General features: G+C 38.6%; 2 protein-coding genes across 4 annotated transcripts; one reads left to right on the plus strand and one right to left on the minus strand.

Moving 5' to 3' along the window:
* Positions 1–11110: 11110 nt before the first annotated feature.
* LOC127653712 (cystathionine gamma-lyase-like) lies at positions 11111–30141 on the minus strand. Its single transcript, XM_052140505.1, is given in 13 exon segments — positions 11111–11784; positions 18569–18707; positions 20282–20301; positions 20303–20335; positions 20426–20547; positions 20807–20959; positions 22026–22103; positions 22189–22246; positions 27482–27616; positions 27841–27950; positions 28037–28132; positions 28227–28308; positions 29809–30141. Coding segments are annotated over 13 exon segments (1215 nt in total). The 5' UTR covers positions 29983–30141; the 3' UTR covers positions 11111–11769.
* Positions 30142–31012: 871 nt separating this feature from the next.
* Positions 31013–41520, plus strand: LOC127653711 (uncharacterized). 3 transcript variants are annotated; one of them, XM_052140502.1, is made up of 5 exons: positions 31013–31313; positions 38750–39727; positions 39818–39976; positions 40232–40436; positions 40536–41520. In XM_052140502.1, the coding sequence occupies exons 1-5, from the start codon at positions 31248–31250 to the stop codon at positions 40541–40543; spliced, it is 1416 nt and encodes a 471-aa protein (XP_051996462.1). In that variant the 5' UTR covers positions 31013–31247; the 3' UTR covers positions 40544–41520. The 3 variants fall into 3 exon arrangements, with proteins under 3 accessions (XP_051996462.1, XP_051996464.1, XP_051996463.1); XM_052140504.1 differs by lacking the exon at positions 31013–31313 and adding an exon at positions 35022–37723; XM_052140503.1 differs by lacking the exon at positions 31013–31313 and adding an exon at positions 35022–37188.
* Positions 41521–72089: the final 30569 nt, after the last annotated feature.

Here is a 72089-nt window from a genome sequence, read left to right on the forward strand (position 1 = left end):
CTGCCCGGTTGACCCCCCCACAGGCCGCCGGACCCGGTCCCCTTCGCACACCCCCATAGACTGCTTGCCTGCCCTCTCTGCCTCCCTGGTCTGCCTGTCTACCCTCTCGACCTCCCTGGTCTGCCTGCCTCCCGTGGACTGCCTAATTGCCCCCTTGGCCTGTCTCAGCACCCCTTGCACCCCCGTGAACTGTCTTTGTGCCCCTTGTTCTCCCCCTGGTCTGTCTGTTTTCCCCCAAGTCTACCCCCTCTTTCCTGGGTTCTTCATTCCTTTTTATTTTTTCTTGTTCATTTTAAGACCGTCTGGAATCCGGTCCTTTTGAGGGGGGATTATGTCACGGTTTCGCGTCACCCGCACCGTGTTTCGCGTCATCTGCACCGTGTTTCATGTCGTCCGCACAACGTTCCATGTCACGTTTCCTTGTGGTCTGCCCCGTGTTTTCTGTTTCACCCTCGCCAGTCACGTTCCATGTCACTCTTCCTTGTTGTCCGTCCCGTGTTTCCTGTTTCACCGAACACACTCCCTGTCATGTCTCCCTTGTTGTCCGCCTGTGTTTCACTGTCTCTGTTAAAACTACACTTCCCTTCTTCCTCACTCCTCATCACCGCTGTCACCGCATTATTATCCGCACCTGTCGCTTATTTTGTCATTACCGTGTCTCTTTATTTAAACCCCGCTGTTTTCCCTTCCCGTTGTCGTGCGTTAACGTTTCATGTCTCGTGGTTACCTTGTGTAATGCTCTGTTCGCTCTTGTCTATGTTCCCTGCAGTCTGCCAGTTCTCCCGCTGATTTCTCTGCTGTTTGTGTTTCCCCATTCGCGGATACCCCTCCCTCCGTGGATCTTCGCTACCTACACCCCTCCTGTGTTCCAGCCTGTATTTTAGTTCCTTTTCCCCTCGTGGCTCTTTTCATTTGCTCCTGTGTTTGTTTATTTTATAATAAAACTGCATTTGGATCTGACCCACCTGTCTGCCTGCCCCTGCTTCCTACACATGCGTTACAACAGTATAAAAATGTTAGTGGATATCAGTGATCAGATGATTTCATTCGACCCCTTTAAAAATGTATAGAGTTGCAAATAAAAAGGTTTGTGTGCCTTTATGTAATATTGGAGTAGTTTTAATGTGCAAAGGAAGTAGCCAACTTTGATCATAACAGACCAGGGCATCGATTGTGATTTATTTTTGAAGCACCTCATGAGTTTACGACAAGTTTGTTTGTGTGTGTGTGTGTGTGTATATATATATATAATTTAAACATCATTAAAACTTAGTGATAAGATAACAGGGAGAACTGGTTTGCAGTAACATCTCAACAGGAAGAGAGGACAACATCCTATTAAGGCTTTCAAAGAGAGACCACTCTCACCAGATAGAAGTCAAAGGTCATTCTAAATTGCGTTATAACTGCTTTCTGCCACTCTGTGTATTTATTATGTTGTTTTCAGGACCTTTTAGCCATTTTGAGGTTTTCTTGCTTATTTCATACTCCTTTTTCCAGATTATTACAAAACTGAAATCTTGAATCAGATTACCTTACTTCAGTGTATAAATACATTTAAAAAAATACTACAAACACAAAGACATTGTTTGTTGCATAAAGCAAGACAAATAGTGTACTGCATGTTTTTATATATGGTAATATAAACCCAATAGTGCTCTCAAAAATAGACGTTCACATCTATGAATCACTGCTTGTTAAAGGGAACTCTATGTTCTAAGAAGTCCCATCTAAAATTTGTTCTGTCCTTTTACTGTTTCATCAATTGATCTTAAAGTCAGTGTCACCTTGTACATGGATGCACAATAGTGCCTGTTTGAGGACCCAGAAGAGAGCTAAAAAAATTAAGACTAAACTGATTTTCAAGGAAATCGGGGAGAGGGGATTAGTATACTGTATAGTTTAATCAAATTACTGAGAAATTTGCAACAAGTCTGGTTAAAGGGATAGTTAACCCAAAAATGAAAATTAGCTCATCATTTACTCACCATCATGCCATCCCAGATGTGTATGACTTTTTATCTTCTGCAGAACACAAACAAAGCTTTTAGAAGTATATCTCAGCTCTGTTTGTCCTCACAACACAAGTGAATGGTGACCAGAACTCAGAAGGTCCAAAAAGGACATAAAGGCAGCATAAAAGTAATCCATTTGACTTCAGTTGTTAAATCATGATTCAGAAGCGATATGAGAGGTGTGGGTGAGAAACAGATCAATATTTAAGTCTTTTTTTAATAATAAATCTCTACCTTTGACCAGCCCCAACCAGTAGGTGGCTGAATGTGAAGGTGAAAGTCACTTCCACACCAGAATGTGAAAGTGAAAGTGTAGACTTACAGTAGAAAAGGACTTTAAATATTGACCTGTTTCTAACCCACACCTGTCATATCGCTTCTGAAGACATTGATATAACCACTGGGGTCTTATTGGTCACTTTTATGCTGCCTTTGGCCTTTTGGATTTCTTAGTTCTGGTCATTCTTCACTTGCATTGTGATGATGAGATATTCTACAAAAATCTTGGTTTGAGGTCTGCAGAGGAAAGAAAGTGATACGCATCTTGCAGCAGGTAAATGAGAGCATTTTACATTTATGCATTTGGCAGACGCTTTTATCCAAAGTTACAGTCCACTTATTACAGGGACAATCCCCCCCGGAGCAACCTGGAGTTAAGTGCCTTTCTCAAGGACACAATGGTGGTAGCTGTGGGGATCGAACCAGCAACCTTCTGATTACCAGTTATGTGCTTTAGCCCACTACACCACCACCACTCCATTTTCATTTTTGGGTGAACCATTCCTTTCTGAACTCTGAAGTTTATAGTTATCATTAAGCATTTATAAGCATTTATATATGTATTACTTAAGCCAGGGTCTTTTAACTTTTTAATGCCAAGGAACCCAAAATATTATGATACAATTATTTTATTAAAAAATAAAGGCAGCTATATATTTGCATGTATTCTGTGTGGGGACAAAATTAAGCATGATAGTATGAAGACAACATGTTGTCAGCAATATATGAAAATTAAATGGATTTTATGGAAAATAAAAATATTATTACCTGGAAAATATAAGTGTTAAGTTGACAGCAGTTTTTCTAGCCACTATCAGAGTAATGTTACAGTAGATGTAGGGCTACTGTATAAATCAGAAAATAAACTTTTCAATTTCAATTGAATCAATTTATTTGCATAGAGCTTTTCACAATATATATATATATATATATATATATATATATATATATATATATAAGAGTAGTGCCTTACACCCGCAGTGAGAATGTTACTGTTATTATAGGCCAGGCTTAAATTGCAACACTCAGTTTTATACAATATGTAAAGGGGGTACCTGCATCACCTCCCAATCACCTAAAAAAGGTTGTAGCTTAAATAAAGCACCTTGTGAACCCTATCTTAAATGGAGAACTGTGTAATATACTGTATGAGTTATTCTCTACAAATTACTGTAATATAAAAGAAAATACTGACTTGGCTGAAGAAAATTATAATGTTTCCATGAAATGTAATGGAAAGGCAGAAAATAAGGAAGAGAATGCATACTTTTCATGTTATAAATGAGCACTAGTGCTATTACACTATGATAAAGTTCAGCTTTTAGTGCACAGGTAAGTGGCCCATCTCAGTGCAGTGATAAATATGATAATACTGACCCTGACACAGGAAAATAAAGTAATTTAGTGCCACTGAATGACAGGTCATCTTTATTCCAGTGTGCATCAGTGAAGGAGTGAATTCTCTTCCTATCAGAACTGGAACTCCTGTGTCATGTGTGACGTGTGAGTGATTTCACTTTCAGTTTCAGAAAATGTTCTTTTCAGGGCAGAGAACAAAGAATTACAAAGCTTAACCTTGAGTGCCTGTAAAACAAATTCCCTTTTATAGAGTTACCTGACATCTCAGATGAATTAAAAGGAAAGGTTAGCTCTTAAGCGCAGCTGAAGGTTACTGTTCATGTATAATAAATTATAAGCAATAAAGAAGGACACCTATTGTTCCTTCGAATGGTTTTATAAGACATCAGTCATGTCAGCCTTAATTCAATTGCAATAATGCACTTTTTGCATCTCTCATTTTCAAAAACACAAGAAAAATGTTCTTCGCAATTCTTTCTGAGGAGTTTTGCATCCAGCAATACAATTAGCTTGAGTATCCTTCCTTTCTGAGAAATGGATACATGAAATGAGTCTAGTATTTAGTATAGTGGCACCATCACAAATTGAAGAAAGATGGTTGAGAAGTTCCACTTGTGTCATATGGCTTTATTAAATGAGAAGCTCTAAGTTGTTTTTCAAACAATATTTTGTTTCTGCTCCTAAAAACCAATGTGATCAAGACACCAAATGACAAAGGTGGAATGAGTTTGAGCACAATGTCCCTGTTTGTGTTACCTGTTCATCTTATATCTTTGTAGATAACATGTTTTCCCTGATCACAATTCCAACCATTTAGATTGATTGATGTCTAATCTTTAAAGGTTTTTTTTTTTTCAATGTTAAAATTCTCCTATTCAGACTTAATGTGCAGAGTCAACTATTGGTATGCCATTTGTAGGTTGATTCCCCTGAAAAGTTTAACACTCTGGCTCTGTGGTGCAAAAACATTGCTCTTTTTGAAAATCCAGACAAGCCCATCAAAGTGACATTGGCTCAACCAGTGGTGTGAGTTTGGGGTGGGACTATCAATTTGTTTGACCAACAGCAGATAGGAGGAGTGTTCGAGGAACATCTACAAATCAGACATTATTTTAGCAATTCCATTTGGAGACGCACAGAAATTACACACTTCCCTTTTAAGCAAATTGCTTTAAGATGGCTCAAAGTGAAATGAACTAATTTTACACTCGATCTATCTGAATGACCCCATAGTGCCAGATATCACAAAGACACTCTGAGGAATTAAATGAGTCATCATCTAATAATAATATCCATAAAATTCCACACCCTATATCAAGCACCATACTTGCCAAAAAGTTGCAAAGTCACTTTTTATTATTTTGCACCTGTGCCTAATATGAATGGGAAGGGGTTTTCATTACTCATTTAAAAGGAAGTGTAAAGTATTAAAAAGAAACTTCAGAAGTCGTTCAAGGTAGCATATGAGAGGGCAATAAATCTCAAAGAAGATGTCTGTCTTGTTCATAGACAGGCATAGATTATAAACTTCATGTTCTGCGCTGTAATGCCATTACTCATATTAGAAACCCGTATAATTTTATGTAATGACAGAAGCTTTTTAAAAGATTCTTTAGCTCTGTGAGAGATTGTTGGATGGGATAAATTGAAACTCCATTCCTCTTTGAATCTTATAGAGTAAATAACTGCATTCAAAGGTATTCCTTGGCTTGTGTTTAGGGTGGGCTTGGCCCCTTATCACTGACCCTCTTTTCTCCATTGCTGATGTAGAGTATTTAAATGTTTGCCAGATTGTGGCATCACACTGCTTACATTACTAGACCATGGTGGCTAATTGTTGCTGATCTGTTTCACTACTGAAATTGTTACATAAAAACTGGACTGTTACATGATTTTGACTCGTTCCAGTCATAAGTCAAGTCCTCTAAAATGACCTGTATTTAATAAGCCATTAACTGGAAATTAAATCTGAGAATTATTCTCAAAATTAGGAGACATAGTAGCAAATCTGTAGTAGCAGTGTAGTAGTTTGCTGTCACCTACCTTACTGCTAAATTGTTGCAGAATCTATAAATGCTTGGCGATGCTACTAACATCTGACCAAATACATTTGGAAATGTTTGTTAGCACCCTTTGAGAATTACATATTATGTTAAAAGAAAACGACACTAAGTTCCAAACATCGTCATTACCCTGCTGTCACTACCCAGCCTTAACTGGTTGGTTGGTCTGAGACCAGCCTGACCAGCTACAAAAAAAAGTGTTAAAAACCCCTCTAAAACCAGCCTGACCAGCTGTAACCAGGCTGGGCGACCAGATAAACCCAGCCAACCAGCTTAGGCTGATTTTAGCTGGTTTTTCCAACAGGATATATACGGACGTCTTTGACCATTGTGGAGCATCTCACAGTTGTTGTTGTTTTGTTTTTTTTCAAGTTTCTCTTGCAGGAGAGCCGCATGTTTGTCAAATTTAACTTGAACGTTTGACTTTCAAAAAACTTTCAACAGACTTTTTAGGTGAGAATCAAACGATTTTTCTCTCCTCTTTCATATAAGAAATGGAAAACAGCATGAAAGGAGCTTGGCAAGACCAAACATGAATTTTAATAAAGAAGAAAGAACATTGGGTCATGCTTGTTCAAGAACTGGACCAGTCACAGCCTATAAAGCTTCAGGAATCGCAGAGCAAGAATGGTTTTACATTAAAATCAGGCTGATTGGTTTTTAGAGAAACACAATTCTAATGGGTAACACTATATAATAACTACATGGTATAAAGTATTTACAAAACATTGGTTTATAATTGATCAATTAATTATAAATCATTGTTCCAAAATTTTTAATATTAATAGAGTACATACAAATAGTATGTTTTATATTTTTATGATTGTTTGGTCAGTTCATATATAAGCTGTTTAAAATATTTTTTCTTCATTAGTAAACAACTTGTTAACCATATCAAAATCATCTATTTCACTCCCATATTCTTGATGCAAACCAGAGGTAAAAAATATTTTTTGAGAACATAAAAATCTGTTATTAAAAAATTAAGTATTTATATAGAGTATGTAATGAATTAGACATGAATGCTAAATTTCCTGGTTCAACACAAGTTAAATTCAATCAACAGCATTTGTGGCATAAAAAAGCAAAAATCTGGGTAGTGAGGCACTTATAATGTAAATGAATAGTTCCACCAATGTGATCAAGACACCAAATGACAAAGGTGGAATGAGTTTGAGCACAATGTCCCTGTTTGTGTTACCTGTTCATCTTATATCTTTGTAGATGTTATGAATACCCTGTCTTGTTTCACTGTTGCCCTTTTGTTTACCATTGTTGTCACTTTTGCATTTCTTAGTTTTCACTTTAGTCCCGTATGTAACTCCATAGTCTCTTTGTTAGCGTTCGTGTTTCCTCTGTTCATTGTTTTCACCTGTCCTCATTAGTTTGCCTTTCACTTCTGTTAATCACCTTGTTATCTTGTTTGAGTTCTGTTTGTTCATTGGTCCCTTTTTCCCTTGTTTATGTATTTATACCCTGTGTCTTTGTTCAGTCTTCGTCTATCGTTGTTTGGTGTTAACCCGGTGTGTGTTTCCTCCTCGAGTCCTCTGTTTTGCTCACGTCGTGTGTAGTTTACTATTTTATGTTTATTTCCCCATCGTGGGTTGTTCCTTTGTGTTTTCCTGTTTTGGTTCGCTCAATAAAGTTCAAGCTGCGTTTGGATCCGCATTTCCTCGTCTGCCTCGTTACTCAAGCATAACAGTAGATAACATGTTTTCCCTGATCACAATTCCAACCATTTAGATTGATTGATGTCTAATCTTTAAAGGTTTTTTTTTTTCAATGTTAAAATTCTCCTATTCAGGCTTAATGTGCAGAGTCAACTATTGGTAAGCCATTTGTAGGTTGATTCCCCTGAAAAGTAAATGAATAGTTCCAATCTATAAACATTAAAATACTCACTGTTTTAAAAATATGTGTTAACAGAATTTGCGTGTGATAAAATCGCTTACTAAGCTTTTCTGTTTAAAGAAAGATCCAATTTTACAACTTTGTTGCCATGACAATGTAAACCTGTAAGCCCAAAAAGTCTAAAATTACTGTTAAAACACCTATTTAAACAACTTTACAGCTCAAATATTACACAACTTTTATGGAAGAATTAATATAAGTGCTTTTACTAAATTATGAGCTTAAAATTTCTACTTTAAACCATCCAAAGTTTGACTCTATTCACTTCATATACATGTATACTGTATATACGGAAGCCCTGAACCGCAAGGTGGAAAAAAAGTCTCAGTTCCTTCCTGACCCTGTCTTAAAAAAATTCTCTCTTCCAAAAAGTTGTTCTCACTTCAAAATATATATTTTTTTCTCTCTTCAAAAACTTTTTGTTCTCTCTCTTCAAAAAAATGCATGCAATACCAACCTTGCCCACCAGGTGCCACTATCAGTAAACATGTAATCCTATGCTTTTAATTCTTTCTCTGTTGCTATATAGTTGAATCATACATTTATTACTTATTTAAGGGTTTTCAAACCTTAATCAAGACAAAATCAGATTACATATGTTTGATATGGAGTTATTTTTTGGTTTGAAATTGTTTGGGATGAGCATTTTACATCGGCGTAACTGTCATGTTTAGACAGACCAACAATTTCATATGTCAACAATGCATATAGGCTACGATGTAATTATAAATGATGTGTTTTGTGCTTATAATTGTGAAAGGAATTGTTATTTTAATATTTGGATATTCATTTGACATTTTTCATCTGGAACTCTTCACTTCTGTAGTAGACAGTGTGTTTCAAAAGCATAGACAACTTGTTATATTAAAATATATTATTATAATTAAATTCCAACATGAAATCTGCACATGACATCCCCGTTCAGTTGCGAGGATTTAATTTATAAATTATCTTTTCGTTTAGAAATGAGATTACTTACAACAATATTAACATTACCAGGTGTACCCCTAACACTTCAAAAAGAGACATAATAATAATTTCCCATGTTTCCCATTTTCCTCAATACATTCCTTCGCTTCCACCATGTAACACTGTTAAACGGCATACGAGTGTTTAGAAAGACCAACAATTTCAAACAAAAAATAACTCCAGTTGTTACATGACAACAAATGCCACATCAAACATATGTAACCTGATTTTGTCTTGATTAAGGTTTGCAAACCCTTAAATAAGTAATAAATGCATAATTAAAAAATATAGCAACAGAGAAAGCATTAAAAGCATATGATTACATGTTTACTGATAGTGGCACCTGGTGGCCAAGGTTGGTACTATATGCATTTTTTGGAAGAGAGAAAAAATAATTTGAGGAGAGAAAAACAATATTTAGGAAGAGAGAAAAAAATTAAGACTTGGGCTCAGGAAGGAACTTATTTATTTTTAATTTTTTCCACCGTTATTTTTTTACACCTTGCGGTTCATGGGTTCCGTAGTATATCCAATGCAGTACATAAATAAAGGCATATACCGCTGGTTTGCTTCAACTAAAATACATAGTTAGGTATGATATACAAGTTGTTTACTAAGGATTTATAAATGATCAATTCACTATAAACTAATGCTTTACAAATATTTTATCCCATGAAGTTATTATAAAGTGTTACCCATAAGGTACATAAATATTATGGAATGAACATTACATCACTGACATAAGGCATGAGGGCTGACAGAGACATTTTGCATGTTGTGTCTGGCTTAAATTAAATTTCAGTTGCTCCCATACTTAAGATATATGGACGGTAACATGCTGAAGTAATGGCTCTGGGCACAACCTTTGTCACAGAATACCTGGGTTAATGATGTTGCGTTTCCTGTGTACACATCCTTCCATTATCAATTTATGATGTTATCAAACAGAAGAATAAGCAGTCTCACTAACAACAAATGTTAAGTTTTTAAGCTGAAAGAATTGTGAAAAATTAGCTGGCAGACACAAACGACATCCGTTTTAATAAATGGTGACCTACTTAGTCATTAAATAATGTAAAATAAGGTAGACATGTAATAGTGCTATAGGCCTGGTGGAAGGATGGTGGAAAACAAGAATTAAAATTTAGTGACAAACAAAAAGATATATTTAAGACGTGCTATTTCAGCAGTTATTATAGCTTGAGTCTGGTATACTGTGGCATCAGTGTCAATGTTAACACCATGTGGACTGCCTATTTAAGTGTTCCTTTTTTTGTATTTTATGCACATTAGTTGAAAATGACATGCTCTTTTTTTTTTAAACAGCCAGGAATGTTATTTGCAGTAATATAATGGTGCTGTATGGTTTATGTATTTAATGTGCCTTCCAGTGGACTAAGGAAACAATGTCAGTTTACGAATCAGCTGATTTTAAATTAGAATATTTTTCAAATTTTGAAAATATTTTATGTAAAATTGTAATTTAGTTTTATTGCCCAGTTGACAGCCCTAATGGACATGCATTAAAGAGTGATCTGAAGTAAATACTTCTAGTGAAAAGAACTTAAATACTGATCTGTTTGTGACCCAGAGTAATTATATTGCTTTAGAAGACAATTTAACCACTGGAGTCTACTTTTACTATGACTGTCTGTGCTTTTTGGAGCTTTAAAGTGCTGATCACCATCCACTTGCATTGTATGGACCTACAGAGCTGAAATATTCTAAAAATCTTTGTTTGTGTTCTGCTGAAGAAAGAAAGTCATAATAGGATGTTTTGCAGTGAATGTCTTTGCTGAATTAAACAATGTATTTTTCCCTTTAATTCAGTGAATGTCATTTAGAGGTATTTTTAAAAGATGATTTTGTCCTCTTTATAGTTAGTAAGCACATTTAATACAACCTTTTAAATCAGGGCACAAGCTGAATAATCGGCTAAGAGCAAATTATTAATCAATGCAATAATCGCCAAATAGTCGACTAATCGTTCTAATAGTCGTTATATTAATCGATTATCAAAATAATGCAGCACTAATGCATTATATATTGACATTGACAGAACTTAATTAAATTGTACATCATTTGTCAATTCAGTAGGCCTGCTATGCATTGAAAAATTAACATCATGATTATTGAACCTGAATATTCTTTTTCTAATATTTACTTTATTATCTAGTCTAGTGCTTCTTACAGTGTATGCTAAAAAGCCTAGATTGCAGGAAATCAAATAATGAAAATTAGTTGTCAATGCCACAGTTTGCAAGCAAAATAATTACCATGTCTTGTCCATCCTTAACATAAAATTAAATGATAATAAATGCTAGTCCTTAAAATAAATCATTCTCAATCCAGTGTCATTGTCTTGTATTGTAGCATTATTGATTATGTTGTTACCCTCACACTGTGATCGGCTCAATATGATTAATGTGATTATGATTTCAAAGAGATTGTTTATGATGCACAACCATCAAATATGTTCAGGAAGAAGGAAAAACAGAAACAAACAGGGAAGAGTCTACAAATGGCTTTTAATGGATCTGGTAGCACAGACAAATATTCAGTAAGACTCTTTCACAATTGAAAAGGCTCAAGTGTCTAGCCAAGCTCAATTTACTGTAAACTGTAAACAATAGATGTGACTTTAATGTTGATTAATGGTGACTGTGCGTTTTCTTTAAAAATACTTGTTGTGCATTGTTTGATGAAGGTATCTATTGTTGCACCATTTTTAGAATCAACCATATTTTGATTCCTCTCTTAATATAAAGAATAAAATAAAAATAATTATTTGCATGATGCCTGAATTCCCTTACAGTCCTGACATTTTCCTGTATTTAAAATGTAATAATTGTGGAGCCTCTCTTGGTTAGCATCCCAAAACCTCACCAAGCAATAATAAAAAACAAACAAATGCAAAAGCAGAAAAAGGTAATTCAGAATAAAAAAATTTTTGAGTATCTCCAGTATTTTGAATGAAAACATGGCAAATGAGCTGATTCATAAAATAGTTTGTTGAGCATATTTGTTTTCTGACACAATCAAATCAATGATTTAAATTTTTTTCCAAGCATAACTGTAATATGCTTAAGTAAATTAATAATGTGCCCAAAAAGGTGTCCTGGTCTCGTCCAGATGTGGGATCACTGTTGTCCAGGACTATCTTGATTTGACTCTTATTTCTTTGGATGCTGTTTTAAAGAAGAAACAAATCTTTTGTAAAACATAAAATATGAAACATTTTTCTTAATTGTGCCATGGCAATCAAATCAGCATTTGTATGGTTTATAAGTATTATTTATTAAGTATTATTATAAAAATTATAATAGTAATAATTCTGTCATTAATTACTCATCATCATGGCATTCCAAACATACATGCTGCCATTTGGAATATATGTAATACAAAAGGATATTTTTTTGAAGAATCTTTATGCAGACCATGTCTGTCAAACACCAACAAGGACAAAAAACAACTAAAATAAAGGATCATTAAAAGCAGTCCATGTAACTTTTGCACTATTTTCAAAGTCTTCTGAAGCCATATGATACGTTTATGTGAGGAAAGACTGAAATTTAACAAATTATTCCATGATAATCTTCCCCTCTGGCAAAACTATGAAATCTCATTATTGTCTGCATTCAGACTCAAAAGTGGCACATTGAATATGTGGAATGGAGATTGGGATTTGGGAGCTTCAGCAGAGAGGAAGATTTTCAGTGAATAACTGCTTGAATTTGATTCTTTAATGGGTTTGTGGTGATAAAAAAAAAACCTGCATGAAGACACTTCAAAAACGTTCAGCTTTTAAATAATAAGAGAACACCGGTTTAGAACAACATTAGGGTGTGTGGTTGATAGAATTTTTATTTTTGGGGTGAACTACTCTGCCCGGAGCTAAATGCAAAGGCGAAACACAGTTACATTTGGCAGATGCTTTTATCCAAAGCGACTTACAGTGCACTTATTACAGTGACAATTCCCCTGGAGCAACCTGGAGTTAAATGTCTTGCTCAAGGACACAATGGTGGTGGCTGTGGGGATCGAACCAGCGACCTTCTTATTACCAGTTATGTGCTTTAGTCCACTACGCTACCACCACTCCTTAGAATATGTTCTGTACCTTTGCAGACAGGTTTGGGTCAACAATCCTCAGAATCAGAGAAAATATAGTGAGACTATTTAACAATCAACATTTGGCAGGACAATCGCTATTTTCTCAGTTTCGACATTATGGCTTTGTATGGCAATGTTCCTTTAAGGTTTCTCCTCAGTTCCATGGCTAGTTGATGAGCAGTACCCCACGATCCCTACCAACTAGTTGAAATACCACCCCACCAAGCAGGGTGTAATTTGAAGCTCCCCATTGAGAGTTGTTCAATAAATGCAGTGAATAATTTGCATATTCAGTCATTAAAAACCCAGACAGCTCTTAACCTCACCAAAGTGCAACCTATGGTTTTCAGAGGGAATAAAAGGGATGGAAGCTCTATATCTCTGCAAAGCAAGCTACATGCCAGGACCTAATGGAATTTCCCCCCACAGACCTTATGTCATATCGAATTAAAACACACCACAAATCACAAAGGCTCTTTTTGTAATGATCTCAGGAGGGTATTGGATATAAATGATATACATGTCTTGATTTCATTTTCATCTCTACACATGAGCAGCAAAGCACATCTAAGGGATTAGATCTAGAACTGAAAACCATAGTGCTGCTGGCATTGAATTGTAAGAAGAGTAGTAGGCCCTCACCTCTGAGACCCGATTATTAGATTTTCAGAATAATGGGGCATGAGGTATACCTGTGCACAAATCTTATCAGACTAAGCTGCAGCACCTTTGCTCTCTAATAAGCATTGGCTCACAGGCCTGCACTTCTGTGATTTCAGTGTCAGAGATTGAACAGGGTTTGGTTCCCAAGAGACCAAACACAGCAAAGTCACTGCTGTAGCCTCCTCTACCCCTACCTTTATTGCAAATGTGTTTCTATGGGAATAATTGTCAGACTCTGACCCGAGTCGATTTGTCTTTATTTCCTGGAACCTTATATTGTGGTGCACTTAAGAGAAGTGCGGGGATAGCCTGCGCTCTCAGAGATGGCTCGCTAAACTTTATGGCCCGAAATTATACCATATCATTTGGCATGAGGGTTAGTAAATGGGAATAAAACAATTAACATGAGAATGCACAATTTAATGTCTGAAAGCACATTTGGGCAGAAATTGTAGCACTATATACAGAACAGAGCACAAATAACTTCAGCATGGAAATAATAACCTTGGAGCCATTTAGAGATAATGCACTGGCCATCTGCACAGTGATTTGTTTTTACCTTGAAAGTAATCTAGTTAGAACCAGGAAGTGGTTGTTTGTACTGTTCAAGTCCATAAGTACATGTACAGTATGTGTTTATATGTAAACAGTGCCCCAAAAACATTTTTGGACACTTAAATATTTCTGGATGCCATTGCATTAAATACAAAACATCAATCCAAGGGGCATCTGCAAAGCAAATTATGGTAACTTCACGTCAACCAACTTGTTTTAAAGTAATTTTTATTGGATGTCAGTTTCCCTCAAGTTTTCACAGATGTCCTAGCAGAGTAACCAAAGGTGTAGTTCATCACATTAAAGGGTTAGTTCACCCAAAAATGAAAATTCTCTCATCATTTACTCACCCTCATGCCATCCCAGATGTGTATGACTTTCTTCTGCTGAACACAAATTAAGACATTTAGAAGAAAATCTCAGCTCTGTAGGTCCATCCAATGCAGTAAATGGGTGCCAAAATTTGAAGCTCCAAAATCCACATAAGGGCAACATAAAATTACTCCAGATGACTCTGGTGGTTAAATCCATATCTTGTGAAGTGATATGATAAGAAACAGAAAGTGAGACATGATCAATATTTAAGTAATTTTTCCTTCACTTTCACTTTCTCTTCTGTTTTTGGTGATTCACATTCTTTGTGCATATCGCAACCTACTGGGCAGAGAGGAGAATTTATGGCAATAAATGACATAAATATTGGTCTGTTTCTCACCCACACATATCCTGTCATATTTGAACACATGGATTTAACCACTGGAGTCATATGGATTACTTTTATACTGCCTTTATGTGGATTTTGGAATGGGTTTTCAAATTTTGGCACCCATTCACTTGCATTGTATGGACCTACAGAGCATAAATATTCTTCTATAAATCTTAATTTCTGTTTTGCATGAGAAAGAGAGTCATTCACATCTGGGATGGCATATGGATGAGTAAATTATGAGAGAATTTAAATTTTTGGTTGTCATCTTCCGCAAGAACATGACCAACCAAAAAGTGACAATACCTTCTCATTTACTTTATTTTAATTCGGGGGGAGGCTCGGGGTTTGATTGTTGCACTAATGTGGTTTTTTAATTCTATTTTTGACACACAATCTAATATTTCTAATATGTCAAAATGTTAATATGAGTGGATTGTCTCTCTCCATGTGGAATGTGAGTTGGGGCACCCCATAAAAACAAGGAAGGTTATGTCTCTTCTTAAACGTAAGAAATATGATATAGTGTTTCTTCAAGAAACGCATCTTTCCACTCTGGAAGCTGAAAAACTTGGGAAGATATGGGGTGGACATGTTTTCTTTAGTGCTAGCTCAAGTAGTCATTACAGTCATTACATTATAAGTAAAACTACAATTCAAATGTCAATTCAAACAGATTAAAGATAAATTAGGAAGAGTAATTGTTGTTTTAGCAGAAATTCTGCGGCAAAGTCTGATTTTGGCTAATATTTACACACCTAACGCTGATGATCAGGGCTTTTTTATGATCTAGAAGAGATGTTGCAACCGCTGGCACCCCTCATGATATACAATTGGGAGGAGACTTTAATCTTTTGATGGACTCAGTTCTTGATCATAGTGAAGCAAAAGTGTGTAAGCCACCTAGAGCAACACTGATGATTCACAAGATGTTTAAAAATCTTGGTCTTACACATATTTTTAGACTTTTGAACTCATCCGGTATGAACAATAGTTTTTTTTTTATAAGTCTATAAGATTTATTCTAGAATATATATATATATATTTTTTTTTTATATGTATCTAATCCCTCATTTCATCTGTTGTTTATTGCTCAACTGGAAACATCTTAGTCTCAGCTCACACCCTGGTGAGTTTAGAGATGTTGCCACATACAGAGAAAAATAAATCATATAGTTGCTGCCTTAATGTATCCCTTTTCAAATCCTGAATTCCAACAAATGTTAAAGGCTGAAATCAATGTTTATTTGGAGACCAACTGGTCCTCAGTATCCTCTGTGGGCGTGGCTTGGGAGACACTTAAGACGGTTCTTAGGGGTTGGATCATACATTATGCCTCATTCACCAAAAAATCCAAAGCACGAGAACTCGTGGAGTTGGAAGTGAATATTAAAAGTGTTGAGCCAGAACTGAAGCACTGAATGTCGTCTGATGGCCTCAAAGAACTGACCCAACTGCAATACAGATATAACACTATTTTGTTGTGGAAGGTGGAGTTTTGGCTATTCAGGGCAAGACAGTCATACTTCAAGTCAGGGGAAGAGCAGGGAAGCTTCTGGCTAAATATATAAAACAGAGAGAGTCTTTTTCTATGATTTGCTGGTGGTGAAATATTTACCTCGGCCATTGATATAAAAAAGGCTTTTAAAGAATTCTATCTTGATCTCTATAGTTCCAAGTCTTCGTCATCTGATGAAGATATTAGAAATTTGTGGAACCATTAGAACTCCCTAAACTGACGACTGAGCAAAGAAATTCTCTTGAATCTGAGATAACCTTGGAGGAGCTTGGCGAGGTGTGGCACATAAGCTTCTGCTTTACGCAGATGATATTTTGTTATTCGTCTCCAAAGAAACTAGATCTATGTCATGTCTCAACAGAATTATTCATTCCTTTTCTAAATTCTCAGCATACAGAGTTAATTGGTCTAAATCCGAAGCTTTGGCTCTGACAGCGTACTGCCGGTAACAGCTTTTCAGCCAGGCACCTTCCAGTGGCCCAAACAGGGCATTAAGTATTTGGGTATTGAGGGGAACAGGCATGGCCTCCGGGCTCCTCTAAGGAACCTGATGATCAGGTTGTGCTTCCCTAACGACTTACCATCCCACTGCGTCGTGGTGAGCCGCAATGGTGCCTATATATACATACAGGCTGAATACATACAGCCTCTCCTGCAGGAATGAGAGCATTGACCTGAATGTACACTTCTGTGGGTCTTCAGATCGGGGAGAACATCAATTTGCAAAAAGCGCCATTTTAGGGCATAAAAGCTGCCAGGTAGAGGGAGCTCTGGCTTGAGTGATCGTGTCTACGACAGCTGGTGGTAGACCGTTTGTATCTTCCACATCCCGTCCAAGGGACAGACGTGGAGGTTCCAGAGGTCTGGGCGTGGATACCAGAGGGTGCATCAAAGAAGGTCCTTCCTCTGGAATTTGCCAGGGAGGTGCTGTCGCGAGGAGCGTGAGATCCGAGAACCAAGTCTGAGTGGGTCAGTAGGGGGCCACGAGAGTGACTTGTTCCTCGTCCTCCTTGACATTTCACAGGACTTGTGCAAGTAGGCTCAATGGGGGAAATGCGTACTTGCGCAGCCACCAGGGCCAGCTATGTGCCAGTGCGTCTGTGCCGATGGGGGCTTCTGTGATTAATCATCTAGCCAAGAGGGCTGAGGGGAGGACGGAGGTTTCCAGTTTAGGCCCACACTCGCAGCGGCCCGGGTGGTACACCCAAAGGCACTAGCCCAGTCGAGTCCTCAGCACCGGAGTCCACCAAGATGCTCTCCGATACAGGGGCGAAACTCTCATCCAGCTCGGGGGCCCCGAAAGAGACATCAGACTGGCTGTAAGGCGAGTCGGTCTCATCTCGGGACCAGATGGGAGTAGACGAGCGTGCTGGGAACAGGTGGTCCGTGGGGATTTAACCGCGGCCGTTAAATTCCCAAAATCGCCTCCAGCGCCAGCTGCGCTGGCCCTATACCTGTGGGTAGAATGCGCGGCTAGAGTGGCTTTCCCCTGGAAGAAGGAAAGCCGTGATCGCAACGTTGCCATGGTCATGTTCTCGCAGTGAGAACATGAACCATCCACAAACGCTGCCTCGGTGTGATCTCTGCCCAGATAGGTGAGGCAGCACCCGTGGCCATCACAAGAATGACACAAAGACAGAAGGGCATCTTGAAAAACATGCGTCTTTAAAAAGACGCTCAATGTCAATGTGTCTTACTCTTTCAGAGAAATATATACTCTTTTTTTTTAGAGGGCTCTCGAAGCGCCCAGGGGCGTAGTCTGCACTGGTGTATGCTCTTTTAGAGGTGAGTGGAACAGAAATGGGTTTTACTCAGCTCACTGAAACACAACCGCTTGGCTTCGAAGAAAAAATCTGTCTGAACAGACGCACGCATCCCTCCTTTTATACCCATATGTCCGGGGGAGGGACATGCAAATTCTGTTCGCCAATTCTCATTGGCCTTTTCTCAAAGATAAGAGGTAACCGAGGCTCTCAAGATAGACCCCTAGTGTCACTACATAGGCACAATGTTGAATGAGTGACAGAAGGGGAACCCTTTTTCTTATTTGTTGGTTAATTTGTCTATGTCATCTAATATTTTCTTTGGACACTCTGTTTATATGTGTGTCTGTTGTTATTCAGTGTTTGACCACTGGGATGTATGTTGGGTGACAGGAAGGAGGGGAGCATATATTGATAAAATTTTATTCCGTGTTTTCATGTGCTGTTTGTGTTATTTTGAGTATGGAATCAATACAAATTGATAATGACAAAAAACGTACATTTTTAAGTAAAGCATCCAAATACTTTTTGGGGTCACTGTATATATAATGTATAAAGTGTGTCTATAAAACTGCACTGAAAGAGCCAGAAGGAAGCTGAATTTAAGGACAAAAAGATTGCTTGTCCTCACTTCTGTGTTGCAAAATACTCACAGCAGCACTTAGAGCTTGTTCAATATCAGCAATAATATCCTCCTCATCCTCCAGGCCCACAGACAGACGAATAAGAGTATCACTGATGCCCAGCTCCTTCCTTTCATTCTCACACACTGAAGCATGAGTCATTATTGCACTGAAAAATATAGAAAGTGCACCATGGGAAATGGAATGTGAATGAGATATTCCCCAAATGAGGTTATTGAACCCCTCGATTCATTGATTGATTGATTGATTGATTGAAATCTGTGTTCCAGGATAAATTATGGTAATGCTTGCCATGGTAAAAAAACAAAAAAAACAAGAATGACTTGGTGACCAATAATTAACAGTTCAGAGTTCTGAAATACGCAACTGAGATTCTAGTGAATTACTTTTGACTGAATTTTACTGACCACAAGTCTGTCATTATGCTCTTTAATAAACCATCTGTTTATATGGAGTACCTTGAGTATCTTTGTATTTACATTGAAGTCCAACTGATATAGCCTAAAGATATGTTCCATTCTTTGTGTTACTTTCTTTCTTCTGCTAAACACAAATGAAGATTTTAGAAGAATATCTCAGCTCTGTAGATCTATTCAATGCAAGTGAATGATGGCCAGAAATCTGAAGCTCCAAAAGGACATAAAGGCAGCCTGAATGTAATCCATAAAACTCCAGTAGTTAAATCCATACCTTCAGAAACTATATGATAGGTCTGGGTGAGAAACAGATCAACAGATCCATCAATATAAGTCCTTATACACTATATACTATAAATTCTCCTCCTTGCCTAGTAGGTTGGTGATATGCAAGAAGAATGTGAATAGCCAAAAACAAAAGGAGAAGAATGTAGAGGAGATAATAGTAAAAAAAAGGAACTTATTAATATCAATCTGTATCTCACCCACAGTTATTATATCGCTTAAGAAGATATGGAATTAACCACTGGAGTTATGGATTACTTTTATGCTGCCGTTATGTGCTTTTTGGAGCTTCAAAGTTTTGGTCATTAATCACTTGCTAATCACTTGAGGACCTATTGAGCGGAGAAATCTTTGTTTGTGTTCTGCTATAGAGAGAAAGTCATACACATCTGGGATGGCATGAGGTTGAGTAAATGATGAGAATTTAAATTTTAGGGTGAAATATCCCTTTAATGAGTCTTGTTGGCTACATTTTCACCAAATTCCCAACTGATGCAAAGGCACATTTCTTGTTTCGTTAAAATTGAGGAATTCAGATTATTCTAAATGAGCGAGTTCATTCCTGCTATCAGTCATTAACATAATACACGCCCAAACCATCTCCAAATTAGGCCTCACACAGCAGTCTCTAAAGAGAACAGCAAGATTAAGCCAAATATAAAAAAATGTACATAAGCCATATATTTCATATATTCATCATTTTTGTTACTCTGAAATAAGACTAATTGTAGGGCTATAATTAGTTATAACATTTTTACTAATAAAATATATCTAAGGTCACAAAGAACCTGTGAAGTGGTTTGAGATGGGTTTTAAATTTTCACACTCAAGAGTAACTCACACATATGTTCATATGCACAGTTAATGAATGAGAACCACTGTTATTACTTTTAGTATAAAAATTTGTAAAATGACACTGAAAAAAATGTATTGTTTAGCAGCAAGTGTCAAAAGTGTGCTCTGGATTTACACCACATCTTAAAAGTCAGTGGATTGGGACAGTAGTGCATTTAGTACTTACGGGTGCTCAGCTAGACTCTCAGTAACCACCTAGACTTTCAGCAAGCGCAAACAACTGTAATGCAGAGCACAAAATAGATTCTTATTATAAATCAGTATCTCTTTCAAACAACATGTCACTGATCTGCCTTGAAGACTAAATTACCTTTAGATTGCTAAGGAAAGCTGTGGCATGTTCAAGTTTTCCTTTGATGTAGAAGGTGATCATCCCAGGACAGCCTGTGCATTGTTTCTTTGTTAGCTCATGTTGAGGGTGTGATGGAAGACCTGACCGAGGAAAAGAGCAAAGTCAATCAAGTCTGGTTCAGAATCACATTTCTGAGGAATACGGTTCAAGAATGCCCCCTAGCATCTGAGTATAATGCTCAAGCACCTGTACGGGTTTTATAATCACACAGTACTATTAGTGACCTGTGTATTTGTTTGAATGTTTACATACTTTCTCCTTAATTATTAAATTGATAGGGGTTTTGGGGCAATTATTAATTGTTATTTACAGTCATGATAATGGCTCTATCATAGACACCTGGGAAGATGACTTTGTCCACCCGTGGGTCGGCCTCTAGAAACTGTGCCGCAGCCAGTGCATTCTTAAAGTGCTGCTTCATTCTCAAGTGAAGTGTCTTCAGACCTCGATTGCACATATAGCAGTCAAATGGAGAGGGCACAGCTCCAAGGGCTGAAATATAGAGAGAAAGAGAAAACTGAAAATAAAAATTCCTCAAACAGTTTTTATGACATACCTCTGCTCTACAGTTGACTTTTTTTTTTTCTCTGGGCTTTGCATTTTGAAAATCACTTGAAGACTTAAGGAAATTTTACATTCCGGCTCAGCAATGAGTGCACAGGTTATGACAATAATGACATTTTACCAACGGAGTTTAGAACAGGATATTGCATTCAATTGAAGAGTAGTAATGTCTTTTCAAGTGAATGAAAGGCATTTTTGTGTCTTGCAAAAGACCTCCAACAGGTCAGACATACAATAGAGAACTTATAACTTGCTAGAATTCCTTGTTTGTTAAGTTACAGCTGTCTATATAAGGCCTGTTTTCTCTTAAGTTAAAACAAATATATTTTCTGCATAGTTCTTTATATTATAAGTTAGAACTGAACCTTTAACAATATTTTCTTATAGGCTCAGTCAGCCTATGATTCTTTGGACTTGCAATTACCTGATTAAAAAAATTAAACAAGAGCTGTCAGTTTCTGACACATAAACAGACATGCTTTTAATGCCCATTAAGGTTTAGTGACCTCCTGAGATCTGAGGTCTTTGTGTCACCCAAAAAAGACAGCAGATGGTTCTTTAACAGCAAATAATATGACAACAAAAATAAAGTATTTTGAGGAATCCATTTATCATAAATTCTATATTATGTCACACTTTTTAAATGCCTTGAGAGAGTCTGTTGCCAAAGAAAATAACAATTCAAAGCTATAAAAAAGCCAACTTGTTGCAAGACAAATGTGTCTACAAAACAACATCTTTTTATTAGACCTGTCTATTAATTTGGCATTACTTCAAAGGGTCAAAATCTTTTCCATTGATATCACAGGCAATAAGTTTTTACAGCCCTTCTGATCTCAAGTCTCAAAGTTTGACCTCGTTTCATTAATTCAGTCAGCCACAAAGCAGCTGTTTGCATATAGAAAAATATGAGGATGTTATTGGCAAGATTATTATACTTAAACCTGAAAGGTTTCGATGTAGATTTAGGCCATGTGATTTATTAGTGTCTTACCATTCTGCAAAAATGTCAGTCGTTCATTGAGGTCTTCACGGTTAAGAGAAATCAGCCCCATGACAACATCGCTGTGTCCTAGAATTACATTTATACTTTAAATTTCATCTACTTAATTTATATTAAATAAAAGGATAATCAATTTTGTCATTTGTGTTTTTACCATTCATGTATTTTGTTGCGGAGTACATGCAGATGTCTGCTCCAAGAGCCAGGGGGCGCTGTTAAGATAAAACATTTTTAAATATTTTTAAAGGGATAGTTCACCCAAAAATTAAATTTCTCTCATCATTTACAGACTCTTATTCCATTCCAGATGTATATTATATTCTTTCTTCTGCAGAACAAAAATTAAGATCTTTAGAAGAATAGTTCAGCTCTGTAGGTCCATAAAATGCGTGAATTGGGATCAAAAAAGAACAAAGGCGACATAAAGATAATCCATACCACTCCAGTGGTTTAATCCATGTCTTCTGAAGCGATTCAACTGATTCTCGGTGAGAACCGACCAAAATAGAACTTCTTTTTTACTATAAATCTTGACAGTCTCCTTGGCAATCACGATTTCAAGCTTAATTACACTTCCTAGTGCCAACAAGCATTCTGCGTATGCGTCGAGCACTAGGGAGCGCAATCGAGCTTGAAATAATGATCGTGCCTTGCAACTGTAATGACAATATATACAGTGAAAGAGGTTTTATTTAGTGTCTTTTCTCACCCAAAACCACTTAGGTGACTTCAGAAGAAATGGATTAAACCACTGGAGTCGTATAGATCACTGGAGTCGTACAGATTACTTTTATGCTGCCTTTATGTGCTTTCTGGAGCTTCAAAGTTTTGGTCATCATTCACTTGCATCTTATGGACCTACAGAGCTGAGATATTCTTCTAAGAAAATCTGCTTGTGTTCAGCAGTAGAAAGAAACTCATACACATCTGGGATGGCATGGGGGGTGGGGGAGTAAATAATCAGAGAATTTAAATTTTGGGGTTAAAAAATTCTTTATATCAATATCTAATTTCTAAAGGGTAATTCCATCCCTGCTATTGGATCATTTGATTCAATTAAACATGTGTCATGTACCAACCGATCTCATGAAAATAATTTCCGAGTTGGCTATTTAGTGTGGTCTCGCACAATGTTGTTCGCATAAACTCATAAGACTTCATCACGTGCAAATTCCCGGATGCCTAATGCGGAAGTAAGCATGAGTTCCGTGCACGAGGCGTTAAGGAAATAGTAATTGCACAGGAAGATGTAATCACCTGCTGGGCATTGCTGCCTGTCGCACCTCCTCCAGTGCCCATGGGTCAGCTGCAGGGTCATCAGCCAGAAACCACCGTTCACCGACGTTTCGCTCCTTTAATTCTGGAACGTCTCCTGGTGGTGGAGCAGTGACAGGGACGTCTCCCTGTCACCCCCTGCTGCTGATAGCTGTTCTCCCTGCTGCTGTAATCTGGGGTTAGATGTTCTTCCCCCAACTCCTATCTTTCCTCCTCAGCCAGAGCCAAAAGCTACCTTTCTCTGCCTCCTCTGCCAGATCCTTTGTTGCCCTCCTTAGCCTCCCTCCGGTCACTCCTGCTTCCCTCATGAGGAGTATGGTTGATACCCCAAGGAAACCTCGGCATCCGACCTCCACTGGGTGGATGGTCATCTTCCAGCCAGCCTCCCGGCACTCGGCAGCGAGCTCTGAGTACTTGGCCTTCTTCCGTTCAAAGGCGGCCTCGATCCCCTCCTCCAGTGGTACAGTGAGCTCGATGAGGTGCGTCGATCTCGCCTTGGTTGACCACACCACTATGTCTGGCCGGAGAGATGTGGTGGTTATCTCCGTGGGGAACCGGAGCTGCCTATCCAGGTCCACCCTCATGTCCCACTCCTGGTTGGGGGAGAAGGGCCTTGCTGTTTCTCTTGATCTGGTGCTTCTCCTTACCCCTCCTTTCGACACGAAGATGGTGGGGTCCTCTACTGATGGTGGTTGTTTACTACCCTGTCGACACTCCTCAAGTACTTCAGCTAGCTTTCTCAGGACCTGATCGTGGCGCCATCTGTAGCGTCCCTGTGAGAGGGCGATCTTACAGCCTGCCAAGATGTGCTGGAGACTTGCGTTGGGAGCATTGCAGAGTACGCAGGATTCTTCATTTCCAAACCACTGGTGAAGGTTCCGAGGGCAGGGAAGCGTGTCGTAGGTTGAACGAATAAGGAAACTAAGTCTTGCCTGTGGGATTTTCCACACGTCTGACCAACTGATGTTCCGGTTCATGATTCCCTCCCAGGTTGTCCACCTTCCTTGTCGACCCTGCGCCACGGCCTTGATTTTATAGCGATCTTCCTCCATCCTCGTCACCTCTGCTACCACCATCTCCTTCCTTTGCTTGCGACTGGCCTTGGACCAAAAGCGTGGCGTCTCTCCCCATCCTAGACCTGCTCTTCCTACCTGCACTCTGCCCATGATCTCCCGGTGTTGTAGCCGACCGACAGCTTGATCGACCTCGATTTGGGCATTCCACTTGCGGCCAGTAGGAACCTTGGCATTTGCGTTCCTTACTGACTCGTCTGTGGACTCCCTCAGCTCGAGAACCAACCTGGTCTTTTCTTGCATGTAGCCCGACTGTATGGACTGCAGTGGCAGCTGCAGCATGTTTTTTCCAAATAGACCGGTTTCAGATAGGCACCGTGGCAACCCCAACCACTTTCGTATGAATGAGTTGGCTTTTCCGTCCATCTTACTTACGGCTGATGAGGGAATCTCACTCATCCTGTAGAGTGTAAACTGGTAGCACCAGACCTTAAACTTCCCGGGGAGTTGGCTTTGGTCGATCCTTGCCAGTCCGTCAGAGATCTGCTTCATGACGGTTTTCCCCATCTGTTTGTCAGATAGGTCTGCAGTATACTGCCTCCCCAGGCTTTTGATCGATTGCTCTGATAGAAGTGGGATTTTTTCCCCTCCAATGACGAAGATGGTATTGTCATTTCTGACTCCTCTCCTGATGGACAAGCTCCGAGACTTGGAAGGCTTGATTTTCATTCTTGCCCATGACATCAATTCGTCCATCCTCTTCAGCAGTCTTGTTGTGCATACTGCTGTCTGAAGGAGGCTGGTGACATCATCCATGTAACTCCTCAGTGGAGGAAGCCTCTTGCCAGTTGGGAGTTTGATCCCCCCAACCATTTGCCTTGCCCCGATGAGGATTATCTCAAAGGCTGCTACAAACAGTATTGGAGAAATAGTACACCCCATCGCGATTCCTAATTCGAGCCGCTGCCATCCGGTGGTGAAGTCCTGGAGGGAAAAACACATCTGCAAGTTGCTAAAGTACTGAGCTACCAGGCTCTTGACGCAGGTGGGCATGTGGAAGAATTCCATGGCATAGTTGACCAGCTGATGCGGAACTGATCCGTACGCGTTGGCAAGGTCGAGCCAGATGACATGCAGGTCGGTCTTCTCCCGCTTGGCCTTCTGGATCTGGTCCCAGATCATAGTGGAGTGCTCTACACATCCTGGGAAACCTGGAACTCCTGCCTTCTGGCAGTTGGTGTCAACATAGCCGTTCTCGAGCAGATAGTTAGTCATCCTCCTGGCTAGCACTGAGAAGAAGATCTTCCCTTCTACGTTCAGTAGTGCAATGTTCCGGAATTGGCTAATGTCTTTGGAGTTCGTTTCCTTAGGTATGAAAACTGCTACCGCTCTTTGCCACTCAGATGGAATGATTTGCTTTTTCCAGGCAGTTCTCATCAGATACCATAGCAGCTCTAGTACCTTGGGGCAGTTCTTATAAAGCTTGTAGGGGACCCCATTGGGACCAGGTGCGGAAGAGGACCTTGCCTTCTCCACGACTTGCCTGACTTCGCTGAGCTTAAGGGGCATGATGTTGAACTCAACCGTTGGCTTTGCCGGCTGAGGCACGTATCCTGGAGTTCCTAAAGGGACGCTCCTTTGTGGATCACTGTACTGCTCTTTGACATGCTGCTCCAGTTTCTCCTTGGTGGTTTCGAGCCTGCCACTCTTCTTTTCCTCCAGTAGTTGCCTGGCATGCTTGAAGGGATCCTTGAAGAAATTGGCTCGCTCTTTCTGCTTCCGCTGGCTGCGCTTGCGGATGCGTTCAGCTCTGCGAAGCCCGGCTAGCCTTTTCCGGACCTCCTCCCACAGGACTTTCAGACCCTCTCTCTCTGCGTAGGTTGCCTTCCTCCAGGTCTTGCGGAGTTGCCGACGCCTTTGCACAAGTTGGAGGATTTCCCTTTCCCTCCTTCCCTTCTCTCTCCTGGCGGTCCTCTGTTTGGAGACAATTTCGCCAAACTTGTCTTTACAGGTCTGGTATATTATGTCCAATCAGGTTAAGCTTAGTCTCGCCCCTCCTCGTAGTGATCCCTCTAGGGTCTTGATCAGGTCCAAGTCCAAATTACGCCATGCCTCTGCTTCATTCGACTTCGGCCACTTCAGCTTGCTCCTTCTGGCTGGTTCTTTGGTCTCTTCATTTGGCTCTGTTCTGTCTAACGTGTTGGGGACTGGGCCTTCATGCTCACGTGGAGGCTCAGCCTCCACCAGGGGACCTTCCTCTGTGACTCTCATGCCTTCAGCAACGTTAGGTCCTTCGGCTCTGTGTTTTTTTCCCTGGCTTTTGGTCCTTCTTGTCTCACCTGCTAACGCAGTGCAAAGTTGCTGTTGGCCTTTCTGTCCACACTTCGCTTTCCCCTGATGGATCCGTAAGCCTCTAAACGTGGTCACTTTCTCCCATCCACATGCACACTTTCGGAGGGTCTTCTCCTCGTTTACTGGAGTTCTGGTGTTCTCGTTGTCCATGTTCATTGCCGTCGTCTGTCCTGTTGGGCCCATCTTTCGTCCCACCTCTCGGAGGGCCCGCGGATTGTTTCTCATTATGTTTCTTTGTAGTTAGATTTGGGTGTCTCTCTCGCGAAAGACTAGTGGGTTAGGTAACTAGCCACCCACTCCCGGTGCGGTCTTTCCCTGCTGCCATCCAGTCTTTCCTGGCTGTCCTCCAGTCTTCCCTGGACTCCAATACTTATTAGGACATAATATTATGCCCTTACCTAAACCACTTATCTAAACTTAACCAATCAGTTGAATGTGTAAACACGATAGGAAGCTGTTGTGTGTGACAGAAACAAGTAATTGTAGCATTTTGATGGAAACAATGTCCAGTGACAACATTGGCTGTAGTGAAAGTCGTAGGAATTCAAACGAGTGCAGTCACACAATCTCATACGAATTAGCCAAATTTAGAAATCATACAAATTCTGTCGATTTCGCTGTGAGAGTGTGTTGTTTGTTCAGTGTTTATTAAAATACCCTTATTTAGTGTTTAAAAATAAAGTTTGTTCCCAAGTCCAACCAAAAGTACAATCCTCAAAAGTCACAATGCCATGGGTTAGAATGCATGGGTTAGGTATAAATACATGGGTAAGTATTAGCTATAAAAATACATTTAAATGTTTATACCTGGAAGTAGGCAGACATGAAAGTGTTATCCACAACAACAATTGTGTCCTTGTTGTGCTCATGGACAATGTCTGCACAGGCCCGAATGTCCACTACCTTCATAGTAGGGTTTGTGGGAGTTTCAATCCAAACCATCTGCATAAAAGGTAAATGCAACATTTGGTATCCAATATACTTAATTACATAATGCTTTCTTAGTGTTTTTCCAGGTTTAATCCTGCAATTAAATATTTCCCCATCAGCTCACCATCTTATGTTACAACAAGTATAGAAAATTTAACGGAACACTTCAAAACTTGATTGAACTTGAAAAACCTGTTTTCTTTTGTTAAAACCCGGTTAAAAAAGGCCATGTGTACCTTTGTGTTTGGTTTTAGTGCTGCCTTTAGCACCTCAAGATTTGTGAGGTCAGCAAAAGAGACATCAAGACCAACTTCTGCAGCTATTTTTCTGAAATAGCGGTTTGTTCCTGGTGAAAAAAGTGACAAACATTCAGTATCACTCCCAGCTAAATATTTGAAAATGATTCAACTATTATTGGGAGCAATCACTCACCTCCATAAACATCATTCATTGACAGAATTCCATCTCCAGCCTTAAAAAGATGTGTGATGGTCAAAGAAGCAGCCAACCCAGAGGCAACAGCAAGGCCTATTAAGACAGACAGCTTTAAGTTTATGACACTGACATATGTACATATGGCTTATAAATCTGATTTGTTTATTGCTGGTTGATTTTGGCTCACAGTATTTTGCACCATCCAAAGCAGCAACCGCTCTTTCAAGACAGTTTCGTGTGGGATTTCCACTCCTGCTGTACTCGAAACCCTGGCAGATAAAATATCAGGAAATATTGCGAAACACAAAATACTGTGCATGAATAGGATTATTGAATCAGTACAAAAATCGGAGCGATAAAAAAACATAAATCTGATATAGAAATTTATAGAATTTTTTAGGTTAAAAAATGTAATGAAAAACATTTACACTTTTTATAATAAGTTTGTGGAGTTTATTAAAGTAGGGTGTTATTATTAGTGTGTAGGAGTAGAAAGAGCACCAGTGGAGTGCTCAATAGTGAATCCCCCACCAGGGGGTATTCGTCAATAGTGAAAGGTTTTGTAATGTGTTCACCCCTATCGCCAATTCCTCGTGTAATTTGAAAATGCTACGACTTCCATGACAAGACAGACAGATGTGTAATATGAACGGTACCACGATCCGACATCTTTGAAAGTCGTGTAGTGTGTAGGAGGCATTAGCAAACAAACTGGCCTGGTTGCTAGCAAGGGTAGTGTCACATGGGGTAACCTCCTCATGGTTTCGATAAAGTGGTTCTCGCTCTCAATGTGGCACGTGGTAAGTTGTGCGTGGATCGCGGAGAGTAGTGTGAGTCTCCACATGCTGTGAGTGTCATGTACAGCGAGCCACGTGATAAGATTGACTGTCTCAGAAGCGGAGGCAACTGCACCACCTAGTAAGTAGTGGGAATTGGGCATTCCAATATTGTGAATAAATTATAAAAAATTACAAATAAATAAATAAATAAAAAGTCCTACATTTTAAATTTCATAACAAAATTCCGTTAAATGTTTAACTAAATTTAATAAAACTTAAAATATTTAGTTTTTAATATATTTATGTTATTAAAGATTACTCAACTCAATCTGATGGAATTTTGTTATGAAACTGAAATGCGTAAATTTACAATTATTTTCTGAATGTACACAGGCGAGCTTGTGCTTTTATCTTAACGTCTGGCAGTTCTCACGGCTGATGTAACCTGTAACTCCGAGCATAATAATTTAGTACTCAACCTCTAAAGGAGTGGTGGTTTAAACATGTCAATGTATTTGGTAAATGTTGAGTTTATTAAATAAAAAATGTGCGATGTATAAACAAACTCCCCAGGGATATAAAAAATCTTGATTATTTAAAAAAAAAAAAAAAAAAAAAAAGTAGCTACATTAAACTAGACAGTTTGTACACGAGTGTGTCTTGAGATGAAGCCTCACTTTACTTTGTGCTTAGTCACCATGACAGACATACATAGATCTGACAAAAATGATTAACAACTTCAACTCAAAAGCTGTTTGTCATTAAATGAATTACCCTTGGTATATCTATGCACAAATTAATTTTTAACTCATACTAAAAGTCCTAATCGTTTATTTCCAGATACTAACGTGAGAAGGCTAATCAAAGAAACATTCGCGTCACTCATTCTGTTCATATCCACAGCTGCTCTCAATCTATCAACAACGGATTTAAAACATAATAACATGTATTTACCATTTCAAGCCCTTTCAATATGTCCAAAAGACCTACCGCATGTTTTCCGGGACTGTGTTGTTTAAAAGTGGTCGACAATGAAATTGGAGGCACTACGGCCATAGAGTTCCATTGCTCCGGTTCCGAACCAACGTGGATCGCATCTGTGGCGAATGACTTGAACTCATGTAGAAATCCGGCTGAGCTGTCGTTCTGCATGTGTGAAGCCATGCGAAGTCCGGATGTACCCGTGTATGTGAGATACCAGGTCCCTGAGATCACAGAAGAGTGAACCACTCTCTCCGTTACAAAAAAATGGTTTACATTAAACAGGAAGGTATGACAACGAGACCCCCCTTCTACGCCAATCACTGTATGTGTAGTGTAAGGGAATGGAGTGATTGGCGATTACCCAGGGAGCGTAGTGTGCCACGTGACGAGTGTTCGCGATCCGATGCTGCACCACTTACACGGCGTAACTTCTCATAGCTGCCCATTGAGTGCTTTGCCATGTCTGTCTGCCAGCTATCTACAATATGTCTATCTGTCTGTCTATTTATTTTTAATTCAGAGTATTCACATAGCCTACTTTATTTACTATCTATCCATCTATCCATCCATCCATCTATCTATCTATCTATCTATCTATCTATCTATCTATCTATCTATCTATCTATCTATCTATCTATCTATCTATCTATCTATCTATCTATCTATGTCTGTCTGCCAGCTATCTACAGTATGTCTGTCGGTCTAGTTTATTTTTAATTAAGATTCTTTACTAATACTATCCATCATCTATCTGTCTGTCTATTTATCTACAGTATGTCTGTCTGTAAATGGAAATCAGCTATTTAGTTTGTGTTAGTCAGGGAGTTAATTCTAACAGTTTAATCTACATCAGCGATCAGTCTGTGCACAGAAATGTTTGGGCAGCATTTTTATATCATTGGACTGTTGGACTAATGACACCCGGGACGGAGATGTGCGGCGATCTTGGTGTGCGCACAGGTTAAGTTTGTACATTTGTACAGAGACGATTTTATCTCTAAAGAACTAAATTGTGCCAAAAAATGACCCAAAATAAAATTACTAAAACTGCAACAGCGAGTGGGGTGGCCAATGGGGTGGCCAGTTTTCAGTCCACGGCCACCCCAGGCCATCCCAGGCCACCCCCTAGCTCCGCCACTGCACGTGGCACACTACGCCCCCTGGGTAATCGCCAATCACTCCATTCCCTTACACTACACATACAGTGATTGGCGTAGAAGGGGGGGGTCTCGTTGTCATACCTTCCTGTTTAATGTAAACCATTTTTTTGTAACGGAGAGAGTGGTTCACTCTTCTGTGATCTCAGGGACCTGGTATCTCACATACACGGGCACATCCGGACTTCGCATGGCTTCACACATGCAGAACGACAGCTCAGCCGGATTTCTACATGAGTTCAAGTCATTCGCCACAGATGCGATTCGGAACCGGAGCAATGGAACCCTATGGACGTAGTGCCTCCAATTTCATTGTCGACCACTTTTAAACAACACAGTCCCGGAAAACATGCGGTAGGTCTTTTGGACATATTGAAAGGGCTTGAAATGGTAAATACATGTTATTATGTTTTAAATCCGTTGTTGATAGATTGAGAGCTGCTTTGGATATGAACAGAATGAGTGACGCGAATGTTTCTTTGATTAGCCTTCTCACGTTAGTATCTGGAAATAAACGATTAGGACTTTTAGTATGAGTTAAAAATTAATTTGTGCATAGATATACCAAGGGTAATTCATTTAATGACAAACAGCTTTTGAGTTGAAGTTGTTAATCGTTGTCAGATCTATGTAGGTCTGTCATGGTGACTAAGCACAAAGTAAAGTGAGGCTTCATCTCAAGACACACTCGTGTACAAACTGTCTGTTTAATGTAGCTACTTTTTTTTTTTTTTTTTAAATAATCAAGATTTTTTATATAAGTAAAATAAAACCGGATTAAACTTGAAAGGCGGGACATGTTTACTTCCATGCAATCCAGCTAAAATAGAGCTCCTGGCAGGATTTTGAGGGATCTCAATATTTTTTTTAATGAAAAATGATCTCGTAATTCTGAGATAATTAAGTCGTTAATTCAGAAAAACAGAGAAAAAACTTTTTTCCATGAAAAATTATCTCGTAATTCTGAGATAATTAAGTCGTTAATTCAGAAATACAGAGTAGATTTTTTTTTTCTCAAGTGAATGCAATACGCTTCCGTACTGCAGACATAGATGCATGCTCAAATTTAGTCATGCATTTTTATATTACAGTTTTTCCTCAATCGATTTGTCACATTTACTGAAACAAACTTATAATTGTCAAAACTCTAAGTACAATCCTCACATCACATGTTCACATTCAGCACACCGCTCTGACATGCAAAAGGTGATTACGCAAAATACTTAACTCCTGTTTCAAATGCAAATAAATCTATCAATGAATAAATAATTTTCATCAAAGCAAAAGGTTCTTTTATCATTGCTTAGACCAAGACAGTCAAAATGCAAATGACAAATGACAGTGAAAGTGTTATTGTTACCCACTATGTAATATTGTCCAATTGCTAACATTGTATATGGAGCTGAATAGTATTGATGTCAAAAAGTCATGGCACACACATTACTTTCAACAAAACATTTATTAAAACATTTCTCATCATTGTATGTACACACTTTACAGCCAACCAAAAATACGGAAAGAAAGCTTGTACAGAAAACAAAAAAAAAACAAATACACAACAGCAATTCAGGAACTACAATATGCTACAATTTCATCAACCTCGTGGGTCTTCCAATCTCTCCTCTCTGTCTGGCCACAACATTTCATCTACATCACACCTGATATCCTCTTTTACAATGCAACGATGGTAAAATCATTTGGCATGACACAGCCACCCCCTACAACAATCTGCTGTGATATCCTCACAACCAGCATACATTGCACCGATTATGAAACACAACCTTTGTGTAAAGTTCTCATAAAGCTTAGTTTAACATGTACCAGGCCAGCATGTCAGAAATCTAGGATATTCCTTGAAGATTTGACCAACAGTTGGCCGATTTATTCGTTATCCATCTTCTCACGGTAACTGGTCTTTTGTGAAAAAATCCTTCCCTAACATGAAGCGGACAAATAAAGGAAGTTGGACTCAAGAGTATGCTTTTTGCAGTTTGTCACAGCACTGCAAATTTCATACTTGGTATTGTGTAAACATCTTACATGTCCTTCATTTTCGCCAAATGGGACATTAATCCTTAATGAGGGGAACAGTGACACAATCTCCTTTGCCAGTGCCAGCTTTTCTGTACCAGATGGATAGCTAAAAAAAGGGGCAATACAAGCATATACATGCAGAAACTCGTATTAACACAAACATTGACATGCACACAAAAAAAGTTCCCACTTTGAATAATACATTGATACTCTAGACCAGTGATGGGCAAACTCGACCCTTCCAGTGAGGCCACTGTCCGGCAGAGTTTAGCTCAATCCTAATCAAACACACCTGAACTAGCTAATCAATATCTTCATGATTACTAGAAGGCTAAAGCCAGGTTTTATCAGGGTTGTTAACAAGTTAAATTCTGCAGGACAGCTGCGTTTACATGGACCCTTATAATCGAATTGACTGCTCAATCGGACTAAAAAACCTTCATGTAAACATCTTAATCGATCTGATTGAGCTCGATCCGATTGGAATTTCGATTGGATTGAAAGGGGTAGTTTATTCCTTTTGTAATCTGATCGAGAGAACATGTAAATACTTGATCGGATTGAAAACCAAAACTGAAAGGACTGTGCATGTGCAATGACATTGAAATAGCGTAATGACATTGAAATAGTGTAATGACATATGACGCACGGAACGCGCTGTTCTTCCTGTTGAATAAAGTGTCATCTAAATGAATTATTACGCTATTTCAACGTCATTACACTATTTCAACATCATTGCACATGTGCAGTCCTTTCAGTTTCGTTTTTAATCCGATGAAGTGTTTACACTCAGATTACAAAAGGAATAAACTACCCCTTTCAATCCAATCGAAATTCCAATCGGATCGAGCTCAATCAGATCGATTAAGGTGTTTACATGAAGGTTTTTTAGTCCGATTGAGCAGTCAATTCGATTATAAGGGTCCATGTAAACACAGCTAATGTTATTTGATGTTATTTATAACTTATGAGTGCAAATCTGTTAAACAGTTATATACTTACAATCCATGCTTTTCTACAAGGTCACTCACAGCCACTTTAACAAGTAACTTTCTCAAAGAAATTGACAATGTCTTTGTGTCTTCATGTTCTCTCAAGATTGTAGGGGCCTTTTCCTCGAGCAGTGTCAGCAGACCAGTTGTGGTGACAGTCCGGCTTACTTCTGTTGAATGAAACTAAGGGAAAAAAATTACAACTGAAATGTTTACTTTGAAAATTATAAATAGGAAGAGTGAAAACATGACTCGCCAGTAATGACTCAACTCTTCCATCTAATGGATCCTGTGTGATACTAGCAGTATAATATATTTGGAATTTGTCAAGCTCCTTCACTTCTGAATTAACATCGATGTCAATAAATTCTTGAAAATCTGTGTCAAATCTCAGTATTCGATCAATAGATACTTGTTGAGAGAGCTCCGTTTTGGCTGAGTTAATCAGTTCTCCAACACTTCCAACTGTGAATAGTTTTCTCCATGTTTCCTTCCCGTCTATGAAGACAGTCGCGAGAACTCTGTGTAAAATTGTTAGAGTAAACGTGATTTGACCCTCGTCTTCCATTACCTAGATAAAAGATATAATAACACCATATTATAATGCTGTAATCATACAAGAGTCATAATTTAATGAGAAAATGTAAACGTTAAGTGTATCGCGTTATCAATACATGTAAATAGCCTAGTCAGTGACAAGCAAGGTAACTTAGCACAAAGTGGCGCGCTTTTTAAACCACACAACACTCATCGCCACAACTATGCAGTGGTTAAAAGGACGTTTTTGGTAAAATGACTGTTAGAGACTAGTCAAATTAGTTCAAACTTAAGGTGCCATGTATATTAACCTTTAACGTTTCGACTTTTTAAAAACAATTATTAGCAGTCATACCCAATAAATAAACAGCTTTGCAAAGCGTGAGAGCTCGCTTGCCTTGACGCTAGTTAACACACAAAACATATTCGGCTACGGAACATGAAAACGGTTAAAACAAACAAATTATGTTTCCTGGACAATTAACACAACTCTCAGTGAGGACAACTGGTCATGAGGACGGTGATCATAGACCTTCCATCTCCTTGCATAAAAAACTTCTCAATGGGATTTAGAAATGGGCAATATGGTGGGAGAAACTCCGTCAAAAAACGTGAATGGGTAACAAACCATTCCATGACTGTACAGATATGCGACTGACACATTAGCTGGTAAGTATTCAACTGCCTTTATTACGCATTTCGTGACGTTACAGTTCCCTGCTATGGCCTCTTAGGACCTTAAAAGTGTCTCACAGAATATCCTTACATCTCCCTTATTCAGTAAACAAAAATAGATTCACTCTGTGCATTCTTTAAGCATAAAAATAACTAAATAATTTGGTGCCAGAGGTCGCCAGTACCAGGCCCGGATTACCCAATGGGCATTATGGGCACGGGCCCAGGGGCCCATGCGCACTTGGGGCCCAAGCGAGGGGAAGATTTATTTATTTATTTATTTTTAAATTTCATTTCCGAAAACGGAGTGTATATTTGCACTATACGTGCCGGCCCGGTGCCTGTCTTTTTAGCAAAAAGACGCTCGACACAAAATAACTATTGTAGCGTAAGGCGTGAGGTGCATGATGGCTTTTGAGGCGTTCGGCCAGAGTTCGAATCCGCCTTTTGCCGAACTCGCTCTTCTCCCTTTTCCCAACACATGCAGGTACTTACTGCTGGTGGTGACACGTACGCGTGCATTTGAGCAACACTGGCAACAAAACTAGCACTAGTGTAATTGCTAAATAAGTTAATTGCCATTATGCAACGTTTTAGAAAAGTATGAATTAGCAGAATATCCAGTGTTATGAAAACAGTAGGTCAACATAACTACAATGCATTCTTTAATTCCCTGTCTTATTCTGCCCTCTGGCATATCGAAATTAATACAAACCTTAACATAAAGAGACGGACAGTGTTATTAACAGCAGGGCCGGCCCTGGCCAATTTGCTGCCCTAGGCAAGATTTCACCTGGTGCCCCTGGAATCACAGACAATTCCACCACTGATCATTGTGTTCATACACTCATACAGAAACAAACTGCGCAGCTTTGTCTTGTTTTTCTTTATTTTGAAAATATTTTGGAAACAAACACACACACACACACACACACACACACACACACACACACACACACCTAAATTATAAATATAATATAAATAAATTTATATTATAAGATTATTGCGGAAAAAAAATACAGAAACAAAAAGATACACAAAAAAATAAATAACTATACACAAACTGGAATGCAAAATGTAGCAAATGTTCTACAGCCTTAAAAACCCAACTTGAAAAAAGTTTAAATGACTAGTTTTGTTGTGTTGGCTCAGCAAAAATCCATGAAAAAGTCAGTACAACTATTTTTAATACACTTATTCAACATAAACCAAGGTTTTTTTCCATAAACTTAAAAAGATGAGTTTTGTGAACAAAGCTTCGCAAGTCCATTCAAAAAAAGTTCTGCCAACTTATTAATTTGAGTTAAGTCAGTTTCATTTAGAATCTGCCCTCCCATATAATAAAATGCTAATTTTGGAATAAAATGCAACCATTTGTTTACGGGACAATGAAGAAAAATGTTTTTAGGGATTTTTAAAAGAACTTAAGTATAATTTAGAACTTATTTTAATTATTATTAATAATAATAATTAAAACATGCATAGGCCTACTGCATAATTGTATAATAATGTAATTTCACCATAATAATACATTATTATAAGTAGTAGTAGTAGTAGTAGTAGTAGTAGTAGTAGTGCACGGCATTATACATTATACGTAAAAAATCTTCCTGATTTCGGCCAAATTATGTTCCAGGGTTCAACCATATGGCCGAAATCAGGAAGATTTTTACTGTGAAGTTTTGTTAACAACAGAAGTGAGCGCCATTGCTCTCAAAACAGAACACAATTAGCACGTGGGGACTTTATTGCATTGTTATATTTAAATAAACCAAACATTAAAAAAAAATATCAGCATGTTTTCTGATGAACGACTGCATCATTTTCTCAAGCGCTAAACCACGCCCTCAGTATTTTGACCGTTGCGCATTCTTGCTGCGCGTCAACGTCAACTTTTTAATGCGGGAGAAACAACTGTTCAGCAAACTGCCGAAGAAGAATACTTAAGAAAGAAGAGACAGCACGTGGGCGATTATCCAGAGGAATCAATGGTGAGTACGTTTATTTGGTTTTTGATGATCAATGTTCATTCTTTGAGTCACATTTTTCCTAAATTAGTCGATATTGGTTAATTAGGAAAAATAGACACTTCTACCTTTTCTTTGTAAATTATCAACATTCCTGAATGTTTAAATCTAACTGTATTTTTAAATCCTGTTTTATAAAATAAATACGTTTTTGTCTTTTGTTGCGATGTATTTTGCTGCACAATTAAATTGCGTTGGAAGTCGTGCATATGATTCTGCTGCAGCCTCGTTAGCCAGATTAGCTCATCTGAAAGCCTTCCATCGGTTAATACTGTACTGAGGAGGCCCAACAGTTGAAGATTGCTTTATATAATATTCTGAGGAGATAATGATTATTGATAATATAGGGGATTTTCAAATCTGTGCAGCAGTTGCCATATAAAAAAAATTCATGGTTTATTTAATTGTTCATTCATTAATTTGCCTTTTAATGAACCTGGTCATTCACATTTGTGTATTTTGTTTTACAGATCTCCATTGAGAGCACACTTCATGCAGTGTAGGTACTGTAAATACACCTGTGACAGTCAAAATCTGCTGCTGAGACACTGCAGGCTCAAGCATTTTATACTAATTAGTGATTGGTCGCATTATTCCAGAAACCGAGAGAGCATGGCAACTGTTGATGGATCTTAAAGATATAGTGGAGCTTGTTGTTTCACCCAAGTTTTCAGAGGATAGCCTTTGCTATCTGGAGGCTAAAATATCTGACCATCGCAACCTTTTTAGAGAAGTGTTTCCAAATGAAAAATTGAAACCAAAACACCATTTCCTGGAACACTACCCAAGCCTCATCCGCCGTTTTGGTCCCTGTGTGGAGTTGTGGACAATGCGCTTTGAGGCAAAGCACAGTTTCTTCAAACGGGTTGTGCATAACGTGCACAATTTCAAAAACATATTGCTGACGTTGTCTACCCAGCACCAACTTATGGTTGCACATATCTTGCAGTCTCCCAGCTTTTTCAAACAATCAGTTCATGTTGACAAATTAAAAGTTGTAAAGGTGTCCTCTCTGGAAAGAAGGGTGAAAACGGCTGTTGAGAAAAAATATGCTCACCTTAACACTGTATCTCTTGCATCAAATGCTGTATTGCATGGGACCTCATACTCCAAAGGTATGATGGTGTCTGTTGGACACTGTGGTGGATTGCCAGAATTTGCAAAGATCCGCTGCATTTTGTTGGTTGACAAAGAGGCTTCATTTGTGCTGGAGAGATTTTCTTGTTGGTATGTTGAACATCTTAGGACCTTTAAGGTTGAAGACCTTTCATACGAAGATCTGATTGTTACTGAGCTGAAGGATTTAAATGACTTTTACCCACTTGCAACATACAGCATTGGGAGAAACCTCATGGTGTCACTTAAACATTTTTTGTTACATTAAAGTGTATTTTCTCCACTGAACTGCTAGCAGCATTTACATGAGTACCCTCAGCAGCAGATTTTGACTGTCACAGGTGTATTTACAGGGAGGTTAGCAAGATCATTTTTTAACTTAATCACTAAATGGTATATTTTGTTTCAGAAAACCACAATGTTGCTGCGAGTAATCGTGACTCCAGAGTGCATAAAAAAGCTGACACTCCCCAATGTGCCATCATCAGTAGATGAGCTCAAAGAAATCCTTTGTGACAAACTGAAAATTGATCAAAACTTTGTTATCCAGTATGAGGACCCTGATTTTGGTGGGCAGCTTTGCAATTTGAGTAACATAGAAGAACTTCCATCTGATAAGGTCACACTGAAGATTGTCTGGGAACTGTTCAAAACTGCATCAGAAGCAGAACCACCAAGAAATAAAAGCACAGGGTCTGACATTGATTTTACCCAAGACACAACAAGCATCTCATCCAATCTCTCCAGTCCATCTTCCACAGTCAGGGAAGAGCGTTGGCCACATGTTTTCCTAATACCACATTTCTCCTATGATGTAGAGTTCAGACTGAGAAAAGCTAATGAAGTCTATGAAAAACAGAAAACTACCATGGATGTTACACGAGATGTCAAGACCGAAATACTAGAGAGGGTGGCAGAAACAATGTACTCCTTTAAAGCTTACCCAAGTGATTCTGAAATTGAGCAAGTGGCAGTTGCATTAGTTTCCAGACATCCATGTCTAAGGGAACTTGGCTGTGACACAGGATGCAAGGGCTGGAAGATGAGCTTAAAATTTAAAATGGGAAATTACAGACAAAAATTACGCAATACTGGATGTAGTGAGCTTGACAATAGAAGAGATGATGGTTCAAGAGTTCCCCAGAAGAAACCAAGAAGATCAGAAATCAACTTTCTCCCAGACAATCCTGTTGGTTTGGATGATGCTGCATTGGAAAATGAAAGGGAACATCTTGAGCTTGAAGTAAAAAAAAGGAACATGGACATTACATTACTGAACACCAAAATGGAAACCACATTCCCTCTTAGAAGAAAAGAAATAGTCAATGAGCAGCCCTTGGTCTCTGTCATCAAAGAAAGATGGCCTGGCCTCTTTTTGCAGGAGCAAGTAAGTTACATTTTGTCTACATAATTTTGTTATGATTCTTTATAGACTTAAATGTTCGCAGATATTTATTTTTCTCTTTCACTCCCTCAGCTTTGCGCAGAGTTTCAAAGGATCACTTGTGTGGACCTCAAAACGGCTTTCATGACATCTCTGAACAAACATAGCAATGCCCTCATCAAAATGTATCAAGCAAAGAGTAAAGACCTTGCAGATGAGATGAAAATTATCCTGGACCATTTTGATGAGCAGGTATGATTCATATACATATGAATCCCTTGGAATAAGTGGTTGTATCTGTATATACAAAAGATTATTCATTAAAATAGGGAATATATATAATTGTCCCTACATTAAATTTGTTTTAAGCTTTTTGTTGTCAGTTTTTGTGGAATTTTTGCCCTGAGTCCCCCTTCATTTCTGACACTTTGCCCATCCTAATACATTTACTGCAAGGAATCATGAAGAAGTAAATCGTAATTAAAATGATTTATTTTCCTCCTACAGACAACAAACATCCTGTCACACAGATACACTACGGCTCTTCGGGGACTCCCCTTGTACCTCAGGGAGCGTGATGCAATATCCAAGACTTTTAAATTTTCAGCTCATATTTTCATTGATCACAATTCTTTTATGAAATGTGTGGTTATATTTAATAAAGGTGCTGACATGGTTTTCATGTGGCTCGTTTTCATCGTGTTTACATCAGGTTAGCACAATGTTTTGTTTGCAAGAGTTTATTTGAGCATTGAATTTTCTATTTAAACTTCTGAACAACCTTTTTTCATTAAATGTATATATTTCTTAGGACACTGATTTAGAGGAGACTTATGCAAGAGGAGTGAAACTGGGCATCCTTGAAGTTATGGAGGATGACATCTCGCAGGCAACAAAGAGATGTCTTAACTTCAGCATCATCCTGGAGGAAACTGTGGTCATGGAGGACCTATCTGACTTTCCCACTGCTTTCATGGTACTCTTTGGACTTCTCTATGCGCTAAATATTGAGTATCCAAAAGGACTAAAATACACATTTGAGGCAGTGCAGAACAGCTTTGTGGGATTGGGAGAAAAGTGCACCAACAGAGTTCAGTCCCTGAAGAATAAGATTTTCACTGTATAGAGCAGTTTAAGATGCTTTGAATATTTTCAGATGCTTTTATGGTTGGTGGGTACCTTTGGCATAATAATGTTTTTGTTTTTATGTCGCTGTATATTGTGGTACTGGTGCATTTTAAATTTTTAAGACTTGGTCTTGAATTCCCTTTAAAGTGAAATGCTTATTTGTTTACTTGATATCCGTTGCTATACTGTTCAGTCAAACTAAATGTTTCATGTTGAGGTGTGTCAGTGTTTTTTAGATGGGTGCACTTCTATTTTAGACCATGCTTCAAATTTTGAAAGTTTGTTCCTCCTACATGCTACTGTTTAGACACACATTTCATATTCAGTGGCAGTGTTTTGTAAAACTGCTTTAACTGAAGCGTTTAATTTTTGTATTGCAGTATTGAATCACTTTGGTTTAAATATTTGTGAATGTAAAAAATTTGGTATCACAGGATTTTTTTTTTTTTTATGAGATGGTGGTAGCACTACTATCATTATTGATGCCTATCTTTGGCAGGTTAGCGCAATTATAAAAATTTTTTTATTTGTTTCCTGTGAGAAATATTTAAAGACCAAAAAGGATTAATCATCATGTTGTCATGATGATGGCTAAATAAAATGCCATTTAATTGCCTTCAACAGGTTGGTGAAAACATTCTTATATTGCTCTTTGGAATAAATGTTTTGTTAACATTCTCACTGTTTTCAGTTCTTGACTTGGGCAATGGTATTGTAGTTTCCAGTCGTAACATATTATTACTTAGTACCAATTTCCAATAGCATTTTTTTTGTTCACTCAACTTCAGACATTTGAGTTCTACATACAAAATCTTTTGTATTGGCACAACTTAAAAAGTTTTGTTGTAGAATAGTTACACCTCAGAAAACTAACAATCTTAAGTTAACTCAACTAAATATTTTTTGCATCACTGACAACTTCATTTAAGTCAGTATAACTGTTATTTACAAAAGTTGAGTAAACAAGAAAAGGCTAAAGGAAATTGGTACTAAGATTTTTTTTGTTGTACTGGCTTATTTTTTTTTACAGTGATACTCTCCTTGCCTTTCCAGCAGCAAAGTCATCTATGATATCATCATAAGACAGCTGTTGGGAGACCACATGATTTATGCTAATGACTGAAAGTCCACGTAGACGTTCTTGAGCCATTGTAGATCTCAGGTAGTTTTTAATCAGTTTGAGCTTAGAGAAGCTCCTTTCAGCAGCAGCGACGGTAACAGGTAGAGTGGCAGAGATTCTCAGAGCGACCCACATATTGGGGTAAATTTCCGTCAGCTTCTTCTTCTGCAGGAAAGTCAGGAGCTCAATGTTTGTCATGTTTTTTGATGGCAGATGTGGAAAGTTTTGCATTTCCAATACAAGTTCCCTGCCATCAATATCTGGCTGTCCATCATGACAGCTGTGCTCAGGGTCTGACAGTGCTCTACCATCTCTTCTTTGGACATGTTGGGAAAGTTGAGGAGCACTACAAATTTAACAACAATAATATCTTAATAAAAACCTAAAGTAATATTGACAAACTATATATCATTTGAAACCTCATGTTTGTTTTCCTGCCAAGAGTTCAAAAGATAACACCAATTCAATTTTATGAGGAAAAAAAGGTCTGAAAATATTTTAAATATAAAGGAAGATATTATGGGTTCTCGATTTGTGATGTGGTTGCGAGCTATTAATAACGCACATATGTGCTCTTTTTATGCATTTATTAGAGGTTGAATTCAAATCAAATACTAAATACTACAATTAAACACACAAACAGCAAGAATAATTACATCTGGTGTTCATGCACAAAACTGTATTGAGCACTTCTCTAGCATACAGTAGTTACATTTTCAAAAAATTAATTTTGAAAGTGTTTGTTTTCCAGTAACAGTTAGATGGTAGCAATGTCCTACTAACTACACATTACTAATTTAGCCAATTCAAATACAAATACCATAAAATAGTGCAAAAGTTCAACTAACTGTCATGATATGCTATTTCAAAGATTGATACGTCACTCGGACCGGGGTGGATCGGGAAAGCAATGTATTTATGTTTTTGTGGGATGATCGCTTTTTTATATATATATATATATATATATATATATATATATATATATATATATTATTATTTTTTTTTAATCTGTAGTATTAAAGTTGTATTGTTAAAAAAAAAACAATACATTTTACACATTTTATGAACCAATTGTCATAACTGCAGTTATGACACATTTTATGAACCAAATGAAGTGTTGTTGTTGTTTTATCCAAAAAGAAAGCTGAAGAGAGCTATTTACTGAATTCTATAGGCAGAAGCATCATTCAGGACCAGTATATAAAATGTGCTAAGATACTTTTCTGTAGTCTATGCTATTGGAGGAACTGTCATAAATTTGCTAACATTGGTGTCATATTTACTAAGTATTTCAGCGTTTTCAAGCAGCAATTTGAATAGAATATTAGATTAAAATCAGATGGTTTGTAAAATGTTTAGAATTATTATTATATTTAATTTTGCCATTTTAAACATATTACAATTTCTTTGTTCTCAATTGACTTGACTTGTTTTCATGTGTTCTATAGTTGCCATAATTTTTTGTTTTGTTTTCAGCAGTAAATGAATCGTGATTATAAGCCTCTAGATTACTCCTTAATGTGAACTGATTGAAGAGTCAGTTTGAAAGAGCACACAGATAAAAATTGCATCTGTAAAAATGTCAAGGAAACGTGCATGTACATTTAATGAGGATCTTCAAAAAGTTTTAGTTTTAGAAAATGTCTAAAAAAGGAGTCACAGACAGAGCCTAGTAAAGTGAGGTGTGAGATTTGTGGAGCTCACTTTTCCATGGCCCATGGAGGCCGCACCGACATCGCACAGCATGTTCATACAAAAAAATGTGGATGCTGCTAAAAGTAGGTGTGCCACATCAAGTGTTAGCGATTATTTTGTGAAGCAAAGTTCAGAATCTGACACGGTGAATGCAATGAAGAACTTTTTGCTTATCATTCTATTGTGCATGGCCATAGCTTTGCACATTCATGACCTGAGAAAAGTCTTGCAGGCCAGGCTGGAGGAATCATTCATACCCTTCGTCATTAAAAAGCAGTTGGATTTCTTTTGTGTAGTGAGAAACTTTTATTCAGTATCGGTGGATTACTTCTCAAGGTTAAGGAGTTTGTTTTATGCCTGCCTGCAGCATAGACACTGGATAAATCTTGACTAAGTGTAACAGTCATGAAGGAAATGCTTTTTGTACATCTTAATTTTGTACTGGACTGCTCAACTTTTTACGATAAACTCTTGAAAGACAAGCGTACACTGAGAAAATTGCTGCCACTGAAAAGTACAAGGTGACAATAGGAACAGATGCAGATGCGCCCTCTACTTCGCATTTATCTGCACATAAGTAAGGATGTGTAAATTTCATTTTTGCTGAGAGGGGGCTGTCCCCTTTTCCACCAGCAGGAATCTGATTACCCTAAAAAGAACAGAACTAGCCAGTGAAATAGGTTGTAGAATGAGTCTGACCATTTACTTGATTTATAGCCCATTCTGTTGTGTGGGTAAGTGAGGACCCAAAAGCGAATTAACAAAAGGAGTCTTTTAATGTAGGTTCAAGTTGCCAATAATGAAAAACATAAATCTCTCCTTGAGAGAATAAAAGTGAACATAAATAACCCGCAGAGTGGGCGATGCAAAAAACAGAAAACTTCTTTATACGCTGAGAGGCGAAACAATGTAGCAGCCGAGGGTAGCAGTGAGCGGCAACTGGCTGTAGGTCTCCCCCAGGGTTGACAAGGGCCGAGGAAGCAATAGTGGTAGTCCGCTTCTCTCGCAGCGCCAGGCGAGCTGGACAGAATACAAATAACGGGTGTTAGGAGTGAACAAGTTATGTGAGGCGGAAGCCGACTGGACTGGACTGGACTGGACTGGGACAAACCGGACAGAGCATGTATTCCTAGGAGATAGAAACTCAAGTGAGAATTCGACAAAGGAAGCAGCGAAAACAGAGAAAGAAGTAGAGAAGACAATCAGAGGAAAACGGGAACAGGTGGGAAGAGAATTAGCGGAGTATTCAGGGAAGATAGGGAACAGCTGGAGAAGGAGAGAAGAGGGAAAGGAGAGGTAACGAAAGAGGGCAGCAGAGGGCGACAGAGTAAAGAGAAAGAACAGGGACAAGACATACCATGACAAAACATAACACGACATAACACATTCAGTCCTCTTCCCAAAATGCCTCTTAAATTCCAACACTACTTTGTAAGAACCTGATTTTATTGGGGAAATTTAATTTATCTTCCTGGCTATTCTTTTAAATGTTCTCCTTTTGCATAACGCAAATGATGGTGGAAGTCTTCATACTCAGTGTTCCCAAATTACACCTTCCTGTCTCTAAAGGTTTGTCTTGCTCAGACAAAGCAGGAAGCTCAAGGCTCAAATGTAGCCAGTATGTACATGCAAGGCAATCACTCACCAGTTAAATCAAGCAGATGCTCCAACCTGGTGAGCAATTCACAGAGTAATGGTCTGTAAAACCCATTTTGTCTGAGACCCTTACCGGACATGTGACCTGAGTGAGACACCCAGGCCCCATGTTGTCACATTGCTCTTGGGTTATCTACAGCAAAGCCTGCAACAAATGTATTATTACTTTTCTCACTTACTGAGCATCCACTGTGGACAAAAATATGTCATGCAGGACTGTGCCTGAAACACAAACCAGAGATATTAACTTCACACCCTCACCGATTTTGTCTGGAAAATATATGACTGTTCAGACAAGCAACATTCAGCTGACCTTCAGTGTATCTTATGGAGACTCTGAACCTTAGAATTCCTGTATATTTAAAAAGGGTAAAAGCAGTCAATGGGGCTGTATTATATATATATATATATATATATATATATATATATATATATATATATATATATATATATATATATATATATTGTGATGTCACAAGAGGCTTTGTCTTGGACGGCCGCTACATTTCCCTGAGGTGACTGCAGCCATTAACAGCTATGGCTCCATCTGCTGGTGGAGTCGGGAACTCCACCCCTCAATACACCACATTCCTGCACACCTGAGACTGATCAGGATCTGATGAGCTGAAGGGCTTCTTAAGGGTTAGAGACACAGTTTGTGAGTGTGTAAGGCCTGGGAGACAAGCTTCTGGTTGTGCTCTCTACAGAAGACCAGACCGCTCCAGTAAATTCCACAAGGAACACTGAAGGTTGGAAACACTTACCAGCCATTTGAAAGACTTACCGCTGGCTTGACCATGGGCAGCAGCACGGACTGAAATAAGGTTGGAAAAAGACTGTTTACTTTCCTGAGGGAACCGGGATTATAATCTCACCATTTCCCCAAGAGGCATCATTTAAGTTTTGACTATGGAAGGCCAACCTGATCCTTAGTTACCCTTATGAATATGGAACGCTGTTTTGCTAGTTCCCAAGAACTGTAATAAAATCCTTGTTTACATTTGAACTTTGTGTCCTGGCACTACTTGAACTGTCCCGCTGAGAGCTGTGTTGCCTCTTGTCACGTCACAATATATATATATTTAATAATTACAAAAAATGCAAATACAGTACAGGCTAATTTTAAAAGAATATACAAACAGGCCATTAGCCTACCCACATTTTTCAGCATACATGTGGGTAGGCTAATGACAAAGCTTAAATCCCTCAAAGCCTTTTTACATACCCAGTGTCCTCTCATGTGCAACAAAACGTGGTCAAACGCACATGCAATCCATATTCATCCTTCAAAAATGATTCATAGTAAACACTCAATTTTAACAAACTCTTCAAACACATATTTAATGCAATTTATTAGCATTTTGTGTTAAACTGTATATTTACCCAAAGAATTCTCAACTGATGAACAAAACCTGGAGCTCTCTTGCATAATACATAGATAATGGAGCGTTCTGTAATGTATCCTTGGCTTTGGCATCTTGGTTAAGATGCACCTTTGACACTTTTTTATCCACTGCTCCACATAGTTATACATGCCAAGCATCGTTGCCTCAACAGGTTTAGCATGCACTCAAAGCCCCAATGTCCCATACTGTAATGAACACTTTCAAGGACCTGTTCTTTTAGACATTTAGGGTATGAGCAGCTGTTGACATTCACCATGATGTTGGTCATTCAAAATGTGATAAAGCAAGCCACCCAGCTCTCTAACACACTTCCACTGCTTTATCTGTGACAGTACAGACTTTGATAGACCAGATCTCTCGTGAGTGGTGGGCTTTTGTTTACGTTCCCAAAAGGTTCTGAAAGAACCGAGTGGAAACTTTCATTTGAAAATCCTTCAGTTGTATAATGTGGCGGAGTAGGCGTACTTCCATGAGGGTTACTGCATTTCCCTACTCCACACTCTAAAGCAAGAATTTGTCTAACCCTACAGCACTTTTTAACAGCCGTCACTAAGTCAGGCTCTAAGGCTGCTCTTTTGTTTATGATATTATAGATGGGAATACAGTCATCATATTCTGCATCTTCAGGAGTGGCAGGCTCCCCTGCTGATGGCTGCTTAAAGAGGGCATCAGCAGTTGCATTATGCCATCCTGGGTGGTTTTTCACCTCAAAATCAAAGACGTTTAATTGAGAAATCCATCTTGGCACAGAGGGTTGTTATCTGCTTGGTACTCTGATGATCACAAATAACTAAACTCTCTCTTTTTTGGCACCAAACTGCTTGATATATAAGTTCACTCATTCATGGAGGGGAGAGGTAATTCTAGAAAAACCCTCAATTAACTTTCTGTAGTAACTACAAAACCCTAAAAATAAGAGTAATTCCTTAACTGTACTGGAAATTTTAATGTGTTTGACGGCTTCAACTTTACCTGGATCAGTACCAATACCTCGAGCTGAGATCAACTGACCTAAGAAACTTACTTCTTGCTGCAAGAAATTACACTTTTCAGGCTTAACATTGACAGCTGATTCTTTTAATCTGTTAAAGACTACTTCCAGTCTCTGCAAGTGCTCAGGGTCCACTAGTATGTCATCAAGGTACACTAACATGATCTGAAAAATTAGATCACCTATGGAAGGCTGCATAAGACGTTGAAACGTCGAATGTCCATTGCAAAGCCCACAGGGCATCTGAGAATACTCAAAAATCCCAAATGGAGTTGTAAATGCAGTCTTATGCTGGTCTCACTTGTGGACAGCAACCTGATGATATCCATTAGCTAAATCAATTGAAGAAAATAACTTTACTCCTTGAAGTGCATCAAAACTTTCATCTAGGCATCTCACTTGGTCTTTGAGTTAAGCTGCCTGTAATCGACACAAAGCCTGAGAATGGCATCAGTTATCCTTACTAACACAAAAGGTGAAGCATAAGCACTAGTGCTTTCTTGGATCACTCCTTTCTTAAAGAGCTTGGTGATATGTTAAAATTGGCCATTCAAATAAGTAGACCTATCACTATTACTTATTATACTGTATGAGCTTATGATTACATTATATAAAATAACATAAGACCCAAGTATAAAATGTAAAAGGTTTTACACATTTTAGTCCCATTGTTCAAAGATCTGGGCAGCAGAAATATTTTTCATCTAATAGTCATGATATGACATATTAGATACTTCATACAAACATACTTTTTGACTCAAAAAATCAATAAGCTTCTCATCCAAATGCAGGTTCAGTCGACTATCGCAAGTTTATATTTTAAAATGGACCACAAGTGGAAAATTTACATGGTGGTTATTTTTATTAGTTGCTTTTGCATTATTTCTGCATTGAAAGTACCTGTTCTCACAGTCACGGAGCTCGCTCTCTTCCTGTGTCTTTTCTGTCGCAATACAAAGGAAGTGATCATGAAGATGGGTTAGTGCATAAGTGCATAATTGTTTATTTATCCAATAAAAACAGACTGTTGTGGCTCATTTTATTGCACAAAATAAACTTATTGACAGAATCTGAATGTTATGAAAACATTCACATCAGCTTGACGTCTTACCCATCTTTTGTAAAAGAAGAAGCTCATTGGACATGAACACAAGACATTGCCTCAGTGACAGAATGATTTTTCAAACAAAATAAATTTATTTTTTCAGTCTTTGAAGCCATTAACTCAGCAGGGAGTCCAGACATTCAAGTGATTAACGGCATCCGCTGAGAGACACCAATGCATTGATTGCGGTGATTAGTACTGCCGCTTCATTATACGCACAATATACGCAATTAATACTACGCAGTCTGCGTAGGGCACTAACTCCCTAGGGGGGGGCACCCGAAACTCCACCGGCTGCCCTTACAATCCCGGAGCTCTGCGTAGGGCATAAATTTGGCCAGAGGCCAAATATTTGCATATATTGTTGATAACACCTGAAAATCATTGGAAAAATCAGCAAGAGAGCTGCTGCCTTAACACCAACAACTGATTACCTAGCAAGACTGACTAGCTTGCATTAATGTCCAGTGCCAGTGCACTTTTTCCCCTTTTATTCCTTGGTGTTAACTGAAGGCAAAACTGAATGCTGAATGACTAGCGATCTAGCAAACGATAGCTAGTGAACTCACTAACGATAGTTAGACTAACTCGCTAGCTTGCTGCTGTCTGGTTTTGTTTTCTTCACTGTTGACATCCATTGCATTGGCTGGCAAGAAGTATCATAGCTACCTTAATATTTTAATGGAAATTAAATAACAGTTGCCAGCAATTATTATGCTTTTTGCAACAAATAAAACCATCACATCCTCATTCCTCAACTTATCTTATTACACATTTCCACATGCATCCTTCAAAAATTATCCATAAAAAATACTCAATTTTAACATCGAAACTTTCAGGGTAGGGTTGCACCAGCTGTGCATAAGGTCTCACATAAGTTGGGTTCTGCTTATGGGAAGCTTTATAAAGATTTATTAAAATTCATCCAATGTATAGTTCCAAATTGCTACATCAGAGAAACAAATCTGTTGATACAACATCCTGAATATTGATTTCATTGCAGGGTTTTATTATTAACTATTATTTATTATTAAATTCATTCTGATTTTGATCATTCTGAAGAGACCCAGGAATACTATGCAGCAGTTAAAAATATTATTGTAAATATGCATAAGATGTGTGACTCGTAATTCAGGGGTGTAAAGTAACGAATTACAAATACTCCCATTGCTGTAATTAACAACTTTTTCCCAAGAATTTTACTTTTTTAAGTAGTTAAAATTTTTTATACTTTTACTTGAGTATATTTTATGTGCTGTAACTACTTTTTCGGCACTATTTTCCCACCATCTGTGTTCGCTACTTCCCTGTCCTGATTTTATTTGTATCTATCAACATGATTGGGTAGGGAGATTCTCGTGATTCCCGTCAAATCAAATCACACGTAAAAAACTTGAAAGGCAGCTGCGAATCTGGCGGCAACTGTTATGGATGCATCAAGCACAGTTTACAGCTGAACATCTTGGCTGCACCTGGAAGGGCTTTTCACAGCAAAAAGGCCAATTGCTTGCCTGCGTATTCAGCGGAGCAATTCACGTCCAGACCCACTATGAGCCACAGGTACTCTGTACTGGAGTAGGGCTCCACAGGCTTAATTCCCTCTTCAACAACTCCCTGTGATGTATTTTCCGCGGAACGGTCCCCCTGTCGGCGGACCTGTGTCTCCCTTGGGCAGTCCCACTGCCCCCGGTCTTCATTCGACACAACGTCGAGTGAGTGACAGAAGGGGAACGTCATGGTTACTGTTGTAACCTCCGTTCCCTGAGGGAGGGAACGAGAGGTTGTGTCCCTCCTGCCATGGCACTAGAACTATCACTGTAAACGGCCATGCCTTATTTTCGGCTCCTCAGTACAAAAACCTGACTGACAGACGCACGCCCGCTTCCCTTTATACCCGTATGTCTGGGGGTGGGACATGCAAATTCTGTCTGCCAATTTCACATTGGCCTTTTCTCAAGTTCAGAGGTACTTGTGTCACTTCATTCGACACAAAGTCTTGTTCCCTCCCTCAGGGAATGGAGGTTGCAACATTCACTGAACATGGGTGCTAATGTTTGATCGTTAATGCGGTTACACACCTAAATGAACAAATACAGTTTATAATCGTTTATCGTTTATGTCCAAAGTGAATTTAAACAGTGGGACAAAAAGTGTATTTGCATCAAAATGTCGGACTTGAAGTGTACATGTAACCGAATTGAGCACTGTCTAGTAGGCTATGTCATATAAAGGCTATTAATCAAACAACATTAACAAGGAAACGAGAAAACCATTCACTACTTTTGGCCAAATAACTTGAGTAGCTTTAAAAGTACTAATGAAATATAATAAAACAGTGACATTTTTAATAATAATATTTTTTTAATAATACTGACCACTGATATAGAGAGTGTGTTAATTGGTATAATACATTCCCAGGGAAGTAGAGATGTTATAATTATTATAATTATGCTTAGCCTTTATAAAATAGAAAAGTATCAACATTTGCAGAGCAACACTTCAGCAGAACATTCCACTAGTCACAAACTTCAGAAAATTGTGTATCATGCATGAGAATGAGAACACAACTATTTCTGGGCTTAAAAGATACAAGAACTAAATCAATGTTGAACATGGTATCTCAAAAGGAGGACAATGTGGCCCCCCATGTGCTACTTAAAGAATAATTCACACAAAAATGAAAATTCTCTTATGTACTCACTCTCATGCCATCTGTCTATGACTTTCTTTCTTCAGAACACAAATTAAGATTTTTAGAAGAATATTTCAGCTCTGTAGGTCCATTCAATGGAAGTGAAGGGGTGCCAAAATGTTGACGCTCCAAAAAGCACATAAAAGCAGCAAAAAAGTTATACATACAACTCCAGTGGTTTAATCCATGACTTGAGACATTCTAAATTCTAATTATTTTCTGATATGACAGGTGTGGGTGAGAAATAAGTAAATCTTTGCCAAAAATTATTCTCTCTGGCCAGTAGGTGGCGATATGCATGAAGAATGTGAATCACCAAAAACACAAGAGGAAAGTGAATGTTAAAGTGGATATTGACTGAGCAGGGAGGAGAATTAGTAAAAAAGGAATTAAATATTGATCTGTTTCTCACCACATCTTTCAAATCACTTCTGAAGACATTGATTAAACCACTGGAGGCACATGGATTAGACTACTTTTATGCTGATTTATGTGATTTGTGGAGCTTCAATATTTTAGCACTGATTCACTTTCATTGTATGGACCAAAAGAGCTGAAATATTCTTCTAAAAATCATAATTTGTGTTCTGCAGAAGAAAGAAAGTCATATACATCCAGGATGGCATGAGGAATTATGAGAATTAAAATGTTTGGGTGAATTACTCCTTTTTAAGTGTGATGTAGACCCTGCACCAAACAACTTTAACTATGCCTGCTACTGTGTAGGACATCACTGGCCAAGTGATCCTGCTTATTTAGCATTTTTTTGCATTCCTTGCATTGTTTCAACATGTTTTATGTACAACAATAACACTCTGTTGGCATTAAGGGAAATTTAGAAGCTACACATAAACTGATTTTAATGTAATTGTTTCATACATTACGATTTAAAATGGTGATCAGTGTATTGAAAGTAACTTTTTAGTCTTTTAATTTCTGTTATCATGTCTCCCTTTTATTTTTTGGAATCAGATTAATGTAGTGTTTATCGTAGATAAGTGATGTATTTTAAAAGTTGGCATACAGTGTTCATTATAATGGTCATAGGTTTTGCAACTCAGTACTCACTACTCATGAGTACTTTTAAATGAGATACTCTTTTATTGTTACTTGAGTTGTTTTTAGGAAGTTACTTTTACTCTACTCACACTACATTTTTTGGGAAGTAACAGTACTTCTACTTGAGAATGATTTTTCAGTAATCTTTCCGCCCCTGCACTTAATGACACATTCATAAAAAAAAAAGGCATTCTGAGTTTATGTGAGATAACATGTTCAGTCCATCCCATCTGTTTATGCATTAAAGGGTCTCTATTGTTTTCTGAGTGATGAGAAATAGTTTCCTTGACAACTGCCCTCCTTTTGAAAGCCAGATGCATGGATTTCAACAGCTGGCAAATGTCTGGACACTGTCAGCGTCCCAGGAGATGACAAAATATTATTTTCTGCACTGGCCAACTGCCACCTCTGCTGCATGAAATACAAGCAATCATAATGAAATATAATTTTTAATTGCATGTTCAACAGGTAGAATTACCATGCCTAACTATTAGGGTGACCATATGTCCTCTTTTTCCCAGGCATGTCTTTTTTTCTTTGGACCTTAAAGAAGTGTCCGACCGGGATTTAAAAATTTGCAACAATGTCTGGGATTTGGCTTTATTTCCATTATGATGTGCATCTGGTCTAATACTTCACTGTGTGTATGCACATATTTGCATTGCTTTAACCCCCCTATTTAAGTCCCACCTTCTCACACACCAATTGGTCAATAATAAGAGGCTTGCAGCAACAATTGGACAAATTCCTGCCTGTCAATCTCTCCGCTGTTGTGTTCGGCATCAAATAGTTGCTTGACAGCAGCAGTAAATGACAGCTGAGTGGACACAATGCCCAAACGAATGTGCAAATTTACAGAAGATTTGCACAAAAAATTCCCATGTTTTCGTCCAGGTCAAGATCCGTGAGAAGCAGAATGTATGACATGTAGAGCTGACACTTATGTGTCAGTTGCTAATAAAGGTACAAGTGATTTAGAAGCACGTATTAGCTCTGCAAAGCATAAAGGGTCAGCAAAAGGTGAAAGTTCATCAGGTAAATTAACGGACTACTTTTTGCGACCAGATAAAATTGTTATCACATTACTTCATTTTCCATAGCCATTCAGAATAATAGTAATAGTAAATGAAGGTACACTCATTTTAGTACATGGACATTCAAAAGAATGTTGGAAATGTTTATTTATTTATATATTTTTTGTTTATGCTAATAGAGTGTCGTTTTCACTTTATTAAAGTCTGCATTCATAGTAACACTGTTTTGAACCCTATTATTCCACCCCCCTACTCACCATGCTAAGACAATAGATAAAAACTTATAGGTTAGGGATGTAACCTCCGTTCCCTGATGGAGGGAACGAGACATTGTGTCGAAGAAGCGACACTAGGGGTCTCTCTTGAGCGCCGAATATGCCTCTGATCAATGAAAAAAGGCCAATGGGAATTAAGCAGACAGTATTTGCATACTCCGCCCCGGACATACGGGTATAAAAGCGGGCAAATACGTCGAGTTCATTCAGGAATTTTCTGAGGAGCCGGAATGCTCAGCGACGTGGCCAGGAGGACACAACGTCTCGTTCCCTCCATCAGGGAATCGAGGTTACATCCGTAACCTAAACATTCCCCGTCTGTCGCTCACTTCGACGTTGTGTCGAAGAAGCGACACTAGGGGTCCAATTCAAATCACGCCATGCGCTGAGCCGTGTACGTGTACTGATGACACAAGAGCGGGCAGGTATATTTACGTGAAAAGGTGACCAGTTGTGTCAGACTGCACGTACCCTTCCCCAATGCCCCATAAAAGATGTCGGAACCATTTTGGTTACCCTAAGCAGGGGAACAAGGCAACGCTTGCCAATCTGGAAACGGGCCGAGCCTAGCCGGGCCTCTTTTCTCTCTATATTTCTCGCATAGAGCCAAAGCGGCTGGGGCCCTTTCACGCATCATGGGAAGGGGTCTTACCCAGTTTCCTCTATTCTTTCAGGGGGAAAAGACCCGGCGGAGACCACACCTTCCCAGGAACGGGAAGGCGAAGCAGGGCGTTTCTTCACCGCAGGAGGACGCCCTCGGCGAGCAGACGGGGCATGGTCCATGGTGGCAGGCTTGCGGCGGGGCAGAATATGTGAAATAGCCTCCGTCTGTTTCCTCACCGCGGAGAACTGCTGGGTGAAGTCCTCGACGGTGTCACCGAAGAGGCCAAACTGGGAGACAGGGGCGTTGAGGAAGCGCACTTTGTCGGCATCACGCATCTCGACCAAGTTCAGCCACAGACGCCATCACTTGCCCGAGTGACTGCGCTGTGACCTGGCTCTAAGGTCGAGGTCGGTCACTGAGAGCAGTTCCTGCAACACGTCGGGATCAGGGCTACCCCCGTGCAGATCTTTAAGTGCCTTGGCCTGGTGGACTTGCAGGAGGGCCATGGCATGCAGGGTGGAAGCGGAGTGTCCGGCGACGCTGTAGGCTTTGGCCGCCAGTGACAATGTTGTCCTACAGGCCTTGGAGGGGAGTACAGGGCGACCTCGCCAGGTGGTAGGGTTTTCGGGGCATAGGTGAAGTGCAACAGCCCTATCCACCTGAGGAATCGCCGTGTACCCGTGGGCCTCTCCGCCGCCGATGGTAGCGAGAGCGGATGAGCGAATGGCTTTGTGACGTTTGGAGAGGGGTGCTCTTCATGCACCTCCGGGAAAAACAGGACCGGGGGGGTGCGCGGCTGTGAGTGGCGCGTAGCCCCCAGGAACCAGTCATCCAACCGCGATGGCTGCGGGGAGGACGGAGGGTTCCAGTCCAGCCCCACGCTGATGGCGGCCCGGGCAAGCATATCGGACATCTGCGCGTCGGCCTCAGCCTGGGCATGCAGTCCCGACGCCGCGCTCTCCGATGCAGCGGCGAGCTCATCCACCTCGAGCTCTAGAGGATAGGCAGACTGGCTGTGAGGCGAGCCGCTGTTGCCTCGAGCACGGACGGGAGTCAACGAGCGTGCCGGGGAGGCGGGTGGTCCGAGGGGGCATACCCGGCGGAGCTGCACCCGCTGACGTCCCCAGATCGCCTCCATCGCCAGCCGCACCGTCCTCAATCCCGTGGGAAGAAGGAGCAATGCGGGGGGTGGCTGGAGGGGGGCGGCGTGACCGCAACGTTGCCATGGTCATGCTCTCGCAGTGAGAACATGAACCATCCACAAACGCTGCCTCGGTGTGATCGCAACCCAGACACATGAGACAGCACCTGTGGCCGTCTGAAGCGGATAGCACTCTACTGCATCCAGGAACTATGCAGGGGCGGAAGGGCATCTTTATAAAGACATGTCCTGAAAAGGACGTTCAAAGCCAGCTGCGTATTTGCTCTTTTAGAGGAAATAACTCTTTCAGAGAAAATCACTCTTTTATAACTCTTTTAAGTTTCTTGCGCTATTGAAGCGCCCAGGGGCAAACTGCACTGCCGTGCAGAGAAGGAGAAAGCCACTGTAATGAAACAGAAACAGGTGTATGATTCGCAGCTGACTGCAACACGACTATCGGCTCCAAAGAAGATTTCTGAATGAACTCGACGTATTTGCCTGCTTTTATACCCGTATGTCCGGGGCGGGGTATGCAAATACTATCTGCCTAATTCCCATTGGCCTTTTTTCATTGATCAGAGGCATATTCGGCGCTCAAGAGAGAGACCCCTAGTGTGGCTTCTTCAACACAACGTCGAAATGAGCGACAGACAGGGAATGAAAGGTAGACAGTGATTATTAATATTTTATGTTATAAGCACATGTACTTCACAAACTTTATAAGCCTATAATAAAGCTTGTTTGGACAGTGTCAGTTCCAGACCCTTGCAAGTTATAAATACATCCTTAACCCATGATTAATCAAGGCAGATGGATTGTGTCAAAGTCTTACTGTCATTGAGGTTTATTATTTATTTAGTGGATAAGCTGAAGGTCCATAGTGAGATACAGTTATAATAAACAATTTGCTCTCTGTTGCTACATAAGAAGGGACATAAAGGAAATAAATAGAAAAAGAAGAAATAAACTTAATGAATAAAATGAACAGCAGGCTTTTAGTGGCTTTTGAACTTGAAATGGTTTGTATTATTTAAATCTGTAAAATACATTTGCTGCTTAAATATATATTTTTATGAGCTTAAATTCAAAATGTATTTAAATATTCATTCATTTTTTTTCTTATGTTCACACAGTGATTTCCTACTTGTAACAGGCCATTTGTGCTACAGAAATAACCAGAGGTTCTTTTGTTGCTATGGTTACTCTGAAGGCATAATGTGTTCTTTGAAAACAGGTAGGACAAGGAAAAGATTTTACCTTTTGTAAATCCCAACCTCTAGAATACTAATTTAGCGTGATATAATTTTTCATTCTATGAATTCACATTATTATATTATGACATTATGAAAAGCCACAAAATCATGTGCAGAAACCATGAATCAATTATTAATAGTTCAATTAATTTGTGGGATGTCAATATGTAACCATGATTTCTATCAGTTTTTCAGAGTGAAAAATCTAAACCTATATTTCTTGAGGGCCCTGCAACATAGAGTTTCAAAAGAGGTCAAACTAAAATGAAAAATTTACACCTGTGAAAAGAAACATTTATATTTATTTCATTTACTTGGAAATATAGCATGCTGTATGCTCTAGAAGCACTTGCTAAATTCATTATTTAGGTTGTCAAGATTTCTTTGAAGTTTAGAATATCTACAGTATAAGCACAATCCTCAGTATTGCCGTTGGCCAAGTATTTGAGGTGAACTAGAAGATAGGAACCATTTGTAGTTCCCTCTTTAGAATCTTTATCTATATACTCTGCAAACATATTTGTGAAATCACAATGAAAGTTTTTTTAAATGAAAACACAGAACCAAAGTGTTCTATTTCTCCCCCTTTGCTTTTGCATTGATTTTTAAGGAATATTGGAGAAAAAAATACCTGTTCACCACAGCATGATGTATCCATGTTTCAGATGATTACCAGAGTGAACACCACCATGGATTATAATGTCATTGCAGAGGCAGAACTCTGAACGAGCTGTAGTTTAATTATGTCAGAGTTGTTCAAGACAAAGTTCATTTGGAGCTTCATATGTGAACTTCAACCTAAATAAAAGATCCATGAATCCAAAAAGCTCTGGATCTTTATACAGTAAAAAAAAAAATAGAAGGTAAGCTCTCTCTCCACCAACCTTCCGATTGATTTGCACTAGTGCCTATTTACTTTATAAAAAAAAGTTCACATAGAACTTCCATATCCATTTTATTTTTGAATAAAGGTTTTCATTCTAATGGTTTCTGTTCCTGAAATGATCAATAATTGCCCTGACATTTTTTTAATGTATAGAACAATATGTCATACGCTTGAGCTCAACAACACAAAGAAAAGAGATCAAAAGTTAATCCAAAAATAATTTATAGGTTATGTCCCCTGTAAAACTAATAGTTATTGGATGATGCATGATGTAATACATTGCAGAGACAAGCAATACACATCATTTCAGATGTCCAATACATTGTCTTCAAAGTAGTCCATTGTAAATCATGGATATAGCCATAAGCTTCTGCCCTGGAAGTGAACTGAATCCAAATGAGTCCATTCCTGGACGTTTAAACTCATAATCTGCAACAGAATGTCCTCAATTTGGAGTATTACAAGAAAAGACTCATTTGAATGATGGTTTAGGTCCGCCAGGGTCTGCATGATAAAGCTGGTGAAAAAGTTAGCATTCATGTCATGATGATAGGTGAAGATGTCATTGTGGCAAGAATCAACTGCATACGCGTAAGGACTAGTAGTTAGTTTCTTTTGAAATTATCTTTTCTTTAAATGTTTTTTCTGCTTTGTTTCTTTGTTATTGTGTTCTTTGCTGCTTTCTTAGCCAGTCAATCTTACAAAATACATTTTGTCTCAATGAGCTGATAAAATAAAGTTTCCTAAGCAAATTAGAGAACATTCAGACATTACATAGTATGGTTAGGTTGCATAGTATGTAAATAATTGTTAAAATAATTGTAAAAATACTTCCTTTCCTCGGTTATCTAAGAACAGGTTGAGCTGATGTAACCAGGAACTCAGGGCACAGCTTAAATAAATTAGTAGACTGAGTAGACCTTCAAAATCTACAATCCACAGTGGAACAAAAGCTATCATAGAATAATTGACATAAGTGTTCAGGTAGCAGGTCGAGCCTAGAATACAACAGATGGCTTGGGTAATATTGAACTCGAGTTCAGAAGGGGTGTTATTTAGCTGGCTAATAGGATAAATAGTTAAAGGGTAACTAAACCCTAAACCGACTTTTTTTAGTTAATGATCTGTAAGCATGGGGCTTTATTAGTACTGGTCATTGATTCAAGTAATTTTTTTGACATTTGTGTATAAAAAGTTTTAATTCTACAATATACGGTGTAAAAACCTCTGAGTGCTGCCCTCTTCAGGTTGAACGGTGGCTACTGCAGTTGAATTTTCCTATTGGCTGTTGCGGTACTTCGTGACGTAAGCGGTGACAGCTGACGTAAGCAGGTTCCAGCTCACCACGCCAGATTCATGTACATGTCATCTTGCGACCGTGTGAGGAATAATAATAACATAGAGTCTGACAGCAGCTGTCAATTAATCCGTCACTACGAGTCTCAGGTGACCCCTGCTAAGCCCTCGGTTCGTTCCTCTATCCCCGAGTCTGCCCACTTTTCCTGCATTTTCAAATATTTCTAGTGGGTGGAGTCAGACTCTGAGCAGGTGTTTAGTTACCCTTTAAATTCTAACCATGTGTCAAGGTCCATTAGCTGTACTGTTGAAAAATGTATTGTCTCGTTTTTAAAATAATTTTTCAGAGATAGATCAGTAATCAGTTTAACCGATATTTTTTACAGATATTCACTCTCTTCCACTTCATCCATTACCGATAAAATGCCACCATTGGTAGGTCTCTAACAAAGAAAATTTACAATTTATTACTCTGTGTGTTCAACAGGATATAACTGTGTTCATAGGTAGTAACATCATTTTGTCAAATGTTATTTGCATAAATATGTATTTAGTTCTATTTTTCAAAGGCAAAGCAGTCCATTGTCCTTCAGAGGTTACATTTACATTTATGCATTTGGCAGACGCTTTTATTCAAAGCGACTTACAGTGCACTTATTACAGAGACAATCCACCGGAACAACCTGGAGTTAAGTGCCTTGCTCAAGGACACAATGGTGGTGTCCATGGGGTTAGAACCAGCGATTCAAGGACACAATGGTGGTGGCCAGGGGGTTAGAACCAGCGACCTTCTGATTAACAGCCCTGTGCTTTATTTACATGTACATGTATTTACAAAAATACATACTGTACAAAAAGATTGTATTCGTTAATATGAACTTTCTGATCTTGGTGAATGCTAATTTCAGCATTTTTAACATTAGTTTATTGTTACTGGTCACTGGTCATTAAAAAAACTATATCTGCTTTTGTACTTTTAACAAAGCATCTTAAGAAACATCCACTCGTAACTAGGAAGTGGATGTCTGGTGTCAAAAAAGTTCAATGTACAATAGGCATTTAATATAACACTGGCCTTTATTAAATCAAACATAATCACAATGAAACATAAACAGTTGTCAGTGTGATGAATGATCATAGCAAGTTGCTCATGCTGTACCCCTATTGAGCTGTTTAGATCTGGTCTGCTGACTTCATAAATTATTCATTAAGATGTTCAACACAATTTAGCTAAATTATGTAATCTACATAGAGAAGCACAGACTTTATTCGAGACACAAGTGGCTTCTGTGTGATGTGCAGACAAAAAATAACTTTATGTCAGGTTGATTAACATTTTTATCTTTGTTTATTCTTTTGCTCAAACAGTCAATTGCAATGTTTATGCAACTATAACTGATATTTTATTTGTGTATACTTTAGATCTTTTGGGAAATGAAACAATTTCAAAGAAATGTGGTGTTATTTAACGCCTTTGCTGTGACCATATTTGGTTGATAAAACATTTCTGTGGCAGAATACTCTGCTCTGTTAACCTGCACTGTCATCTGTTATCTTACAGAGTGGTTTATCCATATAGCATTGTCTAGACACAATAAGATGTATTCTGTTACATGTTTGCTGTGTATTTGTCTTCAGACTCTCCAATAGGCCTGTCAAAGCCCTGATGTCCATAAATAAGATTAATATTTACAGCTGGTTGTATTGAGAGTCAAGTGAATGGTGGACTTGGCCAGCTCAAATAGCTTCACTATTCTCAAGAGAAAGTCTTCATCTCTGCAGAATGTCTAAACCGATTTCGAGAAGAGGTATTAACATTTAGCGGTATGGCATATTATGTACTGACATACTGTATAAAGCATGTTGCTTTATGACATTAGACTTTAGCAGGCTACCAGCACCTAAATTGTATAGATAAGCAAAAGGATTGTTTTACACTGTAGTTTAGTTCTGTCTCGTGTTCCACTGTAACACGCTATGCATGAAATGTATTTTGTTTTCTTGTATAAAAGCCATTGTCATTTCATAACACAGTTGGTCTTTTAATAGCAAAGTATTGTTTAAGCAAATTAATAAGCAAAGTGTTTTTTTTTGTTTTTTAATGGTCACTGTGCTCTGACAGCTTAACTGTTTAAACTGCGTAACTTTTCATTATATTTGTGTAGTTAAGAGATGTTATTGTGATCACCAATGCATGATTGTATTTTGAGTCTATGTAGAGTAGTGGCTACAACTGTAAATTTTAAAGAGAGAAAAAGGACAATTGCCACCACAAATTTGTAATCAGGTTTGGCTTAGATCACTTGTAGACTAGCAATGTAGAATATGACAAGATTATGGGGTTATTATTGTGGCACAGGTGGTAGAGTGGGTTGTCCACTAATCGCAAGGTTGGTGGTTCAATTCCCAGCCCACACGATTCCACATGCCGAAGTGTCCAAGATACTGAATCCCAACAGCCCTGCCGTCATTGGTGTGTGAATGGGTGAATGTGATGCAGTGTAAAGTGCTTTGAATGCCGCTAAGGTTATAAAGGTGCTATATAAGTACAGATCATTACACAGTGGCACCCTTTGTCTGGAATTACATATGAAAGGTATCTACAGTTGAAATCATAAGTGTCCTGGACATCTATGAACTGGCACCTCACATATCTTTGATTTATCTGTATTTTAAATTGACTTGTAGTCACCCCTCCATTTAGCCAACAATCCTTCCATTGTATGACCTATCCAGCAAACATGAAAAGAAATAGGCACAATATATATGTAAAATAATATGTAACAAAGAGTTTGGCTGCCATGGTGTGTAAATAGTGTGTCAAAAAATAACACTGTACCAGTTTTCTGGGAGTCGAGGTTGAGGTCAAAGAGAAGAGAAGAATCTTGGAGATGAAGTTTGGGACACATGAGTTTATTTATCTTCATCAGATCACATAAAGAGAGATTATCTTCACACACAGAGATGTTATCTGTGTCTTTACCTGTTCACACACACATAGATGTTATGTGTGCACCTTTGTCAAATGCTTAAGAGAGAATGAGTGCTTAAAAACTGAGTTTGATGTATATTGTTGTAAAAACATGCAATGCATACAAGGTAGACATTGTTGCTGGGAGACATCAGTGCCTTTCCAAATACTGAAGTGTCCCTTTCACCTCTCTCTAACTTGAGTAGTGTCTAAACCAAGAACACAACATCAAATAAAGTGTTCTCTACAAGAGGAAAGAAAATGCCATCATGTCCATGTCTGCAGAGGTCTCACAGTGGTACCCTAGAAAATACAGATACATTAATAATGGTTCAAACAATGCACATGACAGCTGAACAGCATTGGAAAAACCTGCTTCTAGATGAAGAAAAACAATCCATAGTGTTTTCAGGTTTAAGGCCATTTTATGAATAAATCAGGTATTACCATGAAATACTCCAATAAAAGGGGTAACTTTAAATTTACAACCATAAAAATGTTTAGCAATACACTATAAAAAAAGCAATAAGTTTCAAAGGGAGATATTTTGAATGATCCGTTTTCTCCACCTGGAAAAAAAGACAAGCTTTGAAACGGTGTTAAGAATGATTTTAATTCAATTCGGGATGCATCAATCATATGGGTGCAATATTATCCAGCGATATTTCTTTCATTAGCTACCAGCTAATCTGATTAGTTAAAACAACACTGACAGTAGCAACTTCAAACAAACCATTTAGAAATTTTTGTCTATATGTAGCTGACATCTTAAGTGTTAGACAAACACGTTCCAAAACTTGTTTGATTATTGATGGTATCAAAATGCAGCGGCATGTATCACTGGCATGTGCCACAACTTCCAGAGGCACGTGTCACAGCTTCCAGTGGTACATGCCACTCTCAACCCGATATGTCACCGGATGTGCCAAAACTTCCAACGGCATGTGCCAGAGGCATCAAAACGTAAGATGCCATACCACAAAATGTTAATACCGCCACTGCCAATTTCACCTGATCTTTATCTTAGCAGGATGCTGTATTTTGGGATGAATATCTCTTGGGATGTATAGGATAATGTGTATGTTTACCCCGTCTGTACTGGAGGGAGACAACACTCAATGTGGCATTTGAAGGAATGGACGTCTCGTCTTTCAGTTATATAAGCCAGTCGTCTTTTTGTTTAGTTTAGAATGATTATATGCATTAGCTGGATCAGCCTATATCATTTTTTATTTTATTTTTTATTAGCATGATTTGAGCTAGAACCATAATGTATTATGCAATTATTGTATGATTTTATTGCTAACCATTTAAAATATGTTACAGAACCATAATCTTGACAAACAGCTTTGGAAATTTCAGTTTTCCCCATTCAAGTAGATATGCTTGTATGACTGGAAATAGTAGCCCAGGATGTGGCAAATATGGCCGCAGAGTGAATTGATTTGACTTTAAAGGGACTTTGGCATGGGGCATACAATATAAATTGGACCAGATCCATTATTATACTGGGCAACTCACTATCAGTGAAGTAAAGAGCTTCTGAATCATTAATTGGATGGATTTTCTGGATCACTCCACTAGGCCATCATCCTAAAGGTTGACTGCCAGTATCAGTGTCAGCTTTCAGGTGTGATAAAGGCCACAGACAAATGGCATTAGCTATTAGTAGATAATACTTTACAGTATCCTGCCCAAAAGGCTACAGCTACTGAAGCAGAACAACAGGTTATATAAACTACAGCAATCTCATAGAGTACATCATTATATAAGGCAAATTGAATTAAAATACGGTTGCTTAAGTGTGTAGTGAAGTGTGTAATTTCTACCAAAGAGAGCTGCAAAAACAATGAGTGTTTTCAAATAGGTTCCATAAATGCATTTGGGATGTCATGAAGATGAGTAAATGATGAGAGAATTTTCATTTTTGGGTGAACTATCCCTTTAAGAATATTTTAATAGTTGCTTTTGAGTCACTTTTCTGAACCACAGTGAAAGAACATCAGGAAGCATTGTATAAAATTGTTTTTCTGTTAAATGGCACTTTTGAAATGCAGCATGATTCAAATAAAGTATTTAATTGGGGGAACTAATCTCCATTTCAACAACAGTGAGCTGCACTATTGTTTTACCACAAGGCATCAAGAGTGATTAATAATTTCTCTACTGACTGATATAGTTCATAACATTTCTGCTCAGCTCAGCTCATGTACTTTTTAATCTACTTCAGCCAGTCTTTTTATTTCTCATGAGGGATGAAAGGTTTGGTGAATGTTCTCATCATTAAAATGTATGTGTTTACTCAAAGAGGAACATTATAACTATATATTCAATGGACTCTAGGACATGGTATTCTCCCATTTTACCTGTATCAATCAAAATACTAGCTACTCTCTAGTTTAAAATGACATAAGGAAAAAAATAAAAATAACTGAAAATAACTGTTCACATATGTATTATCTTTCTGACCTGTGGTTACCTCCTCCTCTTGTATGGCATAAAAGGCTGAACATAATGATAGAACAATAGCTTAAATAATCATTCATCAATAAAATCTCTCGGAGGCATGTTCAATATTGCATTTGTATGCATATAATTTATGTATAAATTAAAAAAAAAGAGTACTGGAGGCATAAATAATATCATTAGAATTCTAAATGTAGCCGAGAAGTGTTAATGTGTTTTAGAAAATAACTTTGATAAGTCCATTGCTGTTGTGTCTGAATGGTTTTTTGAGGTGAGTTTACATTTGATCAGCACAAGGAATAATCTACCACGTGAAACTGGTTAAAATTGGAATTCATGATTTGGAACATTATTACTTTTTTTTTTTTTTTTTAATCTTTTTTCATATGCACATCACAGCACCCAGCTCTTCAAAGGTTGAGATTTTAACAATGGCAAAATAGTTCCTGTAGCAGCATGCTTTCCAAAAAAAGCCTTTGAAATGACAACTTCAGTCTTGGATATATTCTTCAAAACTGTAACATCTGATACATTCATAGTAGAATCCAGCATACTGTAGATGTTGTAAGATTGTAATCCATCCAGAAAGAATCAATGTGAAACGTGGAAAACACTGATATTGAAGCAGGATTTGATGCTTGCTGCTTTGTTGTGTAAAAAATGCCTTATTTTCTGTCATTTTCATTCCTCTCGCTGGCATCATTATTTCTCTGCTTTTTAATTTAGCTTTTTTTTTCCTCAATATTTTTATTGAATTTAGTGTAGCCAAACAATGTGCTGGTAAATCAGATACAAGAAGTGTCTACATTACAATATTTGAAATACCCCCTCCCCCAGGAAAAGAGAGAAAGGAAAATAAAGAAAAATAAAGGGGGAAGAGAGAGAGAACATGTATGTTCACATATACATATATAAAAATATGTATATAAAAATGCTTTTTTTATCTTGAGAAAAACAGAGTATCAGAGAAATTCATTTCACATCAAGAAGTATAGAGATCTTGATCTCTGGAAAAAGTGCTAGTCAGCATTGTCCTGAGGCTGCATGAAATTATAAATGAGATTGTAAACAGTCAGATGTGCTCTCAATTTGCTTCACCATTTGACTCTGTCAGGAGACATTTCAATACAGTATTGCTGAAAACAATACGCCTAAAAGTTAACTGATTAATCAGAATCCATTATCCTTAAATAATCCACCCTCACATCGTTCCAAACCTGTATGACTTTTCTTCTTTCCAAAACACAAAAGGAGACTTTTGGCTTTAAAACAGCTAAATTAATAATTTCATTCTTCTAAGAAGATTCTTTTGTTTTGGTCATTTTGATCATTTTCCTGTTGTTGCAAGGAAAGTCTTTTGTGAAAGTTGAATGAAGGACAAATTAAAGTACTAACTCAGTGCTTCTTTGTTCAGCAGAGCTTGTATTTCAAGGTTTATGGTAGTGCATGGGTTAAAACTTACAAATCTATATGTTTTATCCCCTCTGTCCACTGAGATAAGTGGCCCGTATTATAGTGTTTTGTAAACACCTCACAATTTCAGCTACTGCGACTGGTGTGACCTCTGTAGAGGTGAAATATAGGCTGAAGAACCACAGTGGAGAGTTAAGCATTCCTGCTGCTGTAGTTGTGGAATGAGATACATTAATTTCACATTTTATATGAGCTTTAAATGCTGTTTCTGTAAATCTCTCTATAGTAGATCTGAAAGTAATTTCTAATCATGCATCTGCCCCCATGGATCCATGCACACGTACACACGTCCTCAACATAATCAATTCTACATCTGTAAGCATCTGGCAGAGATGTTATATTCTCTTGGTACCACTAAATCCATTTTAAATTAATATTATTCAATAGAAAACTATTTTTGTTTTGTGCTCTATGAGTTTGGTGCTATTTGGTCAATAAATTCTAATTACTGAAAAAAAAACTACTTTAAATGACCTATTGTTCTTTGGGAGTTTAGTGTAATAAATTACCACTAAGAATACTGTAGTTAGAGCCATTAGACACTCTAAAGATCACAATCAATGATTATTTATTTATTTTATATTTCACAAGACATCACCATAATTACAAAGTCCTAGAGTGTGAATAAAGAAAGAAATTTCCACTCTCTTGTGTTAAAACAGTTTAATCTAGCATTCTTCAAATATATATTCTCCTGTGTATGATTCAATTTTATATTTGCTGTACTCAGGAAAACATGGCAAACAACATAATTGGAGAGAAGAAAGAAAGAAATGCTCTCTCTCCTTCCACAAGAGGAAGATCTTTTCAAGTTAAGCTACGCAAGTACGTTTCTTCCTGACATATAGCGATACTGCCTAAATGAGTGAAGGCCCCATAATTCTGTCTAGAGGAGACTTTGGTCAGGAACATTCACAGCATGTTGCTGAGTCAAAGTCTATGGACAAGAGCTGCCACTGGATGACATGTTCAGTGCTGTGGTGCAGCTTTTTGATTTATGACTATCCACTGAAAGTGCTGCTTATGGCATTCCTTGGATCTATTTTACACAACTGAATTGTACTGTCCAATCTCCCTTAAAGAGGTCAAATAATGTATCTTTTACAAAAACGTTCAGTGTCCTATACAACAACTTTCAAAATGCAACATTTCCTCCCCAAAGACAATTTATTGAAACTAAGTCGCAAAAACGGCTTATTCTTTATTTCCAAACTTAATAAAGTCTGACAGATGAATACCATACAGCGGCAATAATATTGGACTTTACAGCAAACATGCAACCCATGAGTTTTTATTAAAAAGTCCTATTTAAATTTAGAGTGTCTATTTGCACCCCTGTATAAATATCATCTGCCATACAGGCCAGCTATTTGCACCCCAATAGTCCAGTGAAACCACAGAAATATATGACTAAACTAACCAATAGATGTCATTGCAATGGCATCGGATGTTAAGACAGTGTGCGATTGTGTATGACAGCGTTTCGTATCTACGTTTTGTCCCACTCTTTTTCCCATCCGATTCCACTTATAATATTTCCTTTAAAACTACTTAAAATAATAGATACAATTTATCTAAATGTTGATTTCATCACAGTGATTTGGTCATTGTGAAGGTCGGAGTGTGCAAAGAAGGGTTTGATCTAGAAGCGGGGTCTGTCGATCACACGAATGTAACTGAGGTTCAGTGAATTCGGATGACTGCCAGAGGCAGTGCTTAAGCACTAGTTGATTATCACTGTGCCTGCCAGTTACACTAAGAGAATATACCAGCATAGTCATGTGGTGGCGTAGGTGGAGCTCAGAGGATGATAAGCCACAGTAGCTCAGCATTCGGACTCGGTACACCTTTCCAGCGCATTCCGAGTGACCAAGATCTCTGGAAGTCATCTGGAATTCACAGAACCACAGTTACATTCATAACTAGCATTCAGTTTTATTCCTCCTGACCACCAGAGGCAGTGCTTAGGCACTAGTTGATGACTCATACCAAAATAGTCATGAGGAATACAACTCACCTGAAATTAGTCAAGGCTGCTCCCAAAGAACTGCTAAACTCACTGCAACTCACAGCAACATTGACTTAGTAAAACTGTGCAAAGGTGCATGGAGAAGACCAGGTAGCAGCAGCATGGAATATCTGCCATGGAAACTCTGAAGATAGCCCAAAATGTAGACACAAACCTGGTAGAAAGACAAGAGATAACTCCAGGTAGAGGCTTCTGGGCTTTCTTGTATGCCAGAGTAATCACTTCCACAATCCAGTTTGACAATCTCTGCTTTAACAGAGCAGCACCCTTCCGCACACCACCATAACAAACAAATAGCTGATCTGTCTGTCTAAAGTAGTCAGTAGCATCCATATTACACCTCAAGGTTCACACAGGACACAAAGTGTCAGCCCTTAGATCACCAGACTGAGCTGAGCACTGAAACGCAGCCAGATCTATAGACTGATTTACAAACTGAGGACTAAAGACATTTGGAAGAAAAGATGGGTTGGGCTGAAGGATAACTCCGGATCCATCCGGAAACCAAAGCATGCATAACTCACTAACAGACAATTGTTAGACAAGCCAACAAAAATATCTGGTGATGAACTGCAACTGGAACATGAAAGCATCTGTCCTTCAGGTCGACACTCACAAACCAATCTTTACTTGTCACAGACCAACGAATGTCAGTTGTGTGCAACATCCAAAAGCGAAGAGTTTTCAGGAACAAGTTCAGACAACTTAAATCTAGAACTGCTGAAGAAGCCACCATCCTTCTTGAACAAGGAAGTAAGTCGAATAGAAACCATCCCTCTAACTAAGGGGATGAACCTTTTCTATGGCTCCTTTCTTTAACAGCAAACAAATCGAGAGGGAGAGAGAATTGCTGAGCGATTTTTATCCCTGACAACTGTAGGGATGACTGCTGAAAATGTTGGTGGCTGGCGTTGGAACTGAAGAACATAACCCCTCCCCAAGGTTCTGTAATCCAACTGATGTAGAGAGAAACTACTGACAGCCAGCCCTGGCGCCTCATGCTTTATGGGTATGGCTTTTAGTGGCAGTGGGGGCACTGACGCAGCCCTCCAGATGATTGTCAGTGAGGAGGTTGATAGCCCTGAGCCTCCCCAATGACCCGAGGTCTCTGTGGGGCTTAGGGTTAAGAAGTATGGTATTGGCGGAAGCGCTGAGCCTGAGCTGTTGGCACCCTAAAGGCAGGAGCATGCTGCAACTGTGTCAGCTGCCAAGTGGCCTCTGAAAACTTCACACACTTTTCCAATAACTATGGGACATTTGGCCCAAACAAGTGCACTGGAACAATTGGCAGGTCCCGCAAGGTCCTCTTATATTCTTCAGGCAGCCTCGCCTGGGCAAGCCACAGCTGACAGCGTACCTAACTCTCAAGTCTCATGACCCATGGTCCGTAGAGCAGTTTGGAGAAACTGCTGAACAGAGGGATCAGTGTTCGCTGACTCCAACGTGCTGGTGGCAAAGAGTAACTGACAGATGGCGTTCTCCTCTCAGGATATGTAGACAATTGACTCTTATGCCTTTTTCAAAAGTGAATCTGTAAGTCCACATTGTAGTGCCTCGTCAGGAGACACCACCAAAGCCGCAACAGCTTCTTCTATCTACGGCGCATGTTCAACACCAATGGAATCAACTTCAGCCACAGATACTATGAGCAGACCTTGAATGTCGTTTAAGGGACCACTCGAACCTGCAAGTTCATTCGAAAATTCAAACAATAAATCCTTACATCGCAGCATAACAAAAAATAATTTGACGTAGATGACTGCCTGAGGAAAACACTAGACTGGGCAGCCTGGACAGGTGTCTTATCTAGGCCCAGCTGGGCCACTGTCATCTGGAGTACAGCCAGTTCAGTACAGTGTCATCAGAAGAGGATAGAGCATTCATTGTCAAATGAACAGAACCTCCACTAGAACAATCTGACACTGTTAAATCACAAATAGGAACATTCTGAGGCAATGGGTTCACAGTAACAACATTCAACTCCACATAATCATGGAAACATTTGTTGGAAGCACATGTAGACAAAGCATCAAATTCCAAATTATGTGTGAGATTGGGGGAATCATGAAATTCTTCCCCAATTCCTTGATTTGAACCCTGCACATTATCCGGTGTAATTTCTACCACCGGTGCTAGAGGAACGGGTTGAAGCAAATGAAGAAGATGCTTCATTTCTGCCATTTCAGAAGAGAGATCAGCAACTTTTAGCCACTGACTTCTTTGTTGGGGAGCACTGGCGGCACTTCTGAGCCGCACGGTGGAGTTAGCTCGTGCTGCATGAGTGTAACGGATGAGTTAGGATCCAACTCGGCAAGAAGGAGCAGTCTCTCTGACATAGTCAGCAAACTGCAGTGCAAACATGGGTCTGTGAGAGCATCTTTTAAATGCTGAACTCCCAAGCATGATGGGCAGATATATCATGCCCTTCATCATGAAGTAAGACATTTGGGCACATCCAACAACTCAGCGGAAAGCAGGTAGCAAGACCCCCGTGTGCCATAATCAGACTAATTTGCCGTCAGCCGCTTCGGATAAAACCGTAAAATAGGTTTAAGAGGATAACCAATCAAAAAAACAGATATCCACCAATCAAAAAAACACTTGCCGCCAGGTTGTACTGTGAGGGTTACAGTGTTACTGATCTACTGTGAATGCTTCTAGATTTCAACAATCATCAGAGAAATAATTCAGTTAGTGGAGAACTGTAACTTTTCACAGCAGTAAACACCAACCACTGTATAGTACCGTGAGGCTCAGAGTGTTACCGACAGATGAAACAATCCCAAACAAATGGTGAAAAACAATAGAAAAATACATAAAAAATGCATAGAAAAACGCTGTCACGCTTGAGAGGACGAAGCTTTACTGCTACGTTAAGCTGCATTTGATGTTACAATGATGATAATTTATGAATCTATATTGGGCAAGTAAGCAAAAGAGACCTCAGCAACATGCTCTTATCATCCTCAGAGCTCTGCCTACTAGGGGTGTAAAGATCCATCGATCTGGATAAATGACATCGATACAACGCGGAAATTTGACAAATATAGAATTTGTTTTAAGATGTACCTTTATTTTTATACACTCATGTCAGCCACGTCTGTACGCATTTCCGTTATTATTATAACCTTATTATATTCTGTATATATAACTGTATGAGCTCTAAATATGCTTTTCATGTGACATGCAGATGTGCGTGGGGTCTTTGAAGCCGCATGTGACACATCTGAATTTTGCATGAGAATTTGCTATTTTAAAGTACCATGGAGAAGTTCAACCATGTGAAACATCTTGACAACACTGACATTCTAATTCAACTAGAATTTACACGGCATCTGCCGCAGATTATAAATGATGCCAGTGAATTTTGCCGGCATCTTCCCTTGGACTATTTAAAAGGTCGTTCACCTCCGGCCACTGTCCTTTTAACTAATTCATGTCCATAACAGAAACATCTTTTCTCAAAATAAGGGACTATCCTACTGATTTTATGAATGTAATGAATGGACTTTGTTTTCTTTTAATCATTTTTATCGAGGAGGTGTAGAAACACTTCAGAAACCTATTAGAATTTGTATTTACTACAGCAGATGCAAATTGACATGAGCAAATGTCAGACTATCAGTGCTGATTGACATACAAAGTAACACAAAACCAGTACTCATTGAATTTTATAGTAATATACAGTAAAATATAAGAAGGTAATAAATAGAAAGTGAAAAGTATAAAAACGTTAAAAGAAGATGGTAACATTTGAAAACTTTAAGTAATAACATTTTGGAAAAATTGTACTGCAATTTCTTTATACAGTGTGAATAATGTTTATTACGGTTTATGCAAATGGAGATTGTATTAAAGAGTTATGCGGAAGGTGGGTTCACTTTGGTCTGATCACTGTGAACAGCAAGTCTGTGGATCCAAGGGCTCTACAAGAAACATATTTTGGCAGTATATCAATTATAAATCCTGGGGGAAAGTATGAGACTAAAGACAGATATTAAGATCATAAAATAGGCTATATAGTCAGAATAACTGGAAGCCAAAGCAATAACATCATACAGAACTGGTGTGTGCTCTTTTTCCTG

The sequence above is a fragment of the Xyrauchen texanus genome, chromosome 13, assembly GCF_025860055.1.
Source record: "Xyrauchen texanus isolate HMW12.3.18 chromosome 13, RBS_HiC_50CHRs, whole genome shotgun sequence".
Taxonomy (NCBI): domain Eukaryota; kingdom Metazoa; phylum Chordata; class Actinopteri; order Cypriniformes; family Catostomidae; genus Xyrauchen; species Xyrauchen texanus.

What these genes read in the sequence shown, in the direction of transcription:
- LOC127653711 (XM_052140502.1), top strand. Translation starts at nt 31,248, where the DNA reads ATGGACGTAGTGCCTCCAATTTCATTGTCGACCACTTTTAAACAACAC. An exon ending in ACAGTCCCGGAAAACATGCG is followed by an intron (nt 31,314 to 38,749) that starts GTAGGTCTTTTG and finishes ATTTTGTTTCAG; the next exon opens with AAAACCACAATGTTGCTGCG. An exon ending in GCCTCTTTTTGCAGGAGCAA is followed by an intron (nt 39,728 to 39,817) that starts GTAAGTTACATT and finishes TCACTCCCTCAG; the next exon opens with CTTTGCGCAGAGTTTCAAAG.